The sequence below is a fragment of the Eumetopias jubatus genome, unplaced genomic scaffold (genome assembly GCF_037043125.1).
Source record: "Eumetopias jubatus isolate StellerSeaLion01/CBP00866 unplaced genomic scaffold, mEumJub1_p1.0 scaffold_10, whole genome shotgun sequence".
In the NCBI taxonomy this organism is placed as follows: Eukaryota; Metazoa; Chordata; class Mammalia; order Carnivora; family Otariidae; genus Eumetopias; species Eumetopias jubatus.
This window is the reverse complement of record NW_028274816.1, coordinates 79,482,426-79,549,925: the sequence shown is the minus strand read 5'-3', so window position 1 is coordinate 79,549,925 and position 67,500 is coordinate 79,482,426. Positions and strand designations below refer to the sequence as shown.

At 62.5% G+C, this 67,500-nt stretch overlaps 1 protein-coding gene across 1 annotated transcript; it reads right to left on the bottom strand.

The window, feature by feature from the left end:
• Window positions 1-37,291: 37,291 nt before the first annotated feature.
• On the bottom strand, window positions 37,292-58,001 carry WSCD1 (WSC domain sialate O sulfotransferase 1). The gene is made up of 8 exons (XM_088027251.1): window positions 57,575-58,001; window positions 52,779-52,893; window positions 51,982-52,166; window positions 49,117-49,238; window positions 40,662-40,821; window positions 40,061-40,225; window positions 38,657-38,857; window positions 37,292-37,644 (listed from the first exon to the last, which is right to left on the bottom strand). The coding sequence occupies exons 1-8, from the start codon at window positions 57,999-58,001 to the stop codon at window positions 37,292-37,294; spliced, it is 1,728 nt and encodes a 575-aa protein (XP_087883377.1).
• Between the last annotated feature and the right edge of the window lie 9,499 nt (window positions 58,002-67,500).

The window sequence follows — 67,500 nt, the reverse complement described above, 5'->3', positions numbered from 1 at the left end:
CACTCTCAGAGAGTGACAGCACAGCATTTGAACCCTGAGAGGAGGGTCTCAAGACTGTGCCCTTCCCACTGTGCCCCACAGCTCTTGCAGGACCAGAGCTAAGGTCCTCTCACCAGCCTGTTTAGGTGAATTCTGGCCTTCCCTACGTGTCCCCACAACGCAGCTGCCCAGCATCCCCCCATACCAGGCCCTGTGATGAGCACTGGGAGCACAGAGATGACCATGACCATGGTCTCTGCCCTGGAAAGATCTGTGGTCTGGAGTCAGAACTGGCCACACCGTGGGGAGTTCTGGGGTTGGGGGATGTCCAAGGGCCAGGGAAACCCTAAGGCATTAGACCAATTCCACCTGGCACCTCCATGAGACTTTGGTATTTGAACTGGGTTTTGAAGTCAAGGCAGGAGACAGGCAGATAAGGGAAATGGAGAAAGTTCACTCCAGGCAAAAGGAATGGCATTTGCACAATCAGGGAGGCATGAAGCAAACTTTGAAGGTGGGCTGCTTGCTGGTGGCAGGGACAGGAGATGAGGCAGGAAGGGGAAGTTGGGGCCAAGCTATAAAGGGCTTTGAATGTCAGGCCAGGAAGCAAGGAGCCATCCGAGGTTTGGAGCTGGGGAACGCGATGCTCAGATGTGTGGTAGGGAAGCTCCACTGGCATTAGGGGGTAAGGACGGCCAGAGGTGGGGACACCTGGTGGGGACATCTGGGTGATTCCAGTTGTGCTTATGAACCACAGAGTTGTGGCAGCTTGGGATGAGATGACCCTTGGAGACCATCTCTGACTTCCCGGTTGCATGGATGATGAACTCGAGGCCCAGAGAGGGGCAGTAACTGGTTCAGGGTCACACAGCAAGACGGTAGCTGACAAGTACTTGGTGGCAGCTGGGAGGAGACGTCTTTTGTGACTCCTGGGTGGTGAGCGGAATCCAAGTCATGGCTTCATGAATTGTGGAATCCCAGCACGTCCGAGAGGTTTTTGTAAAATGATGCTCATAATAAATTTTTCCCCCTTGAGGACCATGAACTACAAAAGGAGTGGGCAAGTGCTTGGCAAGGGCTCTGATTAAAGCCAGATACAGACATTTTCGACAATACAGGCTGCCGGCACCACCGAGAAAAGAATGGCGTGGAGCCCGGCTGGGAGACGGGGGGCCCGGGGCGACCGAGGCCGAGGCCGAGGCTGAGCCGGAGGCTGCAGGGGCACACCCCCGACCCCCCGTCAGCGGGGCACAGTCTGCTCCCGGCCTGTGTCTGCACCCTCACACTCCTCCCGCCAGACGGGACAGGACTGGTCATCCGCACTGTCCTCGAGGAGGCGTGTCTGCGTGAATTGGCATGAAGGTGCTGCACTGAGTTACTTTGCCGCGGCGTGACTCTGGTTCTCTTATTTCAGAGGGGCTTCCACTGTGCCATTTAAAAGCAACTAAGTGAAGCAACCGAAACTTATAAAAATCTAGAGTTGTAGAAAAGAAATTACAGCCTGAACCCCAAACGCCCTCCTCCTGAACCTTCCTCCAGTCTGCAGACCTAGACCTGGCCTGTGTGTCACCTCCTCCACAAAGCCTTCCTGGATTGCACCAGTCGGCTGTGCTGCCCCCAGACCAAGCCCCCACAGCCTCTTTGGGTTCCTTCAGTCCCTTCCTCGGCTGGCTACGCCCCTGGGCAGACCCTGCCCACACCCCCCCCCGAGAGCAGAGCAGAGAACCAGACACAGCCTCCGGAAGGCTCAGATCTCCCCTGGAGCGGCAGCTGGGACTCGGGTGAGGGGGCTCTGGCTGGCGCCTCGCGCAAGAGAGACCCTGGCCCCACCCAGCTTCCATCCTGCAGGTGCACGGCCTCCCCTCCTGCGTGACGCCCTGTGGGGTCGCGGAGTCCGAGCGCGGGATGTCGACCGTGACGACGCAGAGGAGAAGGGACTCGCTGGGCCGCCAGTGACAGGGACGCGCCCCCTCTGCCTTCTTCCAAGCCTCCGAACCCAAACACACCAGTTCTGCCCCCAGACACACGGGAGGAAGGCTTCCGCGTGCTGTCCACCCCGGGGGCCCTGACTTCCAGCAGAAGTGCCCTTTCTTAGCTTCAAAACAGGATGCCGCCTCCCCGTGTCCCCGTGCTGGCTGAGGAAGCGCCTTCCTTCCGGAGCGTTCTTTCCCTGACCGCCCGTCCTGGGGCTCCTCCCAAGAATGCCCACCAGCTGCGTCTGGGAGCAACACGTGTCTGCTCCCGAGAGGACATTGGAAGGACACTTGTCCCCTTGCAGGACGTCACCCTGCTGACCCCGTCCTCCCGGCACGCAGGCCAGCCCCAGGGGCTCACCCGGCACTCACACCCACACGCACCCCGGCGGCGCTGTCCTGCGCGAACACGCCAGGCGGGGTGACCCCGGCCGGTGGTCTGGCAGTGGTCACGAGGCCCTGGTCACTAAGGAAATGACCCTGTTGGTGTGCGTCAGAGGAGTAACAGGAAGGCGCCTCGTAAGAAGGAAGGAAGGGCTGGAAGGACCAAAGATCCAGCGCGGTGGGGCTGAGCGCCGCGGACGTCCTAGGGGAGCTGCCGGGGAGCGGACGCAGAGCCCAGGCCGCCTCACCAGCTCCAGCTCACCGGCCGTGGGGCCCAGAGAAGGTGCCCGCCCGGGGCGTGGCTGCAGCGCGTCCTTCCCGTGAAGCACCGCTCCACACCTGGCTGAGCTGGCGGTTCCATTTCCTGCGTGGCCCATGCAGTCTGGGGGGGCGGAGCGGGGGTGCCGGTCAGAGCCCCATCAGGATCCGAATTCACAGCAGCAGAGTGATGGACCCGAGAGCCCGGGGAGAGGGGCGCTGCCCCCACTGCCGTCCCAGGGAGTCGTGACGTTGTTCAGGGGTCACGTGCAGGCCGTGTGTGCCTGTGTCCATGGTGGGGAGGCGGCCTGCTCCGAAGCCACGGCCAGCTCGCAGTGAGTGGCCAGCGTCCGGTCCACGGTCAGCACGCCCTGAGGCCGGGTCGGGGTCAGCGTCCCTGTCTCACGTTAGGAGGGTCGGCGAGCCCGGCAGGGAGGCCCGGGGCTCCAGCCCTTGTGGTCTCACCACCTGTGTGCCCATGCCCGGGGAAAGGAGCATTGTGCGGGGCTGTCCGTGCCCTGCCCACCTCCTCGCCTGCCGCCAGGTTGGCCTCCTTGCTCCTTGCGAGCCTGGGCAGGGGTCTGGCCCCCGTTCTGGGGCAGCTGTGGTCTGCTGGGGGGGATGGTGACCTGTGGAAACAAGGACGGTCCCATGGGCCATGGCCCTGATTGGGAGCATGTTGTGCTGGGCCGAGAGGCCGCTCCAGAGGCCTGGGGGCCCTGGGGGACTTCCTGGAGGAGGTGGTGTGAGCACGGACTGGCGAGACTCTGGCCGGCTCTGAGGCCAGCACCCAGTCCCACCAAGAGATGCTTAGAAACTTGGCACAACTACCCAGAGCCATTTCTGGATGTTACTTTACTTCAGACACAATATTTTGATAGTTTCTGCATAACATGAATCAGAAACATATGCATTAATTTCCCCTTAAAATTATACACTTGTGGTACTTGCCAGAGCGCAGCCTGGGATCTGATGAACGTGAGGCAGCCGGAGACTTGCGTGGGATCCCGGACCGTGGAACGGGGCCCCCTGCCCCGGCCGCTCGGCTCCCGCCACAGTCAGGCCGCGGAGCTCAGCCGGTCCTGCGATGGAGGACCTGGCACAGGCAGGCCGCATCCTGGCCACGGAGCTGGCATCATGGAAAAGCCCGTGACCCTCGGCATCTCTGAACAAGCTTGTTCAGCTCCAAGCTCGTCACCCCCGCGGGCGCCTGTCCGCACTGAGACGCACTGCCCATCTGTTGATCGGTGTGCATGGAGAGGCTTGTCATGATAGGGGTTTGATCGTCCCAACCCCGGGCCCTTTGGCAGCGGGCGGGGGCCCCAGCTCTTGGCCAGTGCGGGAACTTGCGTCCCTGCCGCCGGTGCCCAGAGCATCTGCTCGGGAGGCAGATGTGGGGTGCAGCCCCGTCACGGGGGCGGGGGGCTGCCGAACCAGCCGCCTCCCAAAGGGGATGTCTGGAAACAAGTGTGTGTGTCGGAGTGTTTATGGGGCGTGGCGTCCAGCAGCTGGGCCAGCAGAGGCTGCAGGCCCTGGTCACCGGAAGCTTCCAGGGTGGCGCCCTCACACGTGTGGCAGGCTGGAGCCCGCTGTGGGCAGGAGGCATCCTTGCTGTCCACGTGGGTGTTGCCCTGGGGCTGCCCGAGGGTCCTCGGAGCGTGGCGGCTGGCTCCCCCCGGAGAGAGATGGAAGACGGGACGGGGGAGCCGTATCTTTTATGACCCAGGCCCACGAGTCACCCACCACTGCTTCCGCGCGGCGATCGGGCATACGTGCACAAGGGCCGTGGGGGTGCGGAAGCAGGTGGCAGGGATCAGCGCAAAACATCTTGGAGGCGGGGGCTCACGGAGGCCCTGTACCCTTGTCAGACCCCCGGCAGAGGTTCCTCTGCACATGGCGTGTTCCACTGGGATTTGCTCCCACCGTGGGGCTGACCTGTGACTTATAGTGTGGTATGTTACGGCCGTCAGGCTGACTGGTCCCCAAGGCAGTGCCCGCGTGCCTGGTGTCCGATGTTGGCGGGGCTTGGCTACCGGGGAGAACGAAGGAAGTCAGGGAGGGCAGGGGCCCGACAGGGCAGAGCCATGGGCTGAGAGGAGGACTGGACCAGGGGCCTGGTGTGGGTCCGAAGAGGAAGGGCACCCTCCGTTGGCAGCAGTCAACAGGGCGGCCCCGCGGGTGGTTCTGGAGTCAGATGGTGGGTCCCCGCCTTGCGACCTCACTTCTGAGCTCTGTTTCCTCGTGTGCGAAGATTTGGGAGGTAGGCGCCTGGCAGAGTGCGGTGACGGGTCGGTGCCGGCTGCCACTACCGGGGTGTCCCCACGACGAGGCGAGCCCGCCACCTAGAGCTGCTCTGGGTGAGACCGCGTAGTCCAGAGACCATCTCGTTAAGCCTCCCACGCACCCGCAGGGTCTGGTGTCCATTCCCGCCGCAGCACCCAGGGCCGCGTCACGGCTGACGGCACCCCCCAGGTCACGACCCGATTAGCGTCTTTCAGAGTGGGTGTGGACACGGGGGAGGCAGGGCGCCATCTCGGCTGGCTGCTTCCATTTCCTGCTGAATTAGGAAGCAGGGTCCTCAGCCTGGAGACGGTGTCCCTGTGTCTGGGGCCCTTTCTCAGCGGCCGCTGGGGGTGCAGCCTGGCCGACAGCTCTTGGGGAACTGGGGTTGTCGTGTGCTCAGAACCATGCCGGCGCGCAGTAGGTGCCATCTGAGGGTTGGCTATGGCTACTTCTCTGAACCTCGACACCTGCGGCCAGGACATGGGGACGCTGTGGGGCGCAGGGCAGCTGTGCTGAGGAGCCACTGGCCAGTCGCAGGGACCCACCAAAGTACTCTCAGGCTGAGAAGCCACCCATACCGGCCAAGGCTTGTGGACGGGGAAACCGAGGCCCAGCAGAGGAAGGGACGCGTCCCCACGTGCCACAGAAAGTCTGGCAGAACTGGGACACGGACCCAGGTCTCCTGACTCCCCTCTGGTCTGGGGCTCTTTCTGCCACTCTGCTCTGCCCTTTCTCCTGCACATATATCCAGGGCTGTCTTTGCAGAGCTCCTGTGACACTCAACTTCTTTCATTGATATCTCAGTGGGGGGCATTTCAGTCTGGGCCACAGTAGCCTCCATAGGAGTTGGGGGTCACTGATTCCATCCACAGATGCAAGCACAGCCTAAGAGCTGGGCTCTGTGCTCAGTGTGGGGTGTTCTGAGTGGAATGGGGCACAGCTGGCCCCGACCAGAGAGGAGTGCATGACGCAGGCATGCAAAGGGTGAAGTAAGTACCCAGAAGTGGGGGCAGGGACAGAGCACACGTGAAGTGTGGCCGGAGCCCTGAGTAGGGGTGAACATGCTGTCTGCACAGAATGGGGGAAGGCTTGCCCAGGGGGCGACACCTGAGTCTTCAAGAGGAATGGACCACACTTGTGAGATCTGTGGCTTGGGCAGGTCCATGGTGCCTCAGTTTCCCTGGCTGTAAAACGGAATAATAATAGCATCGTCCTCACGGTGCTGTTATGAGGATTAAAATACATGTTTGCAGTACTGAGCACAGGGCCGGCCCATCGTAACCCCCAACAAATTATGATTGTTGATGTTACTGGTGTAACCACAGAGGCCCTTGAGCACCAACACCGTGGATGGCTTCACAGGTGGAGGGGAGCGGTAGGAAGCTCCAGGACGGGGGTGGAAGGCATGCTTGAAGGGAGAGGAGACCAGGGCCTGAAGGACAAAGCCCGGACCGATGGAGACAGAAGTCGTATCTGGAGGCACTCCTCATCACAGCTGGCCAGAGGGGAAACCGGTCTTTTGCCGGATGGTGAGCTCCCCGTCACCAGAGGTGTGCAAGTTGATGGTGAGCAGTCACTTGGAAGAGATGTGGAATGTGAGTGTGTGTTTTGGGGGGGTTGGGGGGTGGACACACATCTTCTTCCCTGAATCGGGGCCACACGAGCCCTTCTGTTCCTGAGGGTCTGTTGTTCTCTAGCGGCCTGGGGCTGGGCACCGAACGGCTAGGTCAGGCTGGGCTTCCAACTTCCCGGGAAGCTCACGCAGCAGCCAGGCTCCCGCCAGCCTCGTGGGGTGGGGGGCGGGGGGACAGGCCGCAGCTCTGGGAGCCAAGGGGCCCGTGTTAATCACAGGCGGACGAGCTGCCGGGCACAGGCGTCAGCACCGGGGCTCGGAGCTGCTAATGAGAGGCTTTGTTACACTCCCTTGCCGGGAGAAGGCAATATTGATCAGGAATCCGTGGCCTGGAACTGACTGAATATTCACCCCAAACCGCAGAGGCTGATCACGGAGAAGGCCACGTCTTCCACTGCTGCTTGGGAAACTGCAGCGAGGTTGGGGCACAGTGACGGAGGGAGGGAGGGGAGGGCAGAGGAAGAGAGGAGGCAGGGACGGGAACGGAGGCTTTTTTTTTTTTCCTCCTGAAAAATCCGATCTGACAAGGCAGATCCAGCCTTCACCTGGAGAGAGTGGTACATCCCTGGGGAGGAGCCACGTTGTCCAGGTTTCCCAGGATGCCACTGCAGGACTGCGGTTTCAGTATGTTGATTTCGGGGGTAAGCTGATATGAATCGCTCCTCTGCTCTGCCTCCCCCCTCCGCCCCACTGCAAGCGTGAGGTCCCATATGACGTGCTCACGAGGGATCCTGCAGCTTCTGAGGGCGAGAGCTGAGGCCACAGGAAATGGGGCTCGGGGTCTCTCCGGCCACGGACGGAACCTGAGTGCCTGGCAGGGCAGCACTCTCCCTCTGTGGCCCGTGGGCACTGCTGACTGCAAGCCCAGGGCTGCTCGCCTTCACACCTCAGGTGCAGACACGCGGGGCACAGACCACCCGTGCACGCTCGTCTTGTGTGCTTCCACAGCGTCTGCCCTGCTGCCCGGGGCCCAGCACTGGGAGAGAAGTAGGAAACACCCGGAGAGCATGCAAGCCACACAGCTTGCGCCCATGCTCGGAGATGGGAGCAAGGCCGACACAAGGCCAGCCGGCAGAGAAGGGGGAGAAGACACTCCGTGGAAGGGCGTGGTGTGGCCTGGAGACATGAAGCATCTTTCTGGACTGACGTGGCTAGGCGTGGAGCTAGGGCTGCACCATGAGGAGCCTCAAAGTTTAGGTCCATGGGGGTTTCCCCGGAGATAGTACAGCAGGGAGTGATGGGCAGAGCGTGGATTTATGGGTTGGGGACAGGGTTGGTTGTCGACTCCAGCTAGGGAGGCCACAGAGGAGGCACTGGTAGCCACCCCCCAGGGGGCTGCTGAGACTCGGAACCAGGAACAGGAGTGCTGAGGCCAGGACACTGATGGAGGAATGCATGAGCGGTTGGGTGGGGGTCAGAGGAGGGGCGTCCAGGGCAATGTTCCAGTCTCGGGTAACCGAGGGGATGGTGGGGGACATGGCTGTGCTGGGTCTGCTGTCCTGGGAGGCTCAGGGCACAGGTGCTCAAGGGCAGAAGCAGGAGCTCAGGACACAGGTGCAGGTGTGCTGGTGCTCAGGGCACAGGTGCAGGTGCTCAGGGGCTCAGACCACAGGTGCTCAGGGCACAAGTGCAGGCGTGCAGGTGCTCAGGGGGCAGGATCTCAGGGCACAGGTATTCAGGGGCCAGATGCAGGTGCTCTGGGCTCAGGTGCTCAGGACACAGGTGCAGGTGCACAGGGGCTCAAGGCACGGGGCAGGTGCTCAGGGGCTCAGGGCACAGATGCTCAGGGCACAGGTGCAGGTGTGCAGGTGCTCAGGGGGCAGGTTCTCAGGGCACAGGTGCAGGTGCACAGGGGCTCAGGGGGCAGGTTCTCAGGGCACAGGTGCAGGTGCACAGGTGTTCAGGGCACAGGTGCTCAGGGCACAGGTGCTCAGGGCACAGGTGCAGGTGCTCCAGGCTCAGGCGCTCAGGGCACAGGTGCAGGTGCACAGGGGCTCAAGGCACGGGGCAGGTGCTCAGGGGCTCAGGGCACAGATGCTCAGGGCACAGGTGCAGGTGTGCAGGTGCTCAGGGGGCAGGTTCTCAGGGCACAGGTGCAGGTGCACAGGTGTTCAGGGCACAGGTGCTCAGGGCACAGGTGCTCAGGGCACAGGGGCAGGTGCACAGGGGTTCAGGGCACAGGTGTCGGTGTGCAGGTGCTCAGGGGGCAGGTTCTCAGGGCACAGGTGCAGGTGCACAGGTGTTCATGGTGCAGATGCTCAGGGCACAGGTGCAGGTGCTCAGGGCACAGATGCAAGTGCACAGGGGCTCAGGGCACAGGTGCAGGTGCTCAGGGGGCAGGTTCTTAGGGAGCAGGTGTTCAGGGGCCAGATGTAGATGCTTCGGGCTCAGGTGCTCAGGGCACAGGGGCAGGTGCACCTGGCGCTGGAGGCGGAGAGTGGGAGGCAGGGAGGGCCTGCCTGGAAGGAACAGGAGCAGAGAGCAAAGAAAAAGACTGACCGAGAAACCCGTGTGCAACCTCTGGGAACGAATTAATGAAAGGCAGCCCAGCACTTTCACAAATTCTTGGTTCTAAGTAGCAGGAGAGGGGAGTCCTGAGTTTTAATAGTAATTTATCTCAGTGTAGGCTTTTAAACCTCAATTTATCATTGTCGTTGACAACACTTGGATTAATCTGCTGCTCAGCGTCTCGTGGTGGCTGTGAACCCCAGAAGGATAAAGGGAACTGATGCACATAAAAGAACTGGATTTCAGTCAAAAGCCTGCACTAATTTCCCAGCACATAACCCGGAAACATTCCCATTCATTACGCTTTCGTTGTCCCCAACCCTCGAGGGGAAGCGTGCCCATAGACTGATTTATTTTCCCAGCCTTGGATTCATCATCAAGGGCGTTTTTGGGGGAGGGGACCAGCTGGCCCTCACCCCTCCCCCTAACGGTCCACAATTCGATTTGTAAGGAAGGGACTGCCTGTTCCAGAATTTGCCGGAAGATGCTTGAGCACCTTCAATGCTGCAGCAGCTGGAAGTTGGCGTCCTGTTTGGCTCCATAGGAAGGCAGTGTCTGGCACTGAGGCTGGTCAGTTCCTGACTCCCATGGGGCATGGGGTCCTGATCCCAGAGCCTAATTCTGGTGCAGCAGATGGACTTCACCCCAGTGCGTGGGAAGAAGACAGCGGACCCAGGGATGAGTGGCCTCCCACCCACCCTTCCTGCACCTACCACAGGTGGCTCCCTGTTTGCAGACCTCCTTACGCTTGCCCACCCTGAGCCTGTGCACCAGCAGTCCCCTTGGCCAGCGCGCCCTGTCCCCTCCTGCTTTGTTTGCCCAGACCGGCTCAGCTCCTGTTCTGGGGTGCCCTGTTCACTGCGGCCAACCACCTGAGGTGCGCTCAGAGCCCCAGCAACGGCCCAGGGGCCAGAGGGTCCTTGGGGGCCCGCTCTGCTCAAGCAGTGCCGTGTGTTTGCAGGGGGAGGGCATGCCACTACCTTTGTCCCCAGCACTCTGGCAGGTGTTTATGCCCAGAGGGGCAGCTCTTTCTAACCTGTGCCCCTGGACGGTCCCCTTATTCCAGCTGATATGAAGGGTAACGCTCACCAGGCACCTTCTGCTCCTTCCCTAAAATATTCAGGCACGCCGGCCACACCCCACACGGGAGGGCACATGGTCTGCATCTCTTGCTGACCTCAAGCTGGGCCTCCGAGCACATCCTTACACACAGAGCGCAGTGATCAATATAGTCCCTAGGGGTTAAGGAGAGCGGGTCAAGGGCACATTTAAACAGAATCTTTTTCTAAGAGTGGGTGGACAGGTTCACGGGTTTGGCTTTCTCCCTTTCTTAGAACTGGGATTTCAGGGTTTGAACTCAGCACTGCGGAGAAAGCCTGGGGCCCTGCCCCCCATCCTACCTGCCTCTGCCCCCGGAGGGCTGCTGATGGCATCTCCACGCTGGGGACACCTCCCCATCCAGTCGGCGGCCAGGGCGTTCCCTGACTTGAGCTTCCAGTGCACCGTGGGTCACCCACCTTCGCCCCTCGGACCGCCTCCCAACTGGCCCTCAGCCCCCCTCTCCCCACCACCTTCCCTTGGGCGGGGCCCCACCATGAAGATCATCCTGTGAACGTGCGCACTCAGGAAGTGTTCCCAGGAAAGCCCCCGGCATGGAGCGGTGAGGTGGTAAGGCCAGCCCCACGGACGGTGGCTCTGGCTGAGTCCAGCAGCACAGCATCGGTCACTGCTCAGCTCAGGCCCACCGGGGTATTTAGACCCCAACGCTTGCAGTTGGAGGTTAGGCCACGGCTCTCAAACCATGTGCCATGGCGCCGTGGGGGCTGTGAAATACTTTTAAGTTTTGAGGACCACACATCGAAAGTTGTCAGACATCATGCTCGGGACAGTTCACAGCTTAATATTCGACTGTCCTACATTCCTTTGGATGATATCATATCTCTTCTGTCTCCCTGCCCGGCAGCAACTCAGGTAAAAAGCAAGTTCTGTGTGAAAATCCACGTGGAAAAGGAAACGAGGGTGGTGGTGTCCGGTCCCAGTCTAAGAACTGAAAATTTGTGCAGTGCCCAACAGGCACACATGTCCAGTTAGTAAGAAATTGTGGTTATTTGTGAACGAAGCAAGAATAGTATTTTTTGTTTTAATTTGCATATATTGTATTTTCAGCGAGCTGCTCAGCTGCTAAGCAGTTAGGATATAAATATTTGTTAAGTTGTTTGGACCTTGTTATTTCATCAAGGGAGCTGTTAGGTATTTCCTTTGGCCTCGGAGTGCTTGCTGTGAGGAAGTCACTGAGCCATCAGGGGCTCCAGTAGCTGTGAACGTTCTGGAAACTCTGGGTTAAGGGCTGCCCTGGGGGCCTGTCGTGCTGCAGGCAGAGGGGCCTCGAGCAGCCCCGGGGCGGCCCTCCAGCGAAGGCCCAGGTCCTCACCTACTGGGAGAAGGCCGGTGGGCACCAGCGTGTGAGCATCGCGGTTTTAACGGGACTGGAGTGGGTACGGCAGACGTGGCTTCAGGCTCCATCAGCACCTCTCAAACTGTCACGCGTGCGGGCACCCCCCGGGGTCTTGCGGGATGCAGATTCTGGCTCAGGGTCCTGGGGTGGGGCCTGAGAAGCTGCCTGCTTAACACGCTGGCAGGGGCCGGGGGTGGTCTATGGCCCCCACGAGGCGCAACTTCCGTGTTCACAGACTCCCCGTCCGCGACGGATGCGGGTTCACAGGGAAGCCCCAGAACTGGACGGCTCTGAGCCGGGTTCGGGTGGCCCAGTCCAGCCCCAGCTTCTTCCAGTGCTGAGCCTGCCCCGGGCCCCACCCCTCATCAAGACAGGGACAGCATCCCGGGACAGGGAGGGATGCGGTGGAGAGAGAGCACCCAGCGGACGGGCTCGTCCACGGCACGATCAGACGTGGAGCGGGGACCCCACGCCCGAGTGCTGGCCCCCCGGGACCTGGACGCACCGTCCTGGGAAGGCCCTGAGCCCACCAAGCAGTAGACACACCCTCCCCTTTACGGACAGGGAACCAGGGCCAGGACTGGGGCTCAGGACCTCAGACCCCACACCCAGACCCTGGCCATCCCCGTGAGTTCACACCCAGCTGAGGGTGCCGTGCACCCCAGACGCTGGCCGTGCCGCCGGGCGCCGTAATTCCAGGTGAAACGCTGCACCTGGGGCCTGAAAATAAAATAGCCAGCTACCTTAGCAGCAAAATGGGTTTATTCAGGGATAGCAGAGGCCTTGCCAAGTGGGGGACGCACAGCTAGTGGGAACTGGAGCGGAGCTCTTGTACAGGGCCGGGCACCTGCTGTCGTCGACTACGAGTCCATTGGACTAAACCGGGAGCCGCAAGTGTACTGGCTTCTCATTGGCTGGGCTGTTGCTAGGCAGACAGAAAGTCTCGCCTCCTCCTGCAGGGGCCGCAGCCCCTCCCCCTGGGTCGGCCGTGAGTGGTGGGCTCCCCACTCCTCTATAGCGAGGTTGCCCTTAGTCACACACTTGAATGTGGGTGGGGTTCGGTACCCTGGCCCAGCAGTTGGGGCATGCTCCCACTTCCCACGCTGGGCGGGCAGCAGGTGCCCCTGCTGAATACGCTGTGGGGTGGGGGCTGGCTCCTCCCCGGCCAGGTCGGGGGCTACAGCGTGCTTGCTTCCTGAAGGGCCCCACAATGCGCCAGGCGCCCAGCTCACTCTCCTCCCGCGGGGCCAGAAAGGACCACTGCTGTCGTTTGTGAGCATGATTTGGGCTGATTTTTCTTTATGCACGTGTGTGCGCGTGCACGTGTGGGTGAGCCGCCTTCTGAGGAGGGCGGGTTTTATTTAGTGAAAGGTCCACCGGGAGCTGGCCCCCAGCTCCTCAGTGGGTTTGGATGCATGCAGGGGGGCCCAGATCTGAATCTGGGCCTTGGGCCGCAAAGGAGGACGGAGTGGATGCGCTGAGTGTTGAAGACATATTTTAAGTTTAAACCGTAGCAGGAACACTGTGAGGTGCGCATCCTTCTGTTATTTCTCCGCCACGACTCGGGAGGAGGGAGGGAGGGGGTCTGGAGTGCAGGTCTGCACAGGAGGCCACCGTGGGGGTTGCGGCCCCCAAGCGGTCTCTGCCACACGGCCGTCCGTCCAGGGGTCTGTCACTGCTTGAGCCTGGGGATGTCCTGGCTGGACTGCATACATAAATAATTCAGTGAAAGTGGATAATTGCCATGGCAACCTTGCCGGCACGTGACGTGCTCCGCGGTCTCCCTGGGCTCTCAGATTGCATGGAGGAAACAGGGCTAGTGCTCCCGTTTGTGGGAGTGGGAGGGGGGTGGGTTGGCGGCCGCCAGATGGGGACTCGCGGAGCCTTGTTTAAGGTGGCGGCAGGGGGACGGGGTTTGTGGGAGGCCCTGAGCCCCATTGTTGGGAGGACCGCCCTTCCTGGCAGGGGAGAGGCAAGTCGATCGGCCCAGGAGCCCCCGAACCTGGGATAAAGACCATGTGAAACCCTCCATCACTCCTCAACTGGCGAAGGCCACCCTGGCGCTAGGCTGCTGAGCCGTTACCGTCTTCCTTCGGGTTGAGGCAGGGAGACTGAGGCCCAGAGCTGCCTCACTGGCTTAGCTGGCAGGTGACAAAGCCTGGACGCGACTCCAGCCAGGTGGCCTCCCTCCCGCGGCCCACCCAGACCCGTGCGTGGAAGCCGGAGTCTAAAAGGGGAACGCTGTCCATCTTCCCATGTAAACCAGTAACTCACGTGTACGGGCCCAGCCTGGGAGGGTTTGGGGACCCCATCTGGGCACGTGTGAGGCTGAGGTGAGGGGTTAGCCTGGGGGGAGTACGGGGCTAAGTCTGCAGCAGGAACGACAGGGACTCGGGGCAAGGGCAAGGTCGCGGTCAAGGCCCCAATGGTCAGGTTGGGCCTGTGCTGGGGGGACGGGAGTCGTCGCTCTGTGGAACTTGCTGACGGTGCCTGGACTGCGCCTCCAGGAGGGAGAGGGTAGGGCACAGTCACGCAGGGACCCCCGGGGGCCCTCCAGAGTCAGGGGAGAGCAGACGCAGGCGCAGGTGGTAGGGGCCGGAAGAGCAGGTGGGCTCAGGGATGGGGTCACGGGCAGCGGGTGGGGGGCAGAGGGGTCGGAAGGCCCGCGCAGGGGCTTCGGGAGATAGGTGCCGGCAGACGCGGGGCAGAGGGAGAGGCCTGACCGGGAGACCTCTGCAGGGCCCAGCCTGTTCTCTAGCCCCACAGGGTCAGAGGGGAAACCCTGAGGGGGAGGTGCCCTGGGCCTTCCACCTCTAGGCCAGGAACACCCGCCTCTCCCCAAAATGCACTCGCCGGCCTTGGCTCCTTCCAGGATCCCGCGGACCTTCCCCGGTCATTCCAACACACACTGCTGCCACGGCGCTTCCTGACGGGGCGCTCACCCCCTCTTCCTGCAGCTGCCCTCGTGTTTGCAAGAACTGAGGAGTGCGGTGCCTGTGGTTTTGCAAGCCCCTCAGGAGCCCCCTCAGAGCAAGCCGCTCTGAAACCCTCCCCTTTCGCGGAGAGCAGGGAGACCCGGAAGTGGGGGTGGCCCCCCCAGTCGGTAGGCGGCAGGTTAACCTCGGGCAGCGGCCAGGAGGTAGGTCTCCGATGCGCACACGGCATCTGGAAGGTCTGTGCCGAGGCCTTGCCTGGGCTCGGGCACGTAGACCCTGCAGGCGTTCTCAGCCCCACCGCTGTCTGGAGGCTGCGTCCTGGGAGCAGCCTCTGGGAACGGGAGGGCCAGCGGCACGCACGCTCCAAGGACGGGGGGCAGGTGAGGCGCCTGCACGCGGGTCAGCCTCAGGTCCCGCCCCTCCGTGACCTCCCGCTACAATGCCTAGGACCCCGGGCTCCTTGTGAGCTGCGACGGGCCGGCCGAGCTCACATCCATGCTGATTGAGAACAAGAAGCAAGACAGGACAAAAGAAGGCTCTTCTCCAAGTTAAAAGTGGTGGGTGTGGGGCGTGGGGGCAGCACTGAGTCACTCCCAAAGCCAGGTTAGATGGCGGGGAAAGGGGGAGCAGGGAGACTTCCTCTCCAGTTGTGCTGGGTGCCGAGCAGGATGGGGGGGACCCACCAGAAGGGGACTGGGGGGAGGGGCAGAGGGCGTGGCGGGCAGGGGTGGCTTCTGGGTTTAATGGCAGCGTCCAGCTTCCATGCCGGGCATGCGCTCCTCACACCTGAGGACAGAGCGCCGGACCCTGCGCGGGGACCCCTCTCCAGCACTACCTCCCGCCCCGCGGGGCCTTGCCCGTCGTCCTCACTCCAGCCACTGCTCCGGGCCGGGAGCTCAGAACGCACTCGGGCACAACCCAGAAGTGGGGCCGCGGGCACGCCCCGCGGGTGAACCTTTGACTGAAACGTGCTTCCCCCCCCGTCCTTCACCCTTTCACCCCGTTTCTTGGCTCTCTGGGTGCACTGCATAATGACCCTGCCACTCCCAGGCCGTGATCCTGGAGAGGCAAAGGGAGTTTTGTGGAGAGGACTGGGTTTAGGGTCTTGGGATGGGAGGTGACCCTGGATGACCCGGGGGGCCCTGAGCACGTCCAGGGGTCCCCTCAAGAGGGAGGCAGAGGGAGATTTGGTTGTAGGAGGAAACATGGCCAGTGAGGCAGGGTGCCGGGCCGGGGGGTGGGGAATGCAGCTCTGGAGGTGGGAAAAGGCCACGAAACAGGTCCCCCCCAGAGTGTCCACAGGGAAGCTGGGTCTGGCCCGTGAGACTGCTTTGGGACCTACAGTCTGGAGGGACACTGCCCTCCAGACTGTAGGAGAGCAGTGGTTGTGGTCGTTTGTCATGGTGGCCCCGGTGCTCAGATCGGGTCCCCCTTTGTGCCCTCACCCCCATGGCACCGCTCCCTCGGGCACCCAGTCTCACGGACACCAACGTGCACCTGCTCCATCCCCCAGCCAGGCAGTCACAGCCGACTCAGGGTCTGCTCTGCAACGGGAGTCAGGCCAAGAGAGAGCGTGAGTTCCTGTGTTCCTGCATGGGGACCAGGATGTGGGAGTCTGGGTGGTTGTGAAGGACGTCATTCTAGGACACATCCGGGGGGCCTGGGAGCCCTGTGCCCACTTCGTGCTGTCATGGACGTCAGCAGTTTTCTGCAACATAAATGTCATCCTCCTGGGTGGATTTCCTTTGTGCAGTACACAACCTGAACAACCGTACAGGGTGGCCCTGATGGGCTGCTTGGCCTTGGACAGATTATCTCACCTCTCTAAGCCTCCATTTCTTCTGTAAAATGGGAGTAGTGAGAACACCCCCCTCAGCGCACTGTCCTGACTCATGTGGGCACTGGACTAAGGCGTAAATAAGCGGCCTTGGCGCCATTGTGGCCACTCCTGTCATGTTCAGAAAGGTGGTCCAGGCACGCCCGGCCCGAGGTCACACAGCCAGCAAAGCGGAGCCGCATGGAATCAGACCTCCTGACGTCGGGCCTCCTCCGAGCTTCCTCCCCTCAGCTTCTAGGCAGAGGATGGGGGAGGGGGAGAGGGGCTGGGCGGCCACGTGCTGGACCGCAGGCAGGAGAGGAAAATGAAGTGACAGCCCCCGTGAGTGCGGTCTCTCTTTTTCCGATTCGGCTGCGTCTGCCAACAGCCAATATCGTCATCACAGGCCCGGGGATGCGCGGCTCTGGGACCTTCGGTCACCGCGATGGAAATCTCTGCGGGGGCAGGGACACTCCTCTAAATTAGGCGCGTGGCTCCCACCCCTGGGTGCGGCATGTGCGAGTTATCTGTCGCCGGCCCGCAGACTCGCAGCGAGGTGATTTGGGGCCTTTGCAGCCGCTAAGAAGAGATGCTTCCTCCCGCGTCCCGTTACGGGTCAGCTCAGCAGGCTGGAACAGCAGGAACAGCCGTGGGGCGGCCGACCCGTGCCCCGCACGCCGCTCATGGCACACCCGCGGCGGCTTCACGGAGCGCCTGCAGGCACCGTGCGGCTGGTGCCACTGTGGACCAGGGCCCCGTCCGTGCCCCGCCCGCGCGGCCTCCCCGCCCCGGCCTGCGTCCCAAGCCGGGTGCAAGCTGGAAGCCCAGGTTCTGAAGGCCCGTCCCCTTGGCTTAGGGGGCTGTTCTCGACCAAGGCAGTGGTGTCCCCCAAACTGGGCGAGAGGAAGCCAAGGTCATTCTCCATGAGGTGGGGCCGGGGATAATGGAGTGCAGGGACCCCACTCAAATCCTACAGAGCCTGGGGCAGCCTCTCAATGGGGAGCATCAGCAGTCTGGCGGCTGGGAAACCCTGGCCGTGCGGTGGGGTGGACACAGAGCGCATGAGCCGGGGACCCCACAGAGGGGCAGTTACAGCAGGTGCCTGCCCAGCGCACGCTCTGTGTCCCAGGTGGGCCCTCCCTGCCTTCGCTGGTCCACTCACCTGCTCCCTTAAGTCCACAGCAGCCCAGGGGACAAAGGGCTGTTTTTACCCGCCCCCCGTTTTACAGATGTGGAAACTGGGGGGCGAGGGGTTAAGCGCTTTGCCCCAAATCCCAGGGCTTCTGGACTGCAGCACTGGGGTTGGAATCCGGGCGTGCCCTGGCCTCTGAGAGCCCTGGAGCCCAGACTCTGGAGCCGCCCAGACCACGCAGAGGCCCCGGCTCCTCTGCTCAGCACCCGCGAGACTCTGACAAGCTGTGCGCTGCCCCGTAACCTCCCCGAGGGATCCCGTATCAGTGTCCCGGGGTGGCTGGGCGGCCTCTCAGGCCAGGCTCTGGGGCAGGGTCCTTCTTGTCCCCTGCCGCTGCTGTGGCCTGGGTGTCCGGGCTGTGGCTGCGTCCGTCCATCTGCATCTCCACATGGCTTCTCCTCTGTTTACCTGTGTCTGGTAAGGACGCTTGTCCCTGGATTTGGGGATAATCCGTCACCTTCTCATGTTGACATCGTTAATTTAATTACATCAGCCAAGACCCATTTTTTTCCAGTAAGGTAACAGCCACGGGTCCCGGGGGCACGAATGCAGACGTGCCCGGGGCAGACTGCAATGCCTGCATCAGTGAGTGGGGTTTGACGGCCGGCTGTGCTCGCCATGCCATCACCATCGCCATGGGGCGTGGCCCAGGGAAGGCAGACGGGGGAGGTTTGGGACCGTCATGGATGGAGGGAGCCTGGTTTGGGGGTGTCTACTCCCCAGGGAGCAGCAGGCTTGGGCAGACCCCAGACCCTCAACTCTCTGACAGGCCGTGGGCGTGAACGCGGAGCAGAAGGAACGGGGAGGCCAGAGAGACCCTGGCTGCCGCTTCAGCCCCTCTATGCCGCCCCGACGGAAATGGGAAAGAGAAGTTTGCCTGACAAGGGGCAGAGCTGGGCTTCGAATCCAGGGAAGCCGGGACCCAACACCTGCGCCTGCTCCCCGCACAGAGCCGCCTCCAGCTCACGGAGGGCTCCGGGTGCGACAGTGAGTGGGCAAGGCCGGTCACCTGTGCCGATGCGCAGTTCCGCTGAAGCTGGGTTCTCAGCCCTCAGACAGGCTGCGCACCCTCCAGACCAGCAGAAGCATAAATGAGCTCGGCTCGCTTTGACTCTTTGGCCTCGGCCCCCAAAGACCCGTCAGCTTGGGGGAAACTGAGGCAGCATGGCCCTTTGTCCTGTAGTCACAAGGCAGGCTTCCCCGGAGCATGTTCAGGCTGGCTGGGCGGGCAGTGGTCCCCCCTCCCTGGTAGAGCGCCGTGGCCCCAGGGAGGCCAGGATGAGGCGGACTTGGAGGCTGCAGACGGGGGGAGGGCCCAGGCAGGGCGAGCCTCACCCCGATTGAGTTACCTCCCCCCAGGGGGTGTTTCCCGGCCCATTATCACGTGCGTGCTTGGCTGGATCTCCATTTGTCACGGCAAACATCGGGCATATGGTAATGGCCCCCTAAACCATGGCCGGTTGGGCCTTAATGTCTATTTAATGAACCTGCTATGAAGGCTCCCATGACCAGCTCGTAATGGCAGACGAGCCATTCTCCTCTCCCCTCAAGGGAAGGAGAGCTCTCCGATGGCGGGCTGCCTCTGGGGTGGGAGGGGCCTGTGGGGAGGGGCTCGTGGGAGCTGCCCAGGGCACCCCCTTGTTCGGCTGGGCCCCCGAGGGTGGGGGACACAGAAGTGGCTCGGGGGGAGGGGGTGGAGATGGGCAAGACCAAACCTGATTTCAGTTTCCTTTACCGACCACTGACCTGTGCCCAGAAGGAACGCCAAGTACTGTTTCTCATGTGGGGCGGGGAAGGACAGCAGGAGCTGCTGGGGGTACGAAATAGCAGGGATGGGGAGCTGGAGACGGCCCCTCCCTGCCCTCCTGCCTCTGCTGGGCCTTCTGCTCCAGCCTAAACCTCCACACTCGGGTGGGGGGCAGTGACGGTTTGCAAGGGTGCGTAGAGACGTCCCTTCTCAGAAGTTCTCTTAGTTCTCACGAACTCTCCCCCTTGCGGTAAGCTGTGTTAATACGGAGATGCTTGCAGGAAGATGCTTGCAGGTGGCATTTCCCAAGGACGGTGGCATTTCCCAAGGACGGTGGCAGGCACCTGTAGCTGGCGCCTGCTTGCTGCTCGGTGACACGCCCTCGTCAGGAGGTGGAGTCTCGTTCCCCGCACCTCGAATCTTCGGTGGCCTGTAGCAGATACGATGTGGCTGGATGTGGCCCCGCATGACAGCCAGCATGAACCGCCAGCCACCACCAGCCACGTGAGCCAGCCACCTCCCTCCCCTGAAGGGAGCCTTCAGGGAACTCAGCACCTCTGCTTGACAGATCCGCCCGGCAACCAGAGGCCGGAGGCGGTGAGCACTGCCCCACACTGGGCACTCTCACCCGGGAGCACACGTGCGAACGCGCCGACCGCCAGGGAGGACGGACGCTCAGTGAGGAGGTCATGGTGTGCAGAACAGGGGGTGTCAGGGGAGGCCACCCACGTCCCGTGGTCACCAGGACAGGGAGCCCCGGCACACCCTCTGAGGGGGCGCTCAGAACTGTGGCTGAACACCCAGCATCTTCCTAGAACCAGATTGATTGTTCCCATCATCAGGGGAGTTAAAACATTTTTTATATTGAAGCCAAGAATATATCACAGAGTAAAAAAGCAAACATTACATGATTTTTTTTTAAGGATTGAATTAGAAAAAGTCATAGATTTTGTGTCTTCCTGGGCCTTGCTGAAACGTCGGTGGAGGGCAGCATCGGCGCTCGGGGCCCGATGGACGGGAGCTTCGAGGGGCTCTCGATGGTGAGGGGTCGCTCCCGGGAGGTTCTCATCTGGGGGTGAGCTGCAAGCAGACCCGCGCTGGGGTGACGGCCGGAAAGAAGTGTGGGGGACGGTTCGCGCAAGACTGAAGGCAGGAGGCCGGCTCGGAACCCGCTGCAACGGCCAACACAGAGGCTCCGTGGGAGGGGAGTACGGCCGGGCCGAGCGGAGGGGTCCGCCCGGGAAGCCCTCTGAGACTCGGAGCCGTGGCCACAAGGGAGCCTGGGAAGGCGAGTGACCGTCAGAATGCGTGGCCGCCCTGACAAACTCAGGGTCCTCTCAGGGAACAAGGAGGGCGTGGTGGACGCGTGTAGCTGCCCCAGCCATCCTGGGACGTAGTTACTCTTTTCATAATTTGATGGATGAGGGGTTTAAGGGACAGGCAAGCCAGGTCATTTCTTTTTTGAAGCCTACGTGATAGATGCAGGAGACCGCAGGCGACCTGAGGGCAGGACCACGCGTGTGTCCTTCGCCCTGGGTGGCTGTGACCCCATCACCCGGCACCGTGTCACTTGGGTTGATGCCTGATCGAGTGCCTCGTTGACAGCCTGGTAAAGTCCCATCCTCCGTCTCAGAGCAGAGATCTGGAAGAATCTCCACCGTGTCGGGCTGAGCTCACCAGGACCTGACAAGCCCTGAATTGTTTCAAGGAGTGTTTTTAACAAGTTGTAAATAATATCTCACCAAGTCCCACTGCTGCCTAGAATTGATATGGCTGATGAAAAGCAATCATGATCCCGTGAATCATTTCTCTCTGTTTACAGAACGTTTCATTCCCCATCTTCCAAACGGATGCACAGAGCACGCTTTAAAGGAAGACGTATCTGATACTGACATATGGTAAAACTGTCTTGCATTCCGCTTCCTCACTGGCTCGTGCACTATGTGCAAAAGAAGAAGGCAAACTCGTCATTACTGTAGGTTCTATTTTTTTTTTAAATACCCACAGATAATTTCTCTTAAGTATAAACATGGGCGCTTGCAGAATGACAACCTTATCTCCTCATGGTTTGCTTTCGGGTAAGAAACGCAGCCGGTACCTTGAGATGTGATTATTTGCTTACAGGCCTGTCTCTCTCACTCGAAGGAATGGCATGTGTCTCGTAGTAATGTATAGTCACCCCGCACTTGTTGGCCCCATCGCCCCTGCTAAGGCTGAGTGGAGCCTCTGTGTGTTTCGTGCATGAAGTAAGGAATAAACCTTCCGGAAGAAAGACAGAATATCCCTGATGGGGAAGTCTTTCTTATTTATAGTGATCGTCTGTATGGCAGTCGGGCTTAAGGAGTAGGAGTGGAGAACTTGGATGACCAGGGTTGTATCAGCCAGCTAACCCTGCAGCCGTGCTGCGTAATAAAACATCCCCAAACTCAGTGGCTTTAAACAAAACGATTTCTTCTCATAACCATGGATCTGCAGTTGATGACAGTATGGCTAATCTGGGCTAACCCGCCTCAGGGTCCCAGCCGGGTATGGCTCCAGGCTATGGGGCAGACTTGGGTCTTTTCCTCTGGTTTCTAACGGGGCTGCATCTGAAGTGGCGCCTCTACCTGGCGCATGGTCTTCTCAGGGGGGTCCCAGGAATACAGAAACTGCAAACTCTATTGCACAGGACACGGCGAGCCTCTGGCTGCATCGTATCTACTAGCCTGTCATTGGCCCAAACAAGTCACATGGTCCACCCGAAGGGCGGGGAGCAGGGAGGGCTGTGGGGCGGGGCCGTGGGGCGGGGGAAGGGCCGTGGGGCCCTGGGGCCATGGGGAGGGGCCGTGGGCTCAGGGGGAGGGCCGTGGGGCGGGCCATGGGGCCATGGCACCGTAGGGAGGGCCGTGGAGTCGTGGGGAGGGGCCGTGGTGTCAGGGGAGGGGCCGGGGCCGTGGGGCCGTGGGGAGGGGCCGTGGTGTCAGGGGAGGGGCCGGGGCCGTGGGGCCGTGGGGCCATGGGAGGGCCGTGGGGAGGGCCCGTGGGGCCGTGGGAAAGGCTGTGGGGCGGGGCCAGGGCGGGGGGGAGGGGCCGTGGGGCGGGGTGGCGGGAGAGGCTGAGAAGTGAGGTCTGTCTCAGTGGAAGCCGTGGGGTGGGGAGTGGGGAGCAGAGGAGCGCCGGAGAAGCAGATGGAGGGAACCGAGCTTGGGAGCAGGTGGAATGTGCCTGGAGGGGGAAGGAGGCAAATCTGTGATACGCCCAGGTCGCCGGTCGGGGTTTCAGCCCCCCCAGAGGTGAGAACCACCGGTAAACGCGGGGCATTCCCGAGGACACAAGCCCACACATGGCGAAGACGGGGTGGAAAGATCACAGCAGCGGTGCCTTCCTCCGTAGAAAAGCCGCGATCGCTAGTTACCCGCAGCTACCAGGTCTGTTGAGGAGCAAAGACCCCGCAGCAGAGTGGAGGTCCGGATGGCGGGCGGGCGAGCGGACGCCTGCGCCAGCCCCGCGTCTCCTTCCCACGCCCCACTGCGGCCACCTGGCCCCCGCTCCGGGGCCCCACTTTTCCGACAAGTCTCTGCCGGGTCACCAGTGACTTCCTCCGCAAACCCAGCGGGTGCTCGCCAGACTTCCCTGTTAGCAGCCACTCCTTCCGGAGACTTTCCGTCCCGTCCCGGGGTTCTGCCTGGCGGCTCTCATTTGCATTTCCCTCCCGTCCCCCCCGCCCCGCCAACATTTCATCTCTGCCTTTTCCTGGCTCATTCGAGCACTCAAGGAGGAAATGTTGGCGGCAGAGATAGAGAGAAGCGCTTGGCAGTAAATGGTCCAAGATCTGCCTCCTACTAACCGCTTCTGCTGTGCCGTGGGGTTGGGTGGATGGCGAGCTTGTGGGAGACCTGGGGGACCTGCTGCCCGCGTGTGAGCAGTGCCCCGCCCCTCCTCCCGTCATAAACCGCATTGCCAGCATCCTTTCCACGGCCCTTCTGGGCTCCTGGGGGCGGGATTGCGGCTGAGGCACCTGGGCCTCCCGCGGAGCCCAGCTCAGGGCCTGGCAGGTGGCGGTTTCTCTCCTGACCACACCCCAGAGGGAAAGGGGCACAGCCTTCACCTACAAATTTCAACACCTGCTTCTCCCACTCCAATGACCTTCAACCTGCCTTTCTGCTCCCTCCCCACCCCCCTGCACTCTGCTGAAACTGCCCCCGTGCTAGTCTGAGCTAGCCAGCCTGCCTACCCTCTCCCTGCCCCTTCATCATGCACAGTTCAGCTCAAATGCCACTTCCTCCAAGAAGCCCTCCCTGATTCTCCAGCAGAAAGCATCCCCCCGCCTTTCTTCTGGAGCATTTATTACTGTGCATCTTATCTACTTCCCCACCCGACTGCCGGTTCCTTGCCGTGGGGAATTTGCTCCAAGCTTTGCTTCCCCCGCCCCGTACTTAGCTAATGATTCCAATGGAGTAAGTCCTCAATAAATAGGCGAGAAATCATCAAATCGGGGTGGGAGTGGCAATCTGAGAAGAAATCGGATATATTCTTAAGAGCTCCCATCCTGAGCTTGTGGCTTCGGAAGGGAGGAGAGTGAAATCAGTTTTTATTGAATCTGTCTGCTCTTTGCAGAGTTATTTTGTGGTCTCTTCCATTGGGCCAATTACATTTATGAAGATGAATTATGACAGGCGAGCACCCGCGTGCATGGATTACCGTGTGCTAACTATGTAATTAGTGGCCAGTGTCTAGGAGGGGAGTTGGTTGGATGTTTCCATCAGAAAAAAAAAAAAAAAACCCACATTATGATCCATAAAAAACAATGAGCAATGATAATTTCATTTTTATTGGTCATTTTAAAACATTCACTAATAATTTCCAACATGCTTAATAGGCACATGCTTGCCTCCTTCAAAATATATCCATAAACTTGTCGCAAAAAAAAAAACCAGTTTTACATAATTGTTCAGCTTCCTCCCATCATGAAGCCCAAATGAAAAGCTTCCAAAGGCGGCAGGTGCGGGGTTCATGGAGGGCATTGACCCCGGCATACGGGTCACCCAGGTCGGCAGAACTCAGCATGAGACTGAACACTGACCATCGCGCTGTCCTCCAGCCAAGGGGTTTTAAACTAGAGAGAATTGATCCTGTTTTGCATTTGAATTAAAACAGACCGAGCCCTTCTACAGGTACCCTGTCCTTTTTGTAGATAATCAAGAGGAAGCTTGAGGTTGTTTCAGGCGGGACTGGATCCCAGGGTGAGGCCGAAGGTAATGATATCATCCAAGTGATAATAAATGGGAAGTGTGCGAGTGAATGACCCCGGGCAGGTGGGCGGGCGGCCGGCCGGATGGGGGGATGAGTTCAGGTGAACTGGGTGGGATGTCCTGCATCCCACTGAGACCGTGCCTCCCGCCGCCAAGGGTCCCAGCTCTCAGGACCGGCAGACAAGGGGCTGCCGGGAAGGTGGCTGCGGCCTCCAGACCCTCCCAGTTCAGGAAGGAAAACACCTTCAGGTGTTTCCAAAACAGCCTGAGTAAAGTATTTCGGTCTTCCTATGTGGAAATTAAATCCTCCATGTGAAATGTGCTTTCCTTTTTTTCTTGCTCCTTTTCGACCCTGTTCTCTGGCGCCTCTCTGACCTCTGGCCCCAAGGTCCACCCCCGCTGCGTGCAAGGCCAGAAACCAGCACAGATGGGAACAAAGACTGGGTTCTGGAGGGAGGGGCCCACGCAGCAGCTTCAGGACGGGCTTCCCTCCAGAGATAAGACCCGCCCTTCTGTCTGTGCTGTGAGCCGGACAAACCTCTGAGTGTGTGCGTGTGCATGAATGCGATCATGTGTGTGCATGTAATCATGTGTCTGGGTGTGAGTGCGTGTGAACACGTGTGTGATCATGTGCACGTGTGCATGTGAGTGCATGGGAACATGTACGTACACGTGTATGTCTCCATGTGAGTGTGTGAGCATTTGTGCCCGTGGTCATGTGTGTACACGTGGGTGATCAGGTATGTGCATGCAATGTGTGCATGTGAATATGTGCACATGTGTGTGCATGTGAGCATGTGTGCATGTGAACACGTATATACACATTTGTGCATATGTGTGTGATCGTGTGTGCATGTGAGAACGTGTGTACATGTGGGCGTGTGAGCACGTGAGTGGAGTGTGTGTGTGAGCGTGTGTGTGCGCACGTGTGTGTACGTGTGAGCATGTGTGTGCGTGTGAGCACGTGTGCCTGGGTGTGTGTTCCCATGTCTCCAGAAGTGCCCCATGCGGAGTGAGTGGGGGTGGGTGGGCGGGACGCGCTCCAGGACCCGCCGGCTCTGTGAGCATCAGGCGAGGCTGGGTGGTGGCCAGCAGGCAGGTGGGCCAGCCACGGTCTGTGTTTGCACCTGGCTGCGCCCCGTGTGAACGTGGCCTCTCCCTGAGCCGAGCGTGGCTGCCACGTGCCCGCCAGCGCCGGGGACTTCTCTGGGCCCGAGACACAGCGATTCCTCCCACGTTTCCGCCATGGCCGCAGCTCCGCCAGCGCCTGTGGTTCCCCACAAGCAGTCGCAGCTGCGGCCTGACGTCCGCTCGGCCGTGGCGGCTCTCCATCTGCCCTTTCTCTCATTTCCTGCATCCCGCTTGGCTTCCTTTGGCTCTGCACAAGTTTCCTGCCTGCGCTCCCTCTGACACTGTGCTGCCATGTTTGAACCTGCTTCTCCTGGAGGCTCCCGTGTGGGGCTGTGAACACGCCAGAGCCCCCACCCCGTGGGCCTGGGTCCTCCTCCAAGTTTGTGCCCCCCCAGGACCATCGCCATCCCAGACCCTGCAGGATAGGATGTCCTGGTCCGTGTCCCTGGGAGTGTGTGTGCAGCGACCCACACTGGTGTGGCTTTCATCGCAAGCGGGATTTTCCCGAGTGGGAGGAAATGCGGAGTCTCACCGCGTGGATTCCAGTGCATTAGTCAGTGCGCAGATAATTATTCTGTATCTGTGTGATTTTTTCCTCTCATTACGCATTTGCTCATTAGTGTGCTTGGATATTCATTCAACAAACATTTAATAAACCCCTAGTGAGGCCGATGGGTCCGAGCCGTTCATGCAGGAGCCGGGTTCAAACCCCAGCCTCACCACCCCACCCGATCTCTCAGAAGCCCGTTTGCTTATCTGCTCAGTGGGCCTCCTGAAGCTGATCTGAGGAACGCGTTACAGTGCCATGTTCAAGCCCCCGTAGTCTTCACTGTTGTGGCTGGCATGGGTGTCCTCGTGGTTAAATCCCGGAGGCTCACAGTCCAGCTAAGGTAGGGGGGTGCCCATGGTCAGCTCTGCCCGGGGGGAGCAGGGGAGGTGGAGGGAGGAGGCAGGTCCTTCCAAGCTGGGCCTTGAAGGATAGTTAAAACGCTAATGGTCAACGGAGCGGGGGAAAGCATCCCAGGAAGATGGAGGAGCATGAATGGCCAACCATCTAGAGCGCCGAGTGGACTGAGGATGGCGGCCGTGAAGAGGAAGGTTGTGTGGCCAGATTACAGGGAGCCTTAGAGAGCCTCGAATGCCAAGCCAAGTGGGGCATCTGGGTTGTGGTCTGTTGGCCGTGGGGAGGGATTCCAGCGTCTTAAACAAGGGAGCAGTGGGGTCTGATCAGTGCCAAGGGTACAAGTTGCCGTTATAAAAATAAATACGTTCACCCGAGACTGAGGAAGTTGGCAGGAATACACAGCCAGATTTTCAATGCTCTGCCTGTGTGCGTTTGCTTCCTGCCTCAGGAAAGGGGCCAGGAAGGGTGATGTCACGGGAGCCTGGGGGGCCTCACGTCCAGAGCAGGCAGCCAACTTGGGCTTCCCAGGGACCGCGAGGCAGAGGAGGTGATGCAGGTGGCCTCTGGCCCCGTGCTGGGCTTCCTCCCGTCCTCAGTGCCTCAGTGGCTCCTGGAGGCCGGGACGAACCACAGGTGGGAACCAGCGACAAGGAAGGAGCAACAGGGCCACGTGAACTTGCTCTGCGACAGTGGGACAAATCACTTAACTTTTCCGAGACGCGGCGTCCCCGTCGGTGTGGGAGCGCCGTGGCCATGGCCGTGAGGACTCAGGGGGACAGTGTGAATGTCTGGGGCGCCCGCGGGGCACGCGGCAGGTGCTCATCCAACGGCAGCTGGGGCCTTCGGAGCTCGAAGAGGCTCAGCACACCTGCGGCCCTTCTGGACGGGGCGTGGGACGCGCGGCTCTTGCCCGGGAGGGCTTCACGCGGTTTTCACCACCCCTCTCCCCAGCGGGCAACACATGCATCCTACGACCTTTCTTCCAGGACCTTTGAGATTTTCGCTGCAAGTGGTAAAAACACATCAATGAATTTCCCCCATGAATATTTATTGAAATGGCACTTTTAATACAAAGCCATTTTAGTGAAACTCCCAGGAAAAGCATTTTGTGCAGCCATTGATCTTAAAATATTTACTACGAATATGCTCATCTTGGAAATATCACACACTGCTTCTTATTATCTGTCCTGGATGGATCCGCAGGGATTTGGCCCACATGGTTTTACAAGCCGAGCGGTGTTGGCGAGATGACCTCCTGGGCAGCGTTCGGCTTGCCTTCCTCCCGACCCCCAATGTGTGGGTTTCTGCCGCTGCTCGGCAGGTCTCGGGTTCATGAGCAGCTGGTGGGGGTGGGGCTAAAGACGCACCTGTAACAGGTGAGCTCTGAGGACAGACACCTGGAGAATCAGGGACACAGGGGGTCATCTTGCCTGACGCCCTGACTTACCCACGAAGGTGCCCTTCAGATGGGGGCCACTTCCCAACCCCGCCCACTGGATCGGCAAAACTGGAGAGGATCAAGAAGCCGCGAGGCCCAGGAAGATGCAGGGAAACAGGCATTTCGTATGTTCTGACGGAGATACGGATTGCTACGGGGTTTTTGGAGATGAGGCCACCGATACCCATCACGATTAGAATGCCATCCAGCCTCTGAGCCAGGATTTACCTTTGGGGGTCTGTCCTGCAGACCTCAAGGTGCTCGTCTATCAATGTTCACGCAGAGCAATCCTTGTTGCAACAGGCCGGCAGCGGCCCCAGCTAGAAACAGCACGCGTCTCCATCCAGCAGAGAATTGTGAACAAAACGCCTCCTGCTTACGTGGACCAGCGGTCTCTGAGGACTGCTGACTGCTCACTTGGTGTTAGCCTGCACCTCCAAAGTATGGATTTTTATGTGCGTGCACGAATATTATAAGCGTAGGATAAGCAAACGGAAACTAGAAAATTTAGACAGATGAGATAAAACATTGAATATTTTTTCCTTGTGCCAGCAGAGCATATGTGCCCCGCGTTGGATCCTTGCTGGAGGATGTTACGCCACGTTCCCACGGCGCACCGAGTGGAGACAAGAAAGACAGAAAAGTCCGTGCGTTGTAGGACCCCGTTGTTGCAAAAACACACGATGGCCTTCGAAGTTCTCATATGTCGGTCTGTAGACAGCTTTATGGCTATAGAGACGCAGATACGGATGCACACACGCACCTTGGGGCGTTCGCACGTGGGCACCGCACAGTGAGGGTGCGCGGGCCTCAGCCGTCATCCCTGGAGCCACGGCGGGGGCTGGGCAGCGGGCAGGAAAATATGATATTAAAAAGATACTAAAACCGAGAAAATATTCGGGATGTAAGGCCAAGTAGGAAAGAAAGTAAACCCCCGTGCATCGTTCACACGGGAGGGCACCAGCGTAAGAAAAGGCGCCCGCCGGTGACGGGCGCGAGGTCCGGGATGAGCCCTAGTCAGTGCCCTGAGCGGGGGAGACCCAGCCCCACCCGGACGCATCCTCTGCCGGACGCAGCGGCCTCAGGGACGGTCCCATGGCCCTTGGCTTCTGTGCCATTTGAGGGGAAATTGAATTCCAGTCCTAGCACCCATCCTTACATCTGGAACTCTGTCTTGGAATTACATGCTAATAAGATGAGGGAGAGGGGACATGGAGAGTTCCCCTAAAGATCACACTCCACGCCCTGGGTCCCGTGGGGATGGCGCGTGAGGCAGAGGGCGGGCGGGCCCGTGCCCGGCGTGATGTCGTGGCAAAAGCAAGGAGCCTGCGGCTTTCTCTGAACATCTCGTTAGACCCTGTGTCCATCAGAGGTGACCGGCTGGCGGGAAGGTGACCGTGAAGGTCTCCCACGGAGAGCCAAGCCCTTCATTATCTGACGGAGGTTAATGTGGCCGTGGGAGAGGGGAGCCCGGGGGCTGTGTGGAGAGCTGTTTCTGCGGGTGAGCGCGTGGAGAGCCCCCCATGTCTGACCAGACTTTCCCGGCCTCGGGGCCCCTCCCAGGCTGTGTGGGGAGCAGACAGTTGTCCGCGTTTGCACGGATACACGGTTGGAGGGCGAGCCTGCAGGAAGGGAGCCCCCAGCCCCCAACCCCAGGCGGTGCAGCAGGATGCTGAAGGCCGCCCTGTGCGGGGAGGGGTGGGGGTGGGGAGCAGCCGCGGGTGGATGTGTGGGGACCCCAGTGCAGGAACAGGGTTCCCAAAGGGGCCGCCTTCTGGCACCCGTGCCCCCACGTGACCCCTCCTCTGGGTGCGGGCTAGACCTGGTGACGTCCTTCTAGCCAATGTAACGCAGCAAAGGCAACAAAGTGTTGGGACTCACGGGGCTCGTCACAAAGACTCACACCCTGTACCCCTTCCCCTCCTCACTCTGATGGGGCGAGCTGCAGGTGAGGGCCTGACGGGGAGGTCCTCCTCCTGCGAGGAGTCCTGCCCACAGCGGGGTGAGAGGCTTGGCGGTGAGCCCTCTCGCCGTGGAGCCCTCAGAGGAGCGTGCGGACCGGCCACCTCCCCGTCACAGCCTCAAGAAGGTCTGTGGGCCACAGGACCCACGTAAGCCGTGCCTGATTCCCAACCCACATGAACTCTGAGTCCGTGGCTCTAAGTTATGGCTGTTTGGGAGTGACTTGCTGCACGGTGATCAGTGGATCACTAACGGTGACGTTTGCTGCTGGGGTGGGGAGGCAGACACCTGCATTTCCCACCCTGGCCCCCTCGTCTGGGCGGTGGGGCTGGGGGAGAAGCCCGGTGGTCCCCCGGGCGAGCATGTGTGCGTGGTCTGGGGGCTGCACCGCATCCTTCCTCTCCTCGTTACGTATCCAAACAGACTCGCCCTCCTGCTGCCCTCAGGAGAAAGGGGGGCGTCTCCGTTTATGCCTCGGGGCCTGTGATCGAAAGGAGGCTTCCGTTTAGAAGAAAAAGCATTGCTGTAGGTTTGGGGCTCAGCGTCAGGTACCAAGCGGCAGAACCAGGGGCAAATGTGGGGTGATGCTGTTAGACCATCTTCCCGAACATCCACCAACAGGGCTTTGGACAAAAACCCTGCTGCTTTATCTCCCGTTCTGCAAACAGAAACAGGTGGTCCACCAAGAACGTGTGTCTTCAGTTCAACTCTCCGGAGAGCTGGGGTCCTGCCGTTTGTCCCCCTTGTTCTGCTGCCGTGGGATCCTATAGCTCACCTTCATCCCCCAGCTTCTGGGCAGGCAGGTGGGGTTCAAACGGTGTCTTCAGCCACGTCCCCCCAACTCACAAACAGTGGCCGTTTTCCTGGAAAAGTTGAAAAGCCAGATGGCTGAGGATTTTCAGGCATCCCTCCTTCCTTCCCCCCTGATATTTGCCTCCCACGTGTGAGTCCTACGCCAGGAGCTGAGGCTGGAAAGGTCCATACAAAATACAGCGCTGTCCCTGTCCCCACTGGCTTAAAAAATCCAGTGAAGTAAACGTGCAAAAGGGCTTTTCGCGTGAATTGAAAATGGTGATTATTTACCAAAATTAAAACATGACGAATGGAAGGAATATACAAAAATTATTTTAAGAGTATTTGATGTTTTTCCATGGCACTGTCCATTGCTGGGAAGACCTGACAGAAACGGCTCTCGAGGGAAGGTCTGGCTGTTGTGATGTTGCTGGTGAGGCCAGTGTCCCAAGCAGGTGCAGACGTGGTGCTTTTTCCCCAGAAGATGTGGACAGCATCCGGAGAATTGTTGAACATCCAAGCCGGGTGAGGTCTTAGAGAGTTCTTCTTTCAAATTTCTCAGGTTTGTTTTTTTTTTAACGAAGAACTGGAGATTCAGAGAGAAGACACATGCCCATCTGCTGGCGATGCTCGTGGTCCTCTGAGCTGATTTTCGTGGTCAGGGATCCGGTTCTCATGGCAACTGGTTAGGAAAGCACTTGCTCAGCTTTTCCTTCCCTGAATTAAGCCCAAACGATGACATGCCCAGGAGGGCGAGGTGTGGACAGCAACGAGCATGTGTGCGTGGTCTGGGGGCGGCAAACAGACGGGAAGATCAGAGGTGGTGAACACCCAGCACGGGGCCGGGCTGGTGCCTTAGAAAGGCAGGCGTGTCCCACCGGCAGTCTGTGGAATTGGGGAGCAGGGGGTGGACTCGGGGTGATTCACAGGGTCGTTGGCTGAGGTCCCAAACCTGGGGCTGCCAGGAAGGTCGACCCCGCACCATCCTTCTCTTCTGTAATGAATGCAGAGCCGTCAAAACTCCAATGAGGACCAGAACCACGAAAGAGACCACAAAGTCAACAAAGAGAGAAACTCACACCCAAGGAGATAGAGTTAACAGAGCACTGAGCGTATTTAATGTCCTCGAGTAGATGTGAAGGGGCATTATCCACAAAGCCAGTGCAGATTGGCATAAAAATCAATTAGAAGTTCTAGGAATTAAAAAAAACCCCACATAATTATGGAAATTGACAGGTAGGTTAACGGGAACTGTATGCAGTGAAGAGCAAATGATGATTTTTGAGGATCAAAGTGCAGGACCCTTGCAGTGGGATCGAGACAGCAAGTGTGGGAAGCAGCCCGCCGCGTGCTAATGGATGCAGCCGGGCTCCGGAGTCCCGCCGCAGGGAGTGAGGAATTCGAGAGGGACGCTGGGGGGAGGGGCAACGTTCAACTCAAAAATAGTTAATCATGTCCTAAAATTAAAGTCCAGATTAAGAAAGACCCACTGTGTGCTGTGCAATATGAATTAAAAAGGAGTACAGAGGGGCGCCTGGGTGGCTCAGTCGTTAAGCGTCCGCCTTCAGCTCAGGTCATGATCTCAGGGCCTGGGATCGAGCCCCGCATCGGGCTCCCTGCTCCGCGGGAAGCCTGCTTCTCCCTCTCCCACTCCCCCTGCTTGCGTTCCCTCTCCCGCTGTGTCTCTCTCTGTGTCAAATAAATAAAATCTTTAAAAAATAAAAAAATAAAAAGAGTACAGAGTGGCCACTGTGGACTGGGGACGCGGCCCTGACTCGTGGTGACGTGGGTGTAACCAGACACCCCCCCCAGACGACGCCCCCAAACACACACCACACTCAGTGCAGACCGGTGGGGAGCAGAAAGTATGGATTTTTGGGCTTTTCCCACATGGGTGTTGCGGTGGACAGACCCCGAGTTGGTCACCAGGGATCCCCACCTCCTGGGGTTCGTGCTCTCGTGGGACCCCCGCCCCCAAGTGGGGGTAGGGCTGTGACGTGCTTCTGTCTGGTGGATGCGGCAAAGTGACGGGACGGCCTTCCCGGGATCATGTAGTCGATGTGGGAGCCTGTGCCACCCTCCTCCTGGCAGCCACATCGCGACCTTCTTATGAGAGGCCCACAGCATGTCAGGACTGTGCATGGGCCAGAGGGACTGAGGGCCTCAGTCCTACAACCACAGAAACTCAATTCTGCCAGAAATGGGGGTGAGACTGGGCACAGACACATCCCCAGTCCAGCCTCCAGCGGGAACACCACCTTGATGGCGGGCGGCCCACGGAGGTCCACCCGGATGCCCGACCCACGGGTGCCGGGGAGGGTGCCTGGGGGTGGCCTTGAGCTGCTGGGTTCGTGGCAACTTGTCACATGGCAAAGGAGAAGTGGCCCAGCTGATGCTGCTGGGGTGTGATCTCAACCTCTGGCCAACCGCACCGCGTCAGCCGGGTGCGGGGCTCAGACTGCAGGGGTGAGATCACTGAGGAACCTGGTGCCAAAGTCCGGGTGACCGGGTGCCTGTCTCCTGGTCAGGAGGGCTGGCCCGCGATGCGGGGGCGCGCCCGCCCGTCCTGCAGGTGAACCCCCCGGGGGAGCAGAACCCTTCTGCGTCTGGGATGCCCGGGACGGAGGATGAATACCCGGGCACAGTCCCTCTCCCTGCTCCGTCTGGGCAGGTCTTCAAGTCCTGGCTACGCTCTGATAAAATGGCCCTCGGCGCTGACCTCGGGCACCCACCAAAGTGTATTCTGGCAAGGAACCAGCAGTGAGATTAATGGGGTCGCTTCCAAATGAGCTGGCTCTGCACACTTGCCCCGTCTGTGGCGACGCCTCCAAGACTTATAGGGATGCAGCAGAAGGGCGGTCAGGTGGTTTCGCGGAAGGAGCCCGTGTTCCCGCCCTCGCTCTGCGTGCCCGTCCTTCCAGGGTGACCTCACGGGAGTCCCAGGTCCCTCGTCTGTGAAGTAGAGGGCTTGCGCTTTGGGCCGCTCAGCTCAGAAGCCAAATCTCTCCCCCCACCGGGGCGCATGCGGTATGAGGTCTCTGCTCCAGGAAAAGGCACCGTCCCGGGCCCCCCCAGCTTGAACTGGGCCGAGGCTCAGCCTCCATCTCCATCAACCACAGACGGACAGAACCTGGCGCCAAGCCTGCAGACCGTAAGGGACAAAAGCCTGACTGAACCCGAGGGGAACAGGGGATTTATTGGCTCATGTAACAAAACCGTCCAGAGGGAAGGCTGATCGCAGGCAAAGCTTGAGCGTTCTTGACAATGCCAAGTTCCTGGCTCCTTGTGCCCCCGACCGCCCCTGCGGCAGAACCAGTGTCATCGGAGGGTGGGCCCCTCTGCAGACCCAGGGCCGCCGACCTCCCCTCCCACCAGCAGCGCACGTTCCCAACGGCCTGAGATGCCCTCCGGCCACACCCCTGTAGCTCACAGGACCATCCCTGAACCTACCCATCGCCAGAGACGGAAGGAGCCGTTGGCTTTGTCCAGCCGGGGGCCCCACCGCAGAGATGGTGATGAACGTGAATCCCCCCCAACCCCTGGAGACCGGGGCTGCTGGGGAAGGAAACGGGGGTGGGAACAGGGGGGCACGGTCCTGCCCAGCTCGCAGTCTGCCTTCCATTCCATTTCCGCCTTGTACAGGCCGACTGGTCCTGTTGGGAGCGGTGAGCAGTGTGGCCCCAGACCCATCAGTTTCCTGCTAGACCCCTGGGGATTTTCCAGCCGCAGAAAAACACGCCTGTGCCCCAAGCATTCCTGCAGCCACGGGGACCCCCCCAAGCACTCCCATCTCCCCACCCCCAGGGTCCCCCAAGAACCAAGGCGCTCCTGCCACATTTTAAGGGGAAAATGCATTCTGGTGTACAAACATTATCACATATTCATGCACTCAGGATCTAATTTTGGCTGCAAGAGGCTTCATTACAAGATGCTCACATAATTAAGCAGCTTTCTTCCTGGGGTCTGGAAGCCTGTCTATTCTTCTGTCTCATTTACACATCACTGGGATTATCAAAAATGTGTTTTAGGTTTTTAAAATTATATATTTTGGTGTTTCCAAATTGATCCACAACGGGAGATGAAAACCATGGAGATTACACGTCTTAACACAGGTTTATGTGATTTCACAGCCTCGTCATTAAAGGTGGAATCTGCAGGAAGTAGGGTTTTACCACAATTCTCCCCCAAATTCACACTGGCTTTTGCTCCCTGGCTGCTTGGGGCGGCAGAGGCTTGATGGGGAAGCTGAGAGCTTGAGGAGGCCTCACTTCCAGAGACAAATGGACAGCCAGAGCCCTTTCCCGTGCCTCCAGGCTCTCCCCCAGGGGCAGGCCGTGGTGACGGCTGCGGAGAATCAGCAGCAGGGCCTTTGCACGTTCTTGCTCATTGGACACCCAGGAGCACCATCCCCGTGTCGGGCGCCCAACTGTGTGCACGGACTCAGTGTGAGCCGGTGCAGGCTGACCCCGTCGTTCTGTTCTTCTGCAGGTCTGGCTGAGGTGCCCTGGAAGCTGCCAGGCTGTCTGAGCAGCTAGCTCTCCCCCGGGAAGGAAGGGAGGTCTCTGGGCACCTGGCAGCAGGAAATGAACCATCTACCGGGGTGAGGCGCAGGCTGTTGCTGTCCTGACTCCAGGGTGGGCAGGAGAGTGGAAGGCCTGAGGGCCAGCGTGGATTGGCCCTCCAGCCACACCTCTGCCCTTCCCAGCCTCCCTGGAGTCCGGGTTTTCTCCCCGAAGTCTCCCGGGCGGCCGGGAAGAGTGAGGGCCAGATCTGGGAGCCAATCTCAGGAGGCAGCCAGCATCCGGCCCTCCATCCCCTCGAGACTCTAGGGTTGCTTGGGGGGCGCAGGTGTCCCTTGGGCCGCCTTCCACAGCAGGTGGGGCCTCGCGGCAGGTCTCACCTCTCCCTACGACACCAGAGACACCGCTTTATGAGGGGCCGTCCCAGCGTCAATGGCGGAGCCAGAGCCGTGCCAATAAACATTTAGCAAGACCCGGCGTTTCCAGCGTTAAGCCGAGAGCGGCTGTGGGAGGGCCCGGACAGGCTCAGCACCAGCGTGGGTTTGGCGGAGCCGGGGACGGGTGTGGAGGCCTCCCTCTGAAGAAGGGCAGCCCGCTGGGCCCCCCAGCCACCTGCCCTCACTGTGGTGGCTCACGGCTTCCTGCAGCTGACGGGGGGTGCAGAGTCAGGACATTCCAATGCCGGTTTCCCCAAACCTCTCCCCGTTTACTTCCCCTGGTGCAGCTTGGCTCAGGTCGCGGGAGGTCAGACCAAGGGGCCCAGCCACGGTCACCCGAAGCCTGGAGAAGCTGCCGAGGGGCCCACCCACCATCACCCACCTCACAGGGGTCCACCCCCACCCCCAGACCGGAGCCCTGGTCTGCACGGCCTCGTTCTGAACCCGAGGGTCGGCTTCTGAAGGGAGCTCTGTCCCTCCAGGCTGAGCACCAGGCCACCGTGAGGACTGTCCCTCTGTGTCCCCACCTCTGTCCTCACCCACCACCCCATCCCCGGCTGCACAGACTCAGACACACACGCCCCACACCCGTTCTCCAAGCCTCTGAGCCTTGGCATACACTGTTCTCTCTGCCTTAATGCCCTTCCCTCTGCTCCGCTGGGGAAGCTCCTACAGATTTCTCCGGACCAGGGCATGGAGACCCTGAGCGCACGCACACTCCTCTGCTCCTGGGTTAACTCCTGTTTGTGATCAGCCTCCCCTGCCCCCCGAGGCTGCGAGCTGGGGCGGGGGGCCTTCCCACCACTCCCCCCGACACACACACCAGCGGGCTAGCACACAGCAGGCTGCGGCGTCCGTGAGGGCCCTTCCTCCAGGGGTGAGTGAGTAAGACATCAACCTCACGCAGAGACAGAGGGCGTGGTAACGAGCCCCAGGGACCGGGCGGGGGGTGAACACTGAGGGTTTGGCCACGGCCCCTCCCTCGAGGGTTGTGTGGTTGGGGGACATGGCCAAGATGGGTGGGGCCAAGTGATCCCCAAGACCCGTCCCTCCTGGGTCTCCCCACGTGCACCCCAAGCCCCCCCCGCAGGCCTGTGTGCCCCTTGGGTCCAGGGCTCCCCTGGAGGCCAGCCCCTCTGGCCCCATGCCCCCTCTCCCTCACACCCCGCCTCTGGGACACGGGAGGGAAAGGCGAGGCAAGGGGGCCCCTCCAAGGAGTGCTGCCGTTGGACAGGGTGGGGGGTGCACAGAGCTGTGGCAGGTCCTGAGGTCAGTGTGCAGCGGTGGTGGGGGGTCGACTCTGTCGAGCGCTGCCAGCCCATTTGCAGAGAAAGGAAACGTAGAGCTGGGCACCGGGATGCCTGGTGGCCACGCTACACGTGTTCATGGGGCATCTGATGTGCCGTCAGGGTCGCGGGGTCCAGCAGCATCCGTGAGCTCATGCCCACGCTGGGGTGCTCGCTGCCCACGGCGCCAATGCCCACCTAGCCCTGCGTCCGGGGGCGGGGACCCTGGCAGCGAGTCTGCAGCGCGAAACAGGAAGCCGGACTGGGAGCGCAGCGTGCACGGGCGGGCCGGCGTCTGCAGGTCTGAAAGGGCCCAGCCCAGCCCGCGTGGCCCACAAGCGTGCAGACGTGTCTGTGAGCACAGAGGGACCTGTGGCGGCTCCAGCAGCTGGGCCCCAGCGAGGCTGCGGGGCAGCGCCCGGGCCGTCATCTGGGCACGTACTCGCCCGGCAGCCCGGCCCCGCCGTGGTCACGCAGCGCCTTGTCCACCGTCCGGATGTAGCCGTCGATCAGCGCCCTCATCTCGGGGGTGAAGGGCTCAGGGTCATGGGGGCGCCGGCCGCGCCGCCGGAAGCTGCCCTCCTTGTTGTTCTCCACGCACAGCAGCCGCTCCTCACTCACGGACACATTGAGGAAGGCCACCATCTCCCGCAGCTTGGGCAGCAGGCTGTGCCGCAGCTCCTCATAGTGCACCACCAGCAGCCGCTTGCCGTACCGCAGCCAGTCTAGCACGTGTGAGGACCACCACGCCGCGTAGCTGCGCACGAAGTCCGGCCACTCTGCGCGGGAGAGAAAGCGCCCATCAGGCCCGCCTCCTGGGCGCTCGGGGCGGGGAGGCGAGGGCCCCACGGATGAGGCCCTCCTGACAACCCGCGGGCAGTAAGAGCAGCACCCCCGGGCCAGCCTGGGTCACGTGGCTGTGGCTGCATCCATGGCCATGGCAGCACCACGTGAGGACAGACGTGGACGATGTGTGCCAAGAACTGGTCCCCTCTCTCGTGGACAGTGAGTGCCATGACCGCTGGGCCCACGCTGGGGCAGGGAGAGCCACAGGGCCCACGTGGCACAGTGGTGTTAATGACAAGTGGGAAATGGGATGACCCTCATCCACCTTCACCTGTCCTGGGTGATCGGGATGAGCAGGGGTGCGGCGAGGACGCACGCAGGCCCGATCGCCTGCCCCAGGGCCTCCTGTGAAGCTAAGTGAACCTGGTCCCTGCCTGATGCCGACCTGTCTCGTTGGGGGCAGGGGGGGTGGCCAGTCTACCCTGTGACACTGCCGGGCAGCCGCCACCTTTTGCGGATGATCTATTCCGTGAGATTTCTATCCTAACAAATTACAAAGCTGGTGGACTTTTTGTTTTGGTGGGAAAAGGCGCAAATGTCAACAAGCATTGCTGGTGTAACTATCCAGGCCGCACACCTCAGATGCCGTGAAGAGCCTTCGCTTTCCCTGGTCTTCAACAATGACTCCGAGATAGAGACCACCCTGCTGTCTCAGATGAGTAAACCGAGGCTCACAAGAGCAAAGGAGGGACCAGAGCTCAGCCTCCTGCATCCGGGGAGTCAGCAAGGGGCAGGGTCGGCTGGAGGCCACGGGAGGCATCAGCCGGGGCCGAGCCTGCAGGGACGGGCCTGCCTGCCCCACGGCCTCGCACCTGCTGGAGGCAGCTTCCCTCTGACAGCTCCATGCCCTAACACTCGCCCCCCAGACCCGTGTCTCGGCCACACTGTGGGGCGGGTCGCCCCCTCCCCCCTCCCCGCCACGGGCTGCCCGCCCCTTTTGCCTACCTTTGCTCTTCCAGTTTCGGTCGGCCGCGTAGCCCAGGTGCCCGGCACACTTGCGGTTGAACTCGGCCACCAGGGACCTGTATGGGTTCCGGATCAGCAGGATGGCCGAGTCGAACATCTCGATTTCCCTCCGGCCACTCTCGTGGGTCTTCACACAGATGGTGCGCCGGCTGCGCCAGTGGTCCTTCTCGCCCTTGAACCCTGCGGGGAGAGCGGAGGCCCCTGAGGATGGCGTCGGGCCCCTGCCACGGCAGCAGGCAGAGCTGAACATGCCTCCGGGAGACCCCAGAAGTCGGGGGGCAGGGGCCTGACACCCCTCTGGACGCTGGAGGTGCGTGCATGTGGGCATTTGCATGGAGATGTCCCCCAAGCACCACAAACAACCCACGAGTTTGTGGTGGCTGCAAGTGTGGCTCCGAGTGGCTACGAGACTTGCCCAAGGTCACACCGCAGCGCACGGCTCTAGGCACATGGCATGTGTGTCCCTGGGAGGCCTGGCTTCCACCCCCTCCCCGGCAGTGGGGGCGGGATCCCCGTCACCAGGTGCGAGGGCTGTCAGACCTTATGCTGTGGTCCTGCAGCGGGGCCCCCCGCCCTCCCCACCGTAGCAGAGTCACACAGGTCAACAGGACGCTTGTGTGCTCGTTCTGCGGTGGGCTTCACGCTGCGGATGGAGGGGCTTCGCGTGCAGTCCTGCCGAGCACAGGGGCTCACGGGTCAGGGGGTGCAGCGTGATGTCACAGAGGGACCCCTGGACAGGTGCCCCTGCACCTTTACTCTGGCCACATCCCGACAGATCCGGGGTCTGCGAGCCTGGGACCTGTGCTCCGTAAAGGAGCATGTGCTTCTCCTGGGCTCTTGGGGACGCCGATGAGCCCCAGCACCACCCACTTCGTGAGCAGCTGGGGAGCACGTGAAGGTGCAACGAGCAGGGATGGGTTCTTTGATGCCAGGAAACCAGGCTCCTCCGAATGGGAGTTCACCCACTGGAACTCAACACGCCAAACCCCGTCAGCCTTCGCTGGGGCTTCTGTCAAACGCTGGGATGCTCCAGGGAAGGAGGAGCCAGACCACGGGCTGTAAACACGGGATCTAGTCCCCGACACCCTGACACCCGCGGTGGCTTCCGCGCACGGCAGGCTTTCCCCACAGCGGCCACTCTCGCCCGTCACATGGGCCACGTTTGCCCAGGACAGGCCGGGCAACGGTGCATGTCACTGGTAGGTTGGTACAGAGGCCAGTGGCCACCCTGAGCCAGTCCTGGAAGCCTCAGAGGGGGAACCTCGGGGGCCACCCCACGTGGCTGGTCCAGCCCCTGGGCCCCTTGGCCACCTACAGACCGAGACCGCCGTGCAGACAGGTCCTGCCCCACAGCTGGGGACCCCTGCCCTGGCCCTCACTCACCCTTGTTATACAGGGTCCCATCAAAGTAGTAGCTCCCCGTGTAGAAGCCTGTGGCGTGCTCGATGAGGTGCCGTGCCCACGTGTTCCCGGCTCCCGGGAAGCTTGACAGAGCCACAAACACCTTGGACTTGGTGGGCAGGAACCGCCTGTCCGTGCAGCGAGTGTCTGAAAGTCCAGAGGTTGACCACCGACCGCCCCACCGGGACCCGCTGCCCTGAGGCTCCCACTACACCGACGGGGAAACTGAGGCAGGCCCAGGGAGGGGAGGGGTTGGCTGCACAGGCCTGGGGCCAGTCAGGCCTCCCATGCCCCGGGCAGCGGGCCCTGGCTCCCCGCACAGCGCGTAACGCTCCGGATTCTGCAGGGGGTGGCTGGCCCCACCTCACCGCTCTCCTGCTCTTCCTCGGACTACCTCCGTCCCCAGAGTCGGGTCAAGGCCAGGAGCGTCCCGTGTCCAGCCTCCAGGGATGGTGGAGGCCCCCCCACCCCGCCCCAGGACTGCACGCGGCCACGCTGGCCTCTCCAAACCCCCGGAGCACACACCATGGTAGACGCGGTGGGGAGGACCCCGCACACCTCGTCCCCCAGGCGCTAAACTCACCCTGCACGGGCGTCTGGTAGACCTCGCAGTACTGGGCCAGGCTCTGTGCCTCGGGCTCCTGGCCGCACAGCGAGTTGTCCACGGCGTCCCGAAGGCTGAACTGAGGCGTGGGGTAAGCGCAGTAGCACTCCCAGCCCCGCAGGATGGCCAGTGGAAACTCCTGCCAGGAGCGAGGGGACAGAAGCATGTGGGTGCGCCCCGGGCCGGGCCTCCCAGCTCACGTCGGGATGGACGTCCATCCTTCCCGCGCCAGCCGGGGGGGCGGGCACAGCGCACGGGACGTGACAGCTCACCGCGGGCTGGAGACAGTCAACAGTCACAGCGTGAGCAGGCCCGGCACTAACGCTGGGGGGCCGGCAGGAGTGCGGGAGGACCCGGCACGCGGGGTGGGGGCGTCCACAGGAGCCCGTGTGTGCCCGGTCAGATTGGGGCACGTAAGCCCCACAGCGCAGTGTGGGGCCCACAGAGCGCAAGCCCCAAGGAGACCTCTGGCCTCCCGGTTGGAGTTCCCTGGGGAGGCCAGCCCAACCCTGCTGCGGGGGGCAGGGGGGTGTAGGCCGGGACAGACCGCCCCAGTCCCTGCGGGCTCCGCCAGGATCAGGGGCAGCCCCCTCCTGTCCTTGGCCCTGCTCCCTCTGCGCCCACGGAGGAGACCGCTGGGTGCTGGGCGACCTCGGGGAAGGTGGCGAGCCTCTCTGAACCTCACCACTGAACAAGGGCAATCAGATCCACCTTGCACGTTCCTTATGAGAACGGCCCAGCACCCAGCACGGCGTGTGCGGGCGCTCCCGGGGGGAAGGACACCCAGCCCCACTCGCCCCTGCCTGCCCCTGCCTCGTGCAAACGTGAACGCAGGGACGAGTGGGCAGGGAGGGAAAACCTCTCACAGCCCAGGCAACGCCGCACAGACCTTTTTATTTTTGCCCACAGCAAAATTCTCATAAATAAAAAAAAAAAGCAATAGCGTTTTCTGAGTGTGGTTTGACAAAGCGAGGATCTCCGGGCTCAGAAAAGTCACCCGGTGAGTCCTAGCCATGAGGGCGATGCAGAGGCCGGGTGGGGGGGGCGGTGGTGGCTGGGGGGGGGACTCCTGTGCTGGGGCATATGCCCGCCCCAATGCCCTGCAGCCCCCACCAGAGCCTCTCCCCGCCTCCCTTCTCCTCCTCCTGGACCCCTACAGCAGCTGCGCCCCTGCCAGGAGCTCCCAGGGTCCCGACCCCGTCCCTGAGAGCTGAGCTGCTACGTGGAGACAGAAGCCGAGACCCCGCGCTGTTAGGACGCTGCGCACCCACCACGCTGCGCACCCACCACGCACTCCCGCGCACCCCCACCACGCACCCCGCGGTGTTCTGACGCTGCGCACCCCCACCACGCACCCCTGCGCACCCCCACCACGCACCCCCGCGGTGTTCTGACGCTGCGCACCCCCACCACGCACCCCTGCGGTGTTCTGACGCTGCGCACCCCTACGCACCTCCACCACGCACCCCCTTGGTGTTCTGACAGTGCGCACCCCTACACTCCCCCGCGCTGTTCGGACGCTGTGCACCCACCACGCACCCCCGCGCATCCCCACCATGCACCCCCGTGCTGTTCTGACGCTGCGCACCTCTACGCACCCCCTGCCACGCATCCCCGCCACACAGCCCCACGCTGTTCTGACACTGTGCACCCCATGCACCCCCTTCCACCTCCACCACACTCCCCCACGCACCCCTACTACACACCCCCTCCACACCCCCTTAGCTGTTCGCACGCCGTGCAACCCCAACACGCAGCCCCACGCTTTTCTGACGCTGCACACCTCTATGCGCCCCCACCACGCATGACCGCGCCCCCCCACCATGCATGCCCATGGCTGCTACAGCACCGAGCCCCCCTTCACATGGAAAGCCCTGAGACAGCCCGTGGGGCCCCATCTGGAACCCTAGTCTCTAGGAAACAGACGAGTCCTGTGGCTCTTGGCCTGGAAGAGGGGAAGGACCTCCCTTCTCTCCAGCCTCCTCATCTGTCACTGCCTCCCCTGGGACCAGAGCCCCGGTCCCCACGCCTTTGCTGGAGGAGGCCCAGGAGACATGGATTTTCGGAGGATGAAGGACGGGGGAGGCAGTGGCTCGGGTTGTCCTTGGGCTTCCCCTTAGCAGGGTTCGGGGAGGAAGCAGCAGGTGTGTAACCCGCCAGACCCCAACACCAACCCCACAGCTCAACAGCCTGCCCCCTCCTAGCCTCGGTTTCCCTATCTGCGAGCTGGGGGCAGGACCCCTCAGCCCGGTGCACGTCCTCGGTGACCCCCTTCTCATCTCTTGGGACTTCTGCTGCCCCCCCGCCATGCGCGGGGACCTGAGGGTTTGACGCTCTGTCTGTGGGCTCCCCTCCAAGGCCCCCACACGCGGGACAGAAGTCGGAAGCCCTACCTCCATTGCACCCGTGAGACCTGCCGTTGGCCACAGCGGTCCCAGCCCTCACCTGCTGCACACTCTGCACCACAGCGGGGCCCGCATTGGGTTGCAGGGCAGCACCGGCGGGGCCCCCAGCCATCTCTCCGCACCTGAGGCATCGGTCCCAAGCCCACGTTCTACCCCCAGTTCAGGATGCGGCTGTATTTGGAGACGGGGTCTCTAAAGAGGTAAATCAGTTAAAATGGGGCCACGGCTGGTGTGAGTCAATCTGACTAGTGTCGTCCTAAGAGATTAGGACACAGACAGACGACTGTGTGAACACACAGGGACAAGACGGCCATCTGCGAGCCCACGAGGCCCGAGAAGAAACCAGCCCAACGACACCCCCACCTCGGGCTTCTCGCTCCCAGGACCCCGAGAAGTGCGAGCCCCCCTCTGTGGCACTTTGTTGGGGCAGCCGTGGTGACCTCCTACACTGGGGTCCTTACGGTCCAGGCACACACACACCTCAGGACCTTTGCACCTGCTGTTCCCTCTGCCTGGAATGTCCTATCCCCAGAAACCGCCCCCCCAACTTTTGCAAGCCCTATTCCCTGAGAGGCCTTCACTAGTTACCGCGGTTCACACCACCAGTTCCCAAAACAGACGACAGCTCTGCCCGAGGGAACCGTTCCATCAGCTCTGACGCGCGCGCACACACTTGTTTCTTCCTGCCGCCGCCGTTCTTCAGCCCTTCCGCCCCCGCTCCCTCCCGCAGTCAGACGCTGCTCTGACTTGTGGTCCAAGGTCATCCGGTCTATCCTAGAACGTCCCTCGGTGTGGACTTTCCTTTCACTCAAACCTGTGCGCCCACTCTGCCCACGAGGGATCCTCCGTGGAGGAACCACAGAGTCGCCGCCCACAGGCAGACTCACCATCGGGGTGTCCTTTCGCTCCACGCCCATCTGGGCTCTGTCCCCTGTGTCCTCGAGAGTGCCCACGGGACCCGTGTCCTGGAAGGAAGTGTCCCTCCAGCAGTGTCTGCGCCTGGTGGACGCTCACTGAATGTCTGACGGATGCACCAACGCACGGTCGAATGTCCCCCGAGGTGCTGGGGGCGCACGTGGGCACCGGGTTCCCGTGGGCCCCCAGCTCTGCTCAGAGAAGAAAACGCCACCACGTGGGACCCCTCCCCAGCTGCAGTGGCTGCCCCGCGACCCTGCACCCCACCGGCGACTCGAGCCCCTCCGCTTCCTCCAGTGGATGAACCCGTCAAGCTTCCCGGCGCGTGCGGAGCGAGGGGGAGCCGTAGATGGTAATGCGGTTTTATTTACAACATAACCGCTCCAGCAACATCACCGGATTCTGAAAACACAGAGCAATTTCCAGCCCCTTGGGGGATTTCTAGGACATGATTTCCATAAAAATTAAATATTGATGTAACTCTTCTCTGCCGGCTACCCTGCTCCCCCCCCACCCCGGCTTCAGAGCAAGACGATGATCGGAGAAGGAGAGGCGGGAGGGGGAAGCCAGGACACAGACGTGGGACCGTTCCCGTCGAAGGGGTGGAGGGAACGGAGCGGGGAGACAGGGCCCCACCCGCAAACCGCATCCGGAGCCTGGGCCCGGTGGCTGCCACGGGCACACGCACTCGGCCTGGCGTCGGGTCAGGACGCAGCAAGGGATGGGCCCTTCCGTCCGGGCGTCCACGTGCAAAGGCATGGTGGCGGCCAGGGACCAGGGAGCGGACGTCTCGGCGGGCCCGTCGGTGTCCGTCCTCCCTGAGCGCTTTTCTTGCGGTGGGTCTCCGGGGTTACCAGGCATCACAAAACATGTCAGAGATCAGAACTTCAGAAGGGGAAACGGAGGCGAGGAAGCAGATGCCGAGCAGCCCAAGACCTCAGACCATGAGGCCCATCGGGGACAGAATCAGCCCGGGGCTCAGCCACACACTGCTCTCAACTCCGTGGACACACACATGAAAACGGGGGGGCTTTCACTGAAATCTGTGCACCAGCACGGAGCTTGCCTTGACTGGTCTCCCGCCTCCGTTCACTCTGAGGCCACTGCGGACATTCAGGCCCAGAAGGAAAGTGGGTGCCCGGGGGGTGGCTGCCGGGATGGGGGTGGAGGGTGGGCTTCTGCTCGCAGCTGAGAATCAGGGTGAACCAGAGCCTGGCCACGGAGCCCGTCACCGAGCGTGTGTCTCCCTGCCGTCGGTCGGCAAATTGGGGGCCGTGTGGTCGGAGAGGCAGCCCACGCTCGACCGCAGGAGCCCACGGCTTCGGATCGCATCCGCACGAGGGAGTGAGGATGCCACGGCTCAGGGCCACGAGACTGGCCAGGACCACAAAGTGAGTATATGGTCGCACAGGGACACGCACCTGGGACACGGACTCTGAAGCCACATCCCACCGTCTTCGGAACGAGGCCAGGTGACTCACTTCTGGAGACGCACCTCAGGTCTCACGAGTGACGTAGGAGACGCACAAATCCCTCCCCTCCCACGTGTGATGACACGAGGAGACGATTACGAACCTGCTCACGGGTCAACCTCGCTCACGGGTTGACCTTCGGGAACGTTCGGGGCAGCGTTACTTAGAACGGCAGAGAAAGTAAGGCCTTGCAGCCACGAGGGACACGTGGCATGGACACGGGAACAAACAGAAGGAGAGAGTTCCTTTTTTTTTTTTTTTTAAAGCAGGCCCCATGCCCAGAACAGAGCCCGACACGGGACTTGATCTCACGACCCTAGATCACGACCCGAGCTGAGATCAAGAGTCAGGCGCTCAGCCGACTGAGCCGCCCAGGCGCCCTGAGAGATTCAGTTTTTAAGAAACAAATGCCACAAACATGAACTTAGAATAAAAGACCAAAGGATGTGAAATGTTACTGGTCGTTTTCTCCGATGTGGTAACGTCACAGGTGAGTTTTAATTTAATTCTGCATTTTCAAAATTTTCCAAAACAGATATGCGTTACCTTTGTAACCACCCAAACCCCCCCCCAAAAGCTATAAATTTTCTTTAAAGACACACACGGTATAACGTCAACAGGTTTACCGCCGAAATTGTCTTGAGAACCCCAAAGCTGTGCTGGATCGTCTCCTGTGGACAGGACTGGCTAGCATCTTGGCAAAGGGAAAACTTCCCAACGTCCAGGAAGTTAATTCACAAAACCCAGGCCCTTACTGACCCAACCTCGGGCCGAGCCGGGGAGGCAGCGCCCCTCCCCCCGGCGGACAGATTGCACCTGCCGGGATCCAGGTGGGTCTGGGGAGCAGCTGCGGAGCAGGGAAGGAGCCTGGTCAGCACGATGGGAAAAGCCTGAGAAGACCCGTCCGTGGGAAATACTAATCCGGGCGATCAGTATTCTATAGGAAGAGCTCATACACCCCAGATGCTGGCAGACCCCTCGTCCTCGCCCTCCGACTCCTGTCAGCATACCCAAGAGCAGGTGCAGGGGGAGCGAAGCTCAGACCGCCTGCGGGATCCCTGCAGAAGCGTCAGGTGCTAGCAGCCCGTTTGCCGACCATGCCGGAGTCCCTCGGCGGCCCCGCCGCGGGGCCTGTGCACAAATATCAGGCAGTCAGACCGTCGAGGCGCTGATGGCGGCCCACGTGTCCTCCTTCCATCTGGCCACACCCTGGAGCTCCCGAACCATCGGAACCAACCGGCAAACAACGGTGGAGACTTTCATATGGGGCCACAAACAAGCCTCCGACGGCGCTTGGAAGCAGGGTGCCGTGAGGCCGCCACGGCCCAGATCGGCCCTCGTGAGGCTCAAGCCGGCCCCGGCCTTGGCTCCATGGTGGGGATTCTGTCCGTGAAGACACCTGCCACGGCCGTGTTGTCTGCTGTGCACCGTGCCTGCGTCCCAGAGCATCTGAGCCTCCGGCCAAATCAGTGCCAGATGAAGCTGCCCCCACAGCCCCGAGGCCCCGGGGCCACCAGCCTTCCTGGGAAGGAGGCACTGGCCCTCCAGAGGGGAACGTATGGCGGACGTCCGAGTTCACCTCTCCCACCCCCTCGACGTCCGGGGAGGAGAGAGAACCACCCCTGCCGACAGGTCTCTCCGCGGGCCTGGGTCCCCCAGAACTCAGCCTGGACACAATCAGAAGAGACGGGGGCTCCCCATGACTCGGCGTGGGGCACGTGGGCTGGGCCTCGTGGGGCCAAGCCAGCTCAGGGCAGGGGCTGTCCACGGGGCGGCTGTGCCCACAGGGGATGCCCGGCTGTCACATGGAGGGGGGTGCTGCCGCCAGGGGCCGGGCAGAGCTGGGAGCGTGGCTCAGGCCGCGAGCCCGCCGGTCAACGGGAAGCTAGAACCAGACAGCCGAGGACCCCTGAGGCTGTAAACTCTGCGTCCGTAACCCCAGAGCAGAATGCCCGGGGCTGCCCAGGTCACTGGGGAATCCAGCCCAGGACGCTGCTTTGGAGCCACCCTCCCCCCAAAATTCTCAAAGCCGCGTGTCTGCCTCGCACATCTGCAGCAGGGGTATAAAATCCACGTAATCTCTGCCAAGTGCAGTGGGCACACGGACCCTGACCCAGCATCGCCCTGCGATCCAGCGACACAGAACGACCCGCCTACCAGGAGGGTCACCGTGGCCTCGCTCGCGAACGAAACACTGAAAACCACGGAAACGCTCCACAGCAGGGGAGGGGTTGCCTAAGCGATAGGACATCCATGCGGCGGAGCCCAAGAACAGGAACGCGCTCTCCGTGTCAGGACAGAGTGGTCCCTCAGACCCACCGACCGTCGGGGAGGAAAGGGAGCTGTCCCGTCCCCTCCCCCCATGCCGTCGAGACTGGACGGGCACCTGTTCCTGCTGCTGGGACCTGCACTGGCTCCGGCAGCGTGCGGGGCTCAGAGTGTCCCCCCTGGGAGCACCAGGAGGGTAAGGTGGGTCACCCGGCACGCGGGGCACCTCCAGGTTTGCAGACAGAGGAGGCCTGGTCTGGTGCAGCCGAGCGCCTCGGATTGCGGACGGCGGTGGGCGCTCCCGGGGCTGCTGGGGACGGCAGGTGTGCAGAAGTCCCGGGAGGGCCGCGTGGAAGCAGGTGCATGTGGCCTCCAGAGCGCTGCTCCCACGGGGGGAGCGCGGGAACGCAGGCCCTGGATGCCCCAGACACCCCGAAATGCCGGAGACGCAGAGACCCACTCCAAAGGGGGTGATTTAGGGTGGGAAGTGCAGAAAGGCTCTGTCTTGGCCCCGAGGGACGCATCTCGAGTGGCACCAGGGGGGTGCGCTCCTCGGTGTTCCAGAAGCCCGCTCCCTGCAGCTCCGAGCCACCGGCCGGGTCAGAACCAGGGGGCCTGACTGGGTCCAAATCCCGGCTCCCCCATGTGGGGGACGGGTGACCTCGGGCAGCAGGCAGGAGCCTCTCTGCCTCTGTTCCCTCACCTCAAACGTGGCCGCGCGTCCCAGCACCCGCCCGGCACGGCCCTTAGGAGGATGGAGTGAGCTAAGCCTGATGGACAAGGACATTTGCGCCACCACCACCAGGACACTCCTGTCCCAGCCCCACCCGTTACGTGGCCTCGGCTCAGTCCCCAGCATGCGGGAGCAGCCCCGGCCTCAGCCTACCGCCATGGCTGGGGGCCACGTGTAGGGCCACTGGACCCTGCCCCAGACCTCAGTGCTCTGGGGTCCCGTCGTTTACCAGCCCCGTCTGGCCTTGACCGCCGTGTTCCTCCCAGAGCTCCCGAGCCAGGCAGGGACAGCGGCCTGGGTCCCACCCACTCTGCAGAGTCGCACCCGAGCCCCAGGGAAGCCAAAGGCACACGTGTGACCATGGCCCCTGACGTCGGGTCAGCACCCAGCCCTGTCCCCGGGCTCAGCCGATGACCCGTCCACTCTCCCCGAGCAAGCAGGTCCCACTAACAAACCCGGTCCACTGAACACCTGACGTTCGTGCCAAGAACTGCCATTGGGGAAGGCGCGATCCTTCCAGCCTCGCGGCCCTGCGGACACGGCCCGGGCCAGCCGGGGGCGCCCACGTGAGCACAGGCCATGCAGCCATGCCGGCACCTGCCCCACGCACCCCTCCAGGCACGAGTCACAGGCGGCCTTACTTTCTGGGAACAAAATCCCGAGCACGCGTCCACCGTCGCATTGGCCTGCGTCAGGGAGTCGGGGAAGGTGTGGGTGCCGTTCTCCGGCAGTCGGAAGCATCCGCGGTACGTGACGGTCCTCCCTGCAGGGACAGATGGGTTTCTGGTGAGAAACGGTGCCCCTGGTTGTTGGTGCCTCTCGTGGGGAAACGGTGGCTTCCACAAAGAGACTCAGCAAACCAGACAGCAGCCCACCCTGGAGAGGGTGTGGACGGGCCCGACTCCTGAGACCCCGGGCGCCCGAACCTCCCCACCGTGGTCACCGACAAGGTACCACGTGGCTGCCACGTGCTGACCTCAGGCCGGCTTCCCCCCAAACTCCGGGGCACGGTGTCCATCCCCCCCCTCCATCCCTTCTTCCCTCTCCCCCCGGCTCCGGGGCACGGCATCTGTCCCCCGCTCCGTCCCTCCTTCCTTTCACAGATCTAGACTGCGCCAGATTCTGCACCAGGCGACCCGAGAGGCTGATATTCTGGAAAATTCTGCATCCCTGCCATGCAGGCGTGAGGAGAACAGCAGATGCAGAAAAGTGAAATCCCTCCACGGCCCCCTCGCTGTGCTGCTGGGTAGACCCGAACTCCCACCGGGCCCCATGAATGCTCCTCGAGCCCGTGCTTCCGCAGGCACCTCCGCCCAGCTGTCCTCTAGCCCAGGAGGAGAAGTCCAGCCCCTCTCCAGCGTCCTGGGTGCTGAGCCTTCTAGAACGTTCTGGCTCCGACAGCTTGCATTCCGTCCGCACTCGTCAGGGTTGCTTAGGCAGCAGTCTTGCTGTCGCGCCCTCGCCTGCCTCAGCAGCGCGGAGACCCTGTCCCTAGCCTGCGCCCCGGGAGGCCAGCGCTTTGCAGTCTGGGCACCAGGTGAGCCCGACTAGCCCCCTGCGAGCAGACGGCAGCAGACAGGCAAGTGAGGCGCGGCGGGGCCTGCCTTGGACTGGCGGTCCCAGCGGCACCGGCCGCCCCTGTGCTGTGCGTCCGTCAGGGGAGGGGCTGCCATCCTGGGCAGGTGGCCTCCTCGCGCCCAGGGGACAGCCCAGGGCCCCTCGGGGCACACGGTGAAGCGCCCTCGACCGCCCGGCGCCCACCATCTGGGAGCACGTTCACCCGTCTCAGTCCTGCGAGTGCTCCTTGCTGGTGGGAGCCGAAATCTAAAACGGTGGTCACGTGGTGACCCCGAGACAGAGACCCCGTGGGCTCAGCCCCTGAGGGGGGTGGGCAAAGGTCAGCCGCCAGGAGGGCCAGCCTTACACCTTGTCAACACCAACCGTGAGACCAGTGCCGCCGACCTGAGTCCTGGGGCCTCCTGACCCTGACCGTGCGCGCCTCGAGCCAGTGACGTCTGAGTCAGCAGCTGGGCGCGGAGGAGGGGCCGGGGGCAGCCCCGAGCCCCCCGTGTAGACATCACAGGTCCCAGAGACCAGCCTGGAAGCCCGTGTGGGTGCACGGGTGACAGGACAGCTGAGCGGATGTCTCCTCCGCGAGTCCACAGAGCGCACGTTGTCAGGAGCTGTCCTGTCGCCGAGCCGCCCGCGTCCTTGCTCCCAGACGCCCCTGAGCAGCCTCGGTGGCCCAGCCTGAGCACCCACTCCCGCGGGTTCTCGCAGTGGGGCTTCCCGTGGGGCTGCCCGAGCCGTCCCAGCCCTGCTCCGAGCGGGGCACAGTCCTCAGCCGGCGCCCTCCTGCAGCCCGTCACGTAGTCCACAGCTGGGAGGCGCCGTGGCTGGACGCCGGGCAGTCCCACCTCTGCTGCTGCTGGGAGGTCTCCCCGGCTCCAGCTCCGACTTCCTCCCACGCCCAGCCTGGCCGCTCCCCATCATGGCAAGGTGTCCCCGACGTGGGCAGAGGTGCGCCGCCACGGTATTTAGAAAGCAGCCCCCGATAACGGCATTGAGGGGATCCGGGGCACATCGTCTTGCGGTGAGGATGCACCTGAGCTTCAGCTGCAACTCATTGGACATTTTCAGCGGCAACTCTCGGGGGCGCATTCTTGCTTCCCGGCGCATCAGCTCACTGCCCCTTGCGATCGGCTCCCACCTTCTATAATTTTGGATCGTGAGCTTATCCTCAGTGAGGATTTGCCTGGGGGACCTCCACCCGCCCGAGTTGGGGGCGCAGCCCTCAGGAGACCGTGCATCGGCTCCACGCGGCCGGAGCCAGCCGTCACGTCGGGGCGTCAGGACCAGATGGGCAGTAAAACTTTGAGCCTCCAGCCTCACCCAGATGCAGGCCAGCACTGCAAGTTTGGTTTGGTTGGAATCTCAGCTCCAGCTCAGATCAAAACTGACCTATCTTTCTATCTCCCCGAACTGGCAGGTGGTATTTTCTTTGGAATCTAAAAGTTCACGGGTTTGTGCTTCCCCGGAGCCAAACGTCACCATGTGCAGAGCTCTGGGCCCAACTCCGCCCCTGCCACTGCGGCCCCCGGACCAGCAGCCCCGCTCTGCAGGGGAGGCCCCGGCCACCGCACCTCCGCCCACTCCGGCCTCTGCACCGCCATCTTAGTCCCCCTTTGTTTCCGGGGCCTGGGCTCTCCAAGGGTTGTTCATGTCTGTCCGGAACATCTAAGCACTGCACGGCCAGGAAACTTTCAGAGCCTCTGGTCGGCCCCACCGCGGCTCATTTAGAGCTGCCTCTGCACTTGACGAAGAACGGGAGCCCAGAGAGGAGAAGCAAGCTGCCCGGGGCCACACAGCACGTCGGAGACGCGTGGGCCCAGGCCTCCTGGTGAGTGAGTCTGTCCCACAGGCCATGAGCCCACGCAGCCTCCGGCCACCCCTGCCCCCACACGAGCCCCTCTAGCAGGGCGACAGGGAAGGGAGGACACACTCACGCTTCCTGGAGCCGAGCTGCAGGTCCTCCACGCGGTAGACGGACAGCCGGCCGACGCCCCCGCACACGGAGCCCTTCTCCCCTTTGCACTCGTGGTTACACGCCTCTGGCCGGACGCTCCTCACCGGCAGCCGGTTCCCGCAGTAGCACTCAGCCCCAGCCTCCAAGCCCGCGTACACATAGGACCTGCAGGGAGAGCCGCCCCGCTGAGTCGCGGCCCCGGCCCCACGGCGGCCGCGACCAAGGTCGGGGTCAGGCCAGGAGGCCAGGGACACGCCGTCGGCACACGGCTGGCCGTACGGGCTGGTGTTCAGCCAGACTTCGGGCTCCCCGGCTGACGTTGGGGAGCAGGCCTCCCTTCATGATAAACTAGAGGCCAGGGCTTTCACGCCCCCAGCTCAGAGGCCTGAAAACCCCCTGGTGCTCCGCATCCTCGTTTGTGGCCACCTGTTGGCCGCGCGGCCCCGACTGTCCCTTACTACCTCCCCGTCTGTTCCCCGAGCCGCTGGGAAGGTAAAAGGGGACTGAGTCGGTGCCACTTTCTACTCTGTCTGCACCGCAAGGCTGAGCCGGGACCCCTCCTATCCGTTCTGGCCTCAGTTTCTCCATCTATAAAAGGGTCAGAACAGATCATGACCAAGCTGGAAAGCTTCCTGGAGGAGGTGACATTGAAGCTGAGGCCTCTATTGTAGTCTGAACATAAAGTAAACCGAGGCCCAGGGAAGGAAAACCACGTGCTCACATGGCAGCCAGCCCCCCTGGTTCGGAGCGGCTGGACGGCACGGGGCTCTCACTCACCGCTCAGCACACGCGTCCTGGCAGTGGGACACAGTCATCTTTCTCAAATCGAAGAACACGGTGCCCCTCAGTGTTCTGTCGCGGCCACTGTCGCTGAAGCAGCCGACGTAGGTACCTGCGGGCGGGGAGCACGGTGGAGACTCAGGTCGGCATGGGACGGTCCTGCCACATGCCCATCCTCGGGAGGGCTCCTTGGAGGGCCCCGGGCGCCAGGCGAGGTCGCACCTGCCCCTGGCGCTCACTGACGCCTGTCCCCGCACGGCCACCGCTTCCTCTACCAGCCCCACCTCGCTGCGTCTGCGGCCGAATCCCCTCCTGGGACCCCTTGTCTCCATCCCTGCCCGCCCCCCGCTCAGAAAGCGCCCCCCGCCTCCACGAACATCCCGACCGGTGGGTCCTGTCGCCTCCGTAGGATCCAGAGGGAAGAGATCAGTTATGGTAAGTCTGACTTTTGCTAAAAAGAACATCCTGCAAACGGGAAGAGCTATCTCAAGAAAAAAACCTGTGTTTGGGGAGGCGTGAGCCGCCATGGCTGGAGGCGTGGCTGGAGGCATGGACGCGGCGTCTGTCGGGCACCACAGGACTGCTGAGCGCTCGCCCGTCCAGGCACCTCTGGGGACGAGACTCCACCAAGCAGTGGCGGTGACGCCCCAGCCGTGACACCTAACCTCTCTGTCCCCCGACACAGAGGGGTCTCCCAGAGATGCGCAGAGAAGGCCAGAGAACACGAGCACAGAGCCAGCACACCGGGGTGCGTGGACGCACCGCCACGTGGCTCAGGAGCTCCCCGGGCCCCACGCCACACGCCGCACGCCAGGGACTGTGCTGAGACACTGCCCGAGGACGTCTGGAAGGGCATCCGCGCAGCACACGCCGCCTCTGGGGGGTGACGCACCCAAGGCGTGCCCACGGCCGGCAGGATGACGCCCCGCCTCCCAGCCCGGCGCCCCCAGGGCAGGCGACGCCCGCGGTGTTCCTGCCAGGATCCCGGCCCAGAGCAGGAGCCCAGGGCTGCCCGCCAAGTGGTTCGGAGAAGTGGGTCCCCAACCTTCATTCCCGGGGCCGCATCTGGGAGTGACAGTCCCGTCTGTGAACAGCACATCTAACCGTGTCTCTGACCTTGGCTACATCATGGCAACGTTCTGAGCCTCAGTTTCTCTAACCACCCAGCAGATAAAGGCCCACCACCTGCCCCACCCCGCCGGAGCCCCTTCCCGTTGCCCCCCGCGTGCACCTGTGCCTGCCCCTGCTCACGCCCACCCTCCGCTTCCTGCCCGGCCTGAACGGGCGTCCCCGACCACGCCAGCCCGCCACGGCCTCTCCTTGATGCAGATTCCTGCATTCTGTATCTGAAAACCTGGTCAACACCCAAATGCTTCTCACTAACTACTGCTGTTGAAAGTCTGCTACACCCGCGTGCCCCTGTGTCCGCGGGGGCCCCACTGGGTCCCGCACGCGGTCAGCACCAGCACGCCGTGCCCGTGGTGGGCCAGGGCCCCCAGGAGCAGGCTGACGCCCTGCAAGGACAGGTCTGGGGAACAGGAGCTCGGACGCAAGGAGGGGCTCCCAGGGTCCCGAGTAACAGACACGGAGCAGTGGGAGGTGAGCGGGTGGCCAGAGACGGGACTCCACCCCCGAGCCGGGGTCACCGAGGCAGAACCCCGGGGCAGCGGGGAGCGACGATCGCCTTTCTCACTGTCTGCCCGCAGGGCCATGAGCTTCCCTGTGCCCGTGGCCCCAGGATGCCCGTCACCGGCCACGTCCACGGGCACCGGCTCTCGCTGAGGCCGCCGGGCCCCGGGGTCACAGAGGGGTCAGGACCCCTGAGACCAGAACTGCCCGCCACCAGCAGCAGGAATAAAGGGTTACCCTCAGCCGCCTACTTGGTGAAAGAAAACTAATATTTGAGAAATTTCTGATGTGTTGCTCAGCGAAGAAGAAATTCTGTTACGACTTTCAATTAGGCCCCAAAACACAAGCTTCGGGTGGTTAGACGTTTATCACCGTTGATGGGAAATTAACGGAAAGCATGTAAGGGGTCCACGGCCGGGGCTGGGCAGGGGCACGAATCTGGGCCCGTGCCACCCCCTCCCCACTGTGCCTCGGCTTCCCCACCTGTGAAGTGGGGATGGGCCCTGCGGGCTCGGGAGGGCAGAGAGAGGGGGTAACAGGCGGGCGGTTCGAGGCACACGTGGCCTGCAGGGCGCTGGGGGGCGACTGTGTTGATGTGAACAACAACCAGGGCGCGGACTCTGCAGGCCCTCACCGCTGAGCCGGCAGCCCCCCTCCTGGCTCCCCGCGAGGCCGTAGGGGGTGAAGTGAGTCAGCAGGTGCGGTCTGAGCAGGAAGCGCTGGGCGCAACCCGGGCTGTCACCACTGTGCTGGGGCGGCCGGGGCCCAACTGGACGCTGGACGGGAAAACGGCAGTGGGGTACCCACCCCGCGGGTGAGCGAGAGAGGAGCAAACACTTGGGGGCCGCGCCACAGGGCACACACAAGGCCAGGACCCCCGCACCCACTCCGACCGGGGGAGGCGGCCAGCCCTTCCTCCTGGAAAATTACTGGGCGGCTCTCCCAGCTTCGAGGGAGCCGAGGGCGTCCAGGGGACACACTGGGACGCATTCTGAGGCGGATTTATTGCTTTCGGCTAAAAGGGAGGCAACGCGTTATTGTCTGTGAGTCCTCATCTGTTCATTTGCACAACACGGACGCACCGTGAGGCTGTTAACGACGGCCGTGGAGATATCAGAATGTCTTTGGAAATCACTATCAATAAAAAACAAACTGGCGCGGGGGAAGTTACTATTTCTCCCCTAGTAAACTTACTGACATTTTATTCCATTATGGATGTCGTCCAAGGTATAATGAAATGCTTGGTGATTGATGGACCTCCTGCAGCTTTGGCGCTCTGCGGGGCCCTTCCAGGAGCATGGCGGGCTGCCCGGCCGCAAAGAGCCACCCTCTTTGTCTGTGACAAGCGTGACCAGCCTGGGGCCAGGGGGCGCCCTGCGGGCCAGTGCCCCTGCTCAGAAGGTGTCCCTCCAGTGGGTGACACCACGGCCTCCCGCAGAGCACAAACGCTTCCCCCAGTCCTGGGGGCCGGGGGGGCACTGGCCACACAGAGCTGCCATTCTCTACACTGGCCCTGAGGCTCCTCCTCATGCTGGGTCATGGGGAGGGCGCCCTGGGGTTCACGGCGGTCAGCACCCCGACACCCCTCCGGTCCCCAGCACGTCTCACCCCAGTCTCTTCAGTTGCCGCTACACCCCGTCCACCGTGCCACTAGGGGGGACGCCGTGGAGCCCAGGGCTGCCCCCGGGGTTCTGACTCGGTCACCCCAGCCCTCCCTTCTGCTGGCCGGGTCACAACAACCTTCCACCCGAGCCTCAGCACTGCTGTACAGTGACGGTTCCGCCCCAGACTGAGCTCCTCGAGGGCACAGACAATAGCAGACTCAAGCGTGGATCCCCGAGAAGGACAGATGGAAAGAAATAAAGAGGAATTGACCTTTGGGCAATCTGCCCAAGGTCACAGAACCAGTGACCAGCTATACCAAGAGAGTATTTGGTAGAGTTTTTGTTTGCAAAACCTGTACCCTTTCCAAGGCTGCTGCTCAAGGATTCTGTGTTGACTTTGTCAGTCATTCACACTTCAGTCTAAATGAGTCACGTGGGTATAGTGTGCATAGAGACCCAGCTTCCTGGGGTGCTGGGGCGAGTTGACAGAAGGCAGGCCTGTGCAAAGTGAGTGGCAGAATCCGTTCCTCATGTCCCCCTCTTTCTTAGGTGGGAGCCTCCTGAGGAACCCCGCAGCAAGGGCTCTGACCCATGTGATCTCGGGAGAAACCTCCTTCTGTGAAGACAGGAAGGCACCGTCCTCTGGGCTTCACCAACCATCAGTCATCCCCCCAATGCAAGGGCCGCGGGGGCTCCTCCCTCTTCCTTGGACCTTCTCACCAGCCTGACAAAAAAGGCCTGGCCCTCCTCCTGACCCGCCGCCTCCAGGCTGCACTCCGAGATGTGCACTCTGCCCTTCCTCCGAGTCCGTCCCCTGCCACATTCTCTTCCCCAGCTCCCTCCTCGCTCCCTGCCAGTGTCCTGGGGTCACACCCCAGACAGGCCAAGGCTTCCAGGGAACCCAAACCAGGAGAGCGACCTTGACAACTGACTGAACGTCGCCATACCCAGCGTCTCCCCTGTGGGATCGGGATACCAGGAGAGCGGTGACGCCCATAAATATCATTTACAGGTGCACCGTAAACGATGTGGCAGTTAGCTGCCAGTGACCGGGGCCGAGAAACGACCAGGCCCTCCCGCCCAGGGGTCTCTGCCTGCAAGAGCACCAGCATCACCCGCTGACGGAGTTGTGTAGACGCAGCCCCACCCCGCGTTTGGGGGAGGCCGAGGACCTGCACGTGGGACAGCCTGCCGTCCTGTGGCCCTCAGTGCGGTCCCATCCCATCCCCACGCTAGCCCTGGGGTGGGTATCTCTGTCTTCACTCCCCAGGGGCCTGGGGCCGTTAGGTCACGTGTCCAAGGTCACCGTCAAGCCTGCCACCAAGCCAGGATGCAAGCTGAGGTCCACCCAAACCCAGAGTCTGGGCTCTGGGACGATGGCGCTAGCCCAGCTGGGCGCAAGCAGAACTCTCGCAGAGCAGACAGAGCCGGTGGTCTGGGGGCCACGGGCCTGGGGGCCTCCATCCCAGGCAGGCCCAGGGCCAGAGAAGGGGAAAGCCAGCCCTGCCCTCCGGGCCCGGGCCCCCCAACGCACAAGGGGAGCCAGGGCTGAGCACCTACCTCGGCTGCTGGCTGCAGGCCTACGGGCCTCAGGGCCCGGGGCGGGCGGCCCCTGGGTGTCTCCCGCGAGGTGGTGGAACCAGCGGCGACGCCTCAGCGGGGGCAGCTCTGAGTTCCGGCTCCAGAGCCCACGGGGGCCGGGCCGGGGCCGGGCCGGGGGCCCCCGCAGCACATCCACGCCGAGCAGCAGCTCCGGGCTGACGCGGGGGGCCTGCAGCGCCCCACTGTCCAGCAGGCCCACGCCCAGCGCCACAGCGGCCACAGGCAGGGCCTGTAGGGGGCCGGGCGCTCGGGGCCCTGGTGGGAGGGCCACGCGGGCTCGCTGCAGCAGCAGGCTGCCCGTCATCAGGTAGGCGGCCGTGAGGAAGAAGAGCAGGAACTGCGTTCGGAGGAGAAGCTTCTGCAGGCGGAAGAGAGGTTTGGCCATGCCCCCGGGCGGCGGGGCTCCCGGCTGCAGCCTGGGCACGGCTCCTAGCACCCGATGGCGGGGGAGGCCGGGGCCCCCAGCGGCCTCATCCCCGCACCTGGCACCAGCCTGCGTGCCTCCGGGCTCCCCGGTCCTCCCGCCCTGATTCCGGCAGATGCTTGGGTGGCAGCATCACACATCCCCGGCCACGGGGCCCCGTGGCTGTGGGTCCTGCCTCAGGGTCACCAGCTCCGCCGTCGCTGAGCTCCACCAACGGGCACGCCCGGCCGGTGAATCTGTAAGAGTGGAGAGAGCACGCTGAGATGCAAGGCCCGGGGGCCTCTGTTTCCCAGAGGGGACACCTGTGCTGCAGGAAACCCCGACAGAGAGCGGGGCTCAGGTCCCAGCTCCGCCCCCGGCTGGCTGTGTGCCCCTGGCGGTCACTGGGCCTCAGCCGCCCTGTCTGCAAAATGGGAATGACGCCCCCGCCCCTTGAGCAGCAGTGAAGGTCCAGGGACAGAGGTGGCTCTGCACGCAGTCGTCACAGGCCAGGCCCTGACATGGTATCTCTTTCGACCCTCAGGGCAGCCCAGCGAGGTGGACGCTGGCCCCATTTTACAGAGGCGGCAAAAGGAAGCAAAGGCACTTTCCCACACTGTTCAGCCGGCAAATGGAGGAGCTGAGGTTTGGAAGGGTCTGTTTCGGGGCCTGGGCCCTGAACTAGTAAACGGCCCGGCCAGCAATGAACACCAGCACGTACAAGTGCACCCAGCCCAGGGCACGCGTATGCAGCAGGGGCTCTATGCATGCACACGACCTGCCGACTCCCTCCCGGGGGTGCCTTGGGCCTGGAAGCTGTGATCTGCAAACTGCTTGTGCAGAGGCAGATGGGCTTTAGCCCGGGAGAGGGTGCAGGGCCGCACACCTGCTCACGGAGGCCGGGATGCCTGGCGGGATGGCGGGCGGCGCTCAGCTCAGCGCGGCCTTCCAGGGCTGCCCTCGGCTCTCCCACTGCGCTGCTAGGGGCTGGCGGGGGCTCTGCAGCTGCCGGGAGCCATGCCGCTGCATGAGGGTGGCCCTCAGCACAAGGACGGTCTTGTCCCGGGAAGAAAAGCTCCCAGGAGTGTGACTAACGTGGCCCGGGACCCCCGCCAGACCCTGCGGCCCCTCAATGAGTGCTCTGTGCGCGGGTACAGCCAGCCCCGTGTGAGCAGAAAGACAATGTTTGGGCTCTTGTGGCCTGGGCCGGAGATCCCGAGCGGCCCCCAGGCCACCACCGCCCTTTCCAGCCCCCAGGTCCTGAGGCCGCCCCCCACCCCCCCAAAGGACCGGGGCCTGGGATCCGCCGGGGCAGGTCCTGCCAGCCAGGGCGGTGGGGCGGGGGGGGCAGCTCCACGGTCCGCAGACGGGGCTGGATTTAAAGTCTGAGCTGGGAAGCCACTTGCGCGGGTCTCCGGAGCTCTTACTTTCGCGTTAAGCTGGTGCGCGCCTGGCCTGCCCCAGCCAGCCTCGTCAGATTTGTAACGCCACAGAGGAAATCCCAAGAAATCCTACCTGATCCCCCTGCCTCCAGCTTTGGGCCTCCAGTCCACCCTCGGCGAGGCCGCCAGGGTGAGCCTCGGAACACACAAATCCAACCACGGTGCTCCCCTGCTCAAAACCCCTTCCAAGAGCTCCCCATGGCTTCGGGGAGTAACTCCAAGCTCCTCCACGGGACACACAAGGCCCCACCCGGGCTCGTCCGTTGCCCAGCCCTTTCCTTGGGCTTTCCCACCACACGCACATGCAAGTGTGCACACACCACGACCCAGCCGGCCACCGGAGCACGCTGCCTTGGGGCCTCTTCTGTCTTGTCCATTCTCATAGCCCAGTGAACCCCTGGGTATCCTCCGAGGCTTAGCCCAGGGGTCACCTCCTCCGAGAAGCCTTCCCTGACCACCCCCAGGGACACACATACACACACGCACACACACACAGGAATAGACTCCTCTGCCTTCCTACAGCCGTGCCGACCCCTAACCCAGCACCCAGCACCCTGGGACACCTGTCGTCACCCAGCTACCTGTGATCATCCACACAGGACTGCGACCAGCTCCAGGCAAGAGGCCATACCCTGCTCGTTCCCGTAACTCCGGCCCCAGCACGAGGCCTGCCCGGCAGTGTGGATGTGCGGCGATCCTGGTTTCTGAATACATTTCTTAGGGTGAACGAGAGGATAAACTGACTGGCTAATCCTGATATCAGAAAGCTGTTCCTCCCGTGGGGTCTTGGGGCCCCGAGCGCTCAGGTGGCACCAACCCAGACCTGCGGGGCCCCAGCCCGAAATGTGGGGGAGTGCGTGTGGTGGGCGGGGCGCTGTCAGGGCCCATCGGTCAGGGTCCCAGTGATCACGGACCCTACAGTACCCTCCGGAGTCAGCCCCTCCCAGGGGGGCCTCCTGGTCTGGGGAGGGGGCCTGGGCGTGGAGGCAGGGACGGCCACTTCCAGGGTCCTATAAAGCGGGCTGCCACCCTAAACTTCTAAAATTGCAAAGCTGATTCCCAGCCCATAACACCTGCGCGGGGTGGGGTGGGGGGCCGGCACGTCCCCTGCCCCGGACTTCTGCCACCTTTCCTCGCAGCGTCACACCCGCGTGTCACCCCCACCCCTCCTCGAGGCGGGAACCCCCTCCAGGCAAGGCACCGATCGCACCTGACATAGCACCACCTCCCCAGACCCCACACACAGGCAGCGGCGCCCTGATGCTGGACGTCCGCTGAGGCCTGGGGGCGGCTGGGGGAGGGGCACATCTGCGCCAGAGCTCCCAGCCCAGCCACAGGGTCAGCCCCAGGGCACAAGCTGCCAGCGCCCGGGTGCTGTCCAGCCACGGCCGGTCTGCTCAGGCGGGAGCCCATCGGCAGTGCCCGCAGCACCCCAAACCCACGTGGGGCAAGGCATTGCTCAGGACGGAGCCTCAGGCTCCTCATCTGTGAAATGGGGCAATCAGCAAGGCTGTGGGATCAGACCGGGGGAACAGCCCTGCTCCCTACAAAGCGGGGCGCCTGCTGTTACGAATGCTGAGGAGGGGCCCCCGGCAGCCACAGGTGAACTCAGTCTCCAGGGGCCCCTTGCCTCCCTGGGATGGGCCCGGCACCCCATCCTTGCCTGAAGCCACCCCCAGGCTGTTCGCAACTTCTTCCCTGTTCAGCGCCCCCTCTACGAAGCACTCCTAGCACAAAGAAGGAGCCAGGCCCTGTCCGGTGACTCCACGCACCCCTCCCCGCGAGAGCAGCGGCCCCTAGAGCCCTGCAGGGTGAGGCGCACTGCCAGTGGTCAGACCGCTGGGGGGGCATGCATGCCCGGGCCCCCTGCTTCGGAGCCCGCCTGGGCCCACAGTGGTACCAGCAGCACACGAGGCGGGACGTCCTCTCAAAAGGCCTTCTGCCTGCCTCCACCAGCACCTGTCTGAGCCCAGGCCAGGTCCGAGCTCCAGGAGGCGGCGCTGCATGTGGCGTGCCCCCACCCAGCGTCCTGGGTGCTGTCGTGTGCTATCCCCCTCGGCTGGGAGTCATTCTTCCCCCAGCCACTCTCCCCGCCACGGCACCTCCCATCTTGTAATCAAGCAACGTGCTCCGGGGAGAGGAGAATGAGGGGACACACCGCTACCTGAGGCTGGGGCCTCATCAAGAGGGGGGGCTGGGGCTCAGCATGGAGCCTCAGGCTGGACAAAGGCGGACACTCGCTGCCCTGCCCAGTGCCGGCAGCACCCCAGAGAAGGCAGGGCCTGGCGGGGTTGGATCCAGAGTCCCCTCCCAGCAAGGAGACAGTAAGGGGCCCAGGGCTTCTGGGGGTCTCGGGAGGGAGCAGGAACCTAGCGCGGGTGGGGGGGCTCAGAAAACCTGAGCACGCTCCTGTTACTTTGTTGCCTCCTGGGCCCCAGGGGGCAGCAGGTGCTGAGCCTGCAGGTGGGGACATGTCAGGCAGATGGCACCTGACGCTCAGCGAGACGGGGGGGGGGGGGGTCCCAGGGACTGCAGCAGGGAGAGGACAGCAGGCAGCCCCTGGGGCCTGGGGGCTGGAGAAAGAGCTCGGAGGGGCCCAGGCCTGACCCCGGGCCATTGGGGTTCGGTCATGTGACTCTGCCTCCTCCCCCCCCCCACCAGAGAGGACAGACAGAGGCAGGCGAGAGAAGAAAGACTCCAGGTGCCCCCAGAAGCATCTCAGCCCCTGTGGCCACAGCAGTGAGGACCGGGACCCTCGGGGTTCAGAGCCATGTGCTCCTAGTGAGGCAAAAGCCTTGCAGACAAAGGCACAGGGCGCAGCACGCTGCCCACCCCCCAGGAAATGGGCAGTGGGGTCCCTGCAGCTCGGAGCTCTGGCCTCCAGGACCGGCAGCTGGGGCAGCGGCTGGCGGGGGGCGGGGTCCTCAGCCTCAGGACCCCCTGGAGGCCGTACTAGGGAGCCTCCAGCTGGGCACGAGGCTCTGAATTAGCCCCCTCTGCCTTCTCCCTCCCCTCCAGCCCTGCCTCTGCCCTGAGTCACTGGACACCGTGCCCTCTCCAAAAGGCTAAGCCTGAGAAAATGACCTTCCCAACACTAAGAACCAGTAACTCTGCCGTTTGCAGGGGCTCCCCTGGACTCAGACAACCAGGCCCAAGCTCCTCAGCCTGACGCTCCGCCTCCCGGCCCCTTGCGGAAGGCCGCATCCCCCCACACACGCTCTTCTGTTAGCCAGGGGGCCCTGTGACCCCTCGTGTGACTCTGAAATGCTCTGTGGCCATCAAGGCTCTGCTTCAATGCACCTCTTCCATGAAGTCTTCCTGATCCCCCAGAACTCGACACTGGGACGGGATGCTCCGGGAATGGCGCCTGGGTGATGTGTCCTGCCCGGAGTCAGGGCTCCTCGCTACTCTGCCCACTCTTCCTTCCAGCCCGGGAGCCCCCTGCGGGCACAGACACTCAGTGCCCCGGCCCCGCTCTGGGTGGACATGGGACAGACCCGCAGGACATCTGTGCCCCTGGCCGCCCTCATCCTGGGGCCCCTGGCCTCTGCATCCTGGAGGCTCAGACCAAAAAGAGTAAAGGACCCGCGGGATTCAAATCTCTGGGCCCTCAGGTGGGACAAGGTCTGGGAAATGGGTCTCTGACTTTGAAAAGGCAGATACTTGGATCTTCTGAATGCAGAACTTAAGTGAAAAAGCCCAAAATGAGAAATGTTGCTAAGAAGGTATAAGGCATAAGAGAAAGGTCAAAACTCGGTTCCGTGCGAAGGCGGGAGAGGGTGCTCCCTCACACCCACCGCTGAGCTTCCTACACACGGGGCTCCCTGCACCACGTTAGAGACATGGCATCCTGTGTGCGGAATGAACACACCGGGAAATGAATGAGCAATCTCCCTGAAAACCCGAGAGGCTGGGAGTCTCCGTGGGCCCATCGTAGGGACGCAGCAGCTGACAGAAGCAAGGCCACTGAGCGGGGCCCCAGACAAGCAGCTACCACTCCACGAGACCCACGCTTTCGGATGAGCCACGTCACACAGCCTCCATCTGTTTGACCCCCGAGACACAGATCCGTCCGGCACCAGGCTCTGGGCCATAGAGAAAGCAGGGAGCCGCCGTGGGGCCTGCCGCCCTCCCTTTCCTGTGCGTGGATCTGGAGCCCGACTCACCCTCGAAACAGCCCAAGGCAACGTCTCTGGGCTACCGCCGGCCCACCCCTTCCATAGAACCCTACCTTGTCCATTTGTTCCTATGCTTCTCCCACTCAGGGGCGAACCCTGGAGGGTTATCCAAGGCCCTCTGAGGGATTCGGACAAATCCGGGCGAGTGAGTGGAGCATGCAACCTCAGCCTTGCCCTTCTCGGGCTCCTGCAGCTGCTGGGATGGGGGACTCACGCTTCGGGAGGGGGTGCTTTGGGCGCTGCTGCGCTCAGAACCCTCCTGGCCCCCTCAGGCCAAGACGGCCACCCTCTGGTTGGGGCTCCCGTCGCCAAGGCTCTCCAGCGGCAAGAGAAGAGAAGCCCAGCGGAAGGAAGAGTCCTCGGCCGCCAACAGGTGCGCCCTGTTTATGGCTCCTTAAAGTGATCCAGCCTACTTCTCCACCCCCTTCTTAGCTCCTCTCCAACCACGTTCTCCAAGAGCGTCACGCTTTCGATCACCGTAGGAGCGGTATGTCAACATGGTAATTATCACCATGATCATGCACTCACTCCCCAGATGAGCGGTGCCCCGCTGCCGGTGGGTGTGACGGTCACGTGCGTCTCGTGGATAGAGGTTTGAACACCGCACTGTCCCCAGCGCCTGGGCCCCGACCGCAGGGCAGCTCCAGAGGGAGTCAGGCGGGCTGGTCTCACCATGGCCGCTGGGCGTCTGAGCCGGATGGGAGCGTAAGCCGGTAGCGTCTACAAGGGAACCAGCCCTTGCAAGAGCGCCTGCTCAGCAGGATTCAGTCCCGGCCTCCAGGCATGGGGAGCCCTTCAGGCCGACTCCCAGGGAACCAGCCCTGACTCACTCCTCAGCGCGGGGCCTTACCTGACCTGGCCAGGGACTCGGGCTTTCGCAGCTGACCAACTGGTGGCCCAGAATATCCACTTCGGCCTGATTGGGCAGACCGGGGGAAAGGGATGGGGTCTGGCCTTCTGCCTAAACCAAGCTTCCCTTCACTTCCAGCAGGATATGCTGCAGGCCATAGGCCACACCCCACAGGGCTCCCACCCCCGCTGAAAAGCGGGGGTCGCCTCACCCCCACACCAAGCCTTCTTCCAGAGGAGCGTGGAAATGCTCCTGTGGAGGATGGGAGGGTGCAGCCGCAGGTGAGGGCCACAGGGCTCCTCCTGGGGAGGATGGGGCTGCCACGCCAGTGTGCGTGGGACACCAACACACGTGCTCAGGGACCAACCCAACTGCTGGTCCTCACAGAACCCCGGGGCTCTGGCAGCCCACTGGGACACCTTCTCCGAGGGGCTTCTGAGACCCGAGCCAAGGGTATGTGGTGGGGGGGCAGCAAGGGACACCCTTGGGGGGAACCTCCCCTTGCCCCCCCCTCCCCCCCCCCCCCCCCCCCCGCCAGCACCTGCAAGGGCCAGGAAGGGGCTGCAGCAGACAGATGCAGGCGGAAGGGCCCGCCGGCTTATCCCTCCTCTCTCCCGCCCCGCCAGCCCTCCCTTCCCTAGTCTGATACCCCAGGCAATTCGGAGGAGAAAACAAAAGGCCCCATCTGCTGATCAGAGCCGTGGTGTCCCAACCCGGGACAGCCCCAGTGCCTCCCTAAACTGAAGCAGCCCGTTCCAGCTGCAGGACGGGGTGGTGGCATCTGATGCTGTCTGTCAGAAAAGTACAGTGGAGTTCCAGTCTGTGCATCTCCAAGCGCCGGGGAAGGGCGCGTGGGCGGCCGCTGGACGCCGGATCCCCCCGCAGGGCTGTGGGAGCCCAACCCTGGTGTCCAGCCTCCCCCTGCTCAGATAAGGACGGGCGTCCCTCTGCGCCCCTGCCTCCCTTGGGAGAACCAGCAGGCACCACCCGCCCCAGCGGCTGCTCAGAAAACAGACCCCCAGCAGGGCCACCCTGAGGCTCCGGACTTAACAAGAAAAACGCAATTAGCAGCCTCCAGTCCTGTCTGCGTCCCCACCTAGGGAGATGCAAAGCTCTACTTGGGGTAATTTTGCAGACAAAATACATACATACATACGTTTCGCCTTCGCCTCTGCCTCTGTTCAAGTTCACGGAGAGACGGAGAGAGCCCTCGGCTGACCGGAAGCCTCGCTTGGCAGCAGAGCGAGGGGGAGCTGCTCCGGGTACACGTCTCCTCCTGAGAGAGGCAGCGCGCACCCCAAACCCCGTGCTCGCCCCCTGCCCGGCCCGATCCGCCTCTCCCTCCGCGGAAACGGACGCTCGCTGAGAATTCCGGGGGGTGGGGACAACGCGTCCAAAGCGGCCCTGCGCGCCCCCGTCCACCCAGGGGTGCCCCCCCTAGCACTGCCCCCACGCGCGCACCCACACCCCCCTCCCTGACCAGCCACTCTGGCCCCAGAAGCGCCCCCCCGCCAGCCGCACCGAGCGGGAGCAGGTGCAGCCCCGCCGCGCTCCGGCCGCGTCTACACAAACTTGTTCGCGGGCGTCTGGGGAGGAGCTCGCCCGCCGCCCGCGCGGGGGTCCCGGCAGGGGTCCCGGCGGGACGCCGGGAAGACAGCACTCACCCCCCAATCGCGGCAGGCTGGGGCGCCCGCTCCGGCGGCCACGCGCCCGCTCCCGGGCGCCGAGCCCGCAGCCCGGCAGCGCCCGGAGCCCCAGCGCCCCCGCGCCCCCGCGAGCGGCCCGACGCGCCCCCCGGGGAAGAGGGCGCCGCCGCCAGGCTCCCGGGGCTGCGGGCGCCCGGGCGGAGCGGGCGGCGCGGACGGGCGCCGGGCGGGCGGAGCGGGCGGCGGGGGGCGGCGGGCTCTGCACATGCTCACTCGCGCGGCCCGGGGACAACGGCCGGCCGCCGCCGGGTCCTAGAGGCGCCCGCGCCCGCCGCCGCCCGTCGCGTGGGAGGGGTCGAGCTGGGGGCGGGGGCCGCACCCCGGGCCGGCCCGCAGGCCGGCGCACCCCGGCGGAGCTAGGGACCCGCGCGTGCTGCCCACGCGCGCACACGGGCGCACACGCACAGCCCCACTGGTGTGATGCACACACCGGCGGGTGCATTGGCACTCACACCCTGACACGCGTATCCACACTGCCACGATCACTCAGACACTCAGACCAACGCACCGTTTGACAGACACACTGAATCACTGCTTCCCAGCCACGCTGACACCCACTCTCACTCACCCGCACACACTGGGCTCTGTCCCACTCACTCACGAACCACACCGGACACTGGGATGGGCACACACACTTTGTGGTACTTGAGTACCAACACACGGTCAGACACACACTGGCTCACCGTCCCATCCGCAGCTGGACACGGACGCCCACGTCCTCCTGCACACGGGCGCACTGAGCCAGCCACACACAGAAGCACCTCCGCACGGGCAAATACACGGACCCCTTCTCCAGAGCCTGCACGCTCAGGGCGCCCACACCAGCAACTACCCTGCCCCACACCGACACCCGGGGACTGACCCACACTAGACAGTCGCCCACGGAAGCAGTTCCACACTCTTGCATAGAGTCCTATGGGGCACCGACCCACAGGCGCACGCACACACTCACTCCCGCGTGCGTGCACAAGGCGGTAGGCGCCAATAAAGACACTCAGGTATGTACAACCACAATCCCCCTCTTTAAATAAGGGCTGGATCCAACCCTAAGGATTTCCCCTCCAAGCATCTCCCCTGCCCCTGCTCCTCAGAAGTCCCCAAGCCACAGTGCCACCCCTGCGGGTGCATCAGGGGGCCCTGTCCTCACCCAGGGCTGGCTGCTTAGATGCTCCCGGAGGCTGAGGGCCGGCAGAGGCTGCAGGAGCCCCGTCTTCCTGAAAGGGAGTGTCAGGCCTCTGACGACCGCCAGGGGCAGAGCTGCTTGGCAAGACTCAGAGGAGCCTGTTTTCAACAGGTGCAAGGCGG

Bases quoted from the DNA above. Each gene is read 5' to 3' on its own strand.
- WSCD1 (XM_088027251.1), bottom strand. From the start codon at position 58,001: ATGGCCAAACCTCTCTTCCGCCTGCAGAAGCTTCTCCTCCGAACGCAG. The intron at 52,894-57,574 runs GTAGGTGCTCAG...CCCCGCCCGCAG, and splicing joins GCCTGCAGCCAGCAGCCGAG to GTACCTACGTCGGCTGCTTC. The intron at 37,645-38,656 runs GTAGGCAAAAGG...TCTCCCGCGCAG, and splicing joins CCGAAACTGGAAGAGCAAAG to AGTGGCCGGACTTCGTGCGC.